At 43.0% G+C, this 71,212-nt stretch overlaps 3 protein-coding genes and 4 non-coding genes across 10 annotated transcripts; 2 read left to right on the forward strand and 5 right to left on the reverse strand.

Annotated features, from left to right (window-relative positions):
- Positions 1-23,512: 23,512 nt before the first annotated feature.
- trnaa-agc lies at positions 23,513-23,585 on the reverse strand. The gene has a single exon. It is a non-coding gene; the product is annotated as a tRNA-Ala (tRNA).
- A 597-nt stretch (positions 23,586-24,182) lies between these two features.
- trnaa-agc lies at positions 24,183-24,255 on the reverse strand. The gene has a single exon. It is a non-coding gene; the product is annotated as a tRNA-Ala (tRNA).
- Positions 24,256-27,609: 3,354 nt separating this feature from the next.
- trnaa-agc lies at positions 27,610-27,682 on the reverse strand. The gene has a single exon. It is a non-coding gene; the product is annotated as a tRNA-Ala (tRNA).
- A 557-nt stretch (positions 27,683-28,239) lies between these two features.
- trnaa-agc lies at positions 28,240-28,312 on the forward strand. Its single transcript has one exon. It is a non-coding gene; the product is annotated as a tRNA-Ala (tRNA).
- A 907-nt stretch (positions 28,313-29,219) lies between these two features.
- ccdc25 (coiled-coil domain containing 25) lies at positions 29,220-34,401 on the reverse strand. Its single transcript, XM_031728832.2, has 9 exons — positions 34,208-34,401; positions 34,024-34,071; positions 33,821-33,860; positions 32,718-32,769; positions 32,407-32,482; positions 30,841-30,944; positions 30,515-30,717; positions 30,051-30,096; positions 29,220-29,737 (listed from the first exon to the last, which is right to left on the reverse strand). The coding sequence occupies exons 1-9, from the start codon at positions 34,230-34,232 to the stop codon at positions 29,708-29,710; spliced, it is 624 nt and encodes a 207-aa protein (XP_031584692.1). The 5' UTR covers positions 34,233-34,401; the 3' UTR covers positions 29,220-29,707.
- A 268-nt stretch (positions 34,402-34,669) lies between these two features.
- On the forward strand, positions 34,670-43,481 carry esco2 (establishment of sister chromatid cohesion N-acetyltransferase 2). Of its 4 annotated transcripts, none has more exons than XM_031728802.2 (15): positions 34,670-34,754; positions 35,776-35,838; positions 36,579-36,721; positions 36,900-37,212; positions 37,307-37,601; positions 38,904-39,025; positions 39,229-39,343; positions 40,070-40,157; positions 40,284-40,326; positions 40,467-40,611; positions 40,851-40,982; positions 41,280-41,369; positions 41,550-41,693; positions 41,931-42,115; positions 42,662-43,481. In XM_031728802.2, the coding sequence occupies exons 2-15, from the start codon at positions 35,780-35,782 to the stop codon at positions 42,792-42,794; spliced, it is 2,007 nt and encodes a 668-aa protein (XP_031584662.1). In that variant the 5' UTR covers positions 34,670-34,754; positions 35,776-35,779; the 3' UTR covers positions 42,795-43,481. The 4 variants fall into 4 exon arrangements, with proteins under 4 accessions (XP_031584662.1, XP_039455121.1, XP_031584656.1 ...); XM_039599187.1 differs by having other exon boundaries at positions 37,310-37,601; XM_031728796.2 differs by having other exon boundaries at positions 34,697-34,839.
- Positions 43,482-44,720: 1,239 nt separating this feature from the next.
- pbk (PDZ binding kinase) lies at positions 44,721-51,552 on the reverse strand. The gene is made up of 7 exons (XM_031728299.2): positions 51,439-51,552; positions 50,714-50,881; positions 49,592-49,731; positions 49,025-49,194; positions 48,013-48,142; positions 46,119-46,295; positions 44,721-45,397 (listed from the first exon to the last, which is right to left on the reverse strand). The coding sequence occupies exons 2-7, from the start codon at positions 50,878-50,880 to the stop codon at positions 45,159-45,161; spliced, it is 1,023 nt and encodes a 340-aa protein (XP_031584159.1). The 5' UTR covers position 50,881; positions 51,439-51,552; the 3' UTR covers positions 44,721-45,158.
- Positions 51,553-71,212: the final 19,660 nt, after the last annotated feature.

The following is a 71,212-nucleotide window of genomic DNA, read 5'->3' on the forward strand; positions in this document are numbered from 1 at the left end:
TGTGAGCCTGCTCCTTGCGCTGTAGTGATGGACAAGCAGCGACAAGGTGACCGATTTCATGACAATAGAAACATTTGCGGTCTGACACAGGAATAGCAGCGAAACGCGTCTGTCGCTTAGGAGAAACCCTATAACTTTTGGCATGCTGAGTCGGGAAGCGCACTCACGGCGTGCTGTCGAGAGTGATGCGATGGGTTAACACAAATTCATCGGCAAGAACAGCGGCTTTAGACAGTAACTCCACCTTCTGTTCATTAAGGTACACCACAATACTTTCAGGGAGACATGTCTTAAACTCCTCCAACAGGATCAACTCCTTCAGCTCGGTAAAGTTCTTTACTTTACTGGCAGCCAGCCACTTATCAAATAAGACAGCTTTCTCACGTGCAAACTCCACAAATGTTTGTCTGTCGGACTTGCTACAGGCACGAAACTTTTGCCGATAAGCCTCCGGGACTAATTCATAAGCCCGCAAAATAGTGGCTTTGACAACCTCATAATCCAGATTGTCAGCAATGGAAAGACTCGCACAAACCTGCTGCGCTCTTCCTACTAATTTGCATTGCAACAATAAACTCCAGACATCCTTTGGCCATTTTAAAGTGGTTGCGATGCGCTCAAAAGCAGTGAAATACGAATCAACCTCCCCCTCCCTAAAAGGAGGTACCAAAACAATTTGCTTGCTAGCGTTAAACTGGTCAACAGTGGAAGTGTCGGGGAGTGTACTCACAGGGACGGGAGTAGCGTCTCTCGCTCGAGAAGGATCCAGCTCCATAGCTCGTATGCGAAGATGCATGAGCTCAACTTCCTTAGCCTTAGCCTCCAGCTCCACCTCCTTCAAGCGAAGGGCAAGCTTAAGATCCTCCGTCACCAAACCCGCCGCAACCTGGCTAATCGGGTCAAATGTAGGAGACTGAACGGCGACAGGAGCCTCCGCCCCCGACGTCATTCGCCCCTTGAAAGGTTTCGGGACGGCCCCAGCAGCTTCCGCCCCCACCGCCGTCTCCAAACTCCCAGACCCACCCGGCGAAGTTTTCATCCTCCCAAACACTCCCCTGTCCACCAGTTTGTCCACCAAACACTGTTTAATTTCCGCCTTCTTAGAATTCAACGGAACATCCACATTGAATAAATTAGCCACTAATAGCAAATCCGCTTTTGTGCACCGCTCCAACTTCTCAATGGAGGGCTGTTGTGCAAAATCATCCATGTCAAACGACATCACGAGCAAAGCAAAAAAGAAAAACACAACCTTGCAGACAACTAACAGCATCCGCTCACTAAAGGGCCGCAAAACACGCGCCTAACGCATAGACGAATGAAACTCTCCGTCTACCCACACACCCTCAATGACTCTTCCCCCACCGCAAAAGCGAAAAGGAAGCGAACCAATCACACGAACAAAAAGGGACGAGCCCCCAATTCTGTACTGAATGCAGAGGATCATGTTCTTTTGCAATCTTCTGAGGTTATGTGTAATAGGTTTCTCAATTTCTTTGTGGATAAGGTTGCTAGTTTGAGACCCTCCACTGTAGCTTCTGTTGACCCGGCTGTGCATGTTCCCTGTTTAAATTTGCTTATTGCTTTCCAACCAGTTGTTCTACCTGAACTAGAGAAGCTTGTGTTAACTGCTAAACCGTGTGGTTCTCCGAATGATGTCGTTCATCCCCGTTTTCTGAAAGAGGTGTTTCCTACTGTTGGACCACATATTCTGAACATAATCAATACCAGCCTCTTGTCAGGTCAAGTACCAAGTGAGTTTAAGCATGCAGTTATTCATCCCTTACTTAAGAAACCAGGCTCAGATATTTCAGTAATGTCAAATTTTAGACCCATCTCTAAACTTCCTTTTCTGAGTAAGATCTTGGAAAAGGTTGTTCACACTCAGCTGATGGATTATCTAAACAACTTTCAAATCTTTGAAGTTTTCCAGTCCGGCTTTAGGCCGCTTCATAGCACAGAGACAGCTCTCATAAAGGTTATGAATGATATTCTGGTAGCGACAGACTGTGGTAAACACGTAGTGCTTATACTACTAGATATGACTGCTGCATTTGATACAGTGGATCACAACCTGCTGATCTCTCGATTACAGCATTGTGTGGGCATTTCTGGCTTGGCACTCCTGTGGATAAAATCATATCTCTCAAACAGGAGCTTCTGTGTTAAGTTGGGCTCGTCATCGTCTTCTGTGGCCCCTCTGTCATGGGGTGTACCACAGGGATCTATTCTTGGGCCATTACTGTTTTCATTGTATCTCCTGCCACTGGGTGCGATCTTTCGTAAACACAATGTTTCATTTCATCTATATGCTGATGATTGCCAGCTCTATTTTCCTTTCAGTCATTCTGATAGCTCCTCAATTAGACTCCTGCTTGATTGCCTTAGTGATGTTAAGTCATGGATGGCTCAAAACTTTTAAATTTTAATGAGCGTAAAAGCGGAAGCAATTGTGTTTGGCCGAATCGTTCCTCTGATATCCCTGATGTTGACCTTGCTGCTCTGACCCCTCACCTGAAGAGCTCGATTACCAATCTTGGGTTAAAAATCGATTCTGCTCTTACCTTTGATGGCCACGTGAATGGGGTGGTGAAATCGTCATTCTATCACCTCAGGCGTCTGTCGAAGGTTAAACCTTTCCTTTCAAGGCGTGACTTGGAGACTGTCATCCACGCTTTTATAACCTCACGCTTGGATCATTGTAACTCCCTTTTAATTGGGGTTGGACTGGGCACTCTGACACGCCTGCAATTAGTACAGAATGCTGCGACACGGTTTTTATCTGGTAAAGGAAATTTGAGCACATTACTCCAGTTCTGGCCTCCTGCACTGGCTTCCAATTGAATTTAGGATTCATTTTAAAGTTCTTTTATTGGTTTTAAATCTTTAAATGGTCTGGCACCTGCATATATGTCTGATTTGCTGAAGCCCTATGTCCCCACTCGTTCGCTCCGGTCAGCTGAGCAGCTGTTGCTCTCAGTCCCCAAATCACGGCTGAAACTGAGAGGCGACCGAGCGTTCTCTATTGTGGCTCCTAAGCTTTGGAATAACCTTCCTCTTCACATTAGGCAATCGACATCAGTGCTGGTTTTTAAATCCAGATTGAAAACGCATTTTTATTCACTGGCTTTTGACTCAGTGGTTGACTGACTTGTATTTACTTATATTTTATTGTTTTTGCTATGTTTATTATGTTTATTATTTTTATCGTATTTATTATTCTTATGGTATCTATTATGTTTCTATTGTTCAGCACTTTGGTCAGCCTTGTGTGTTTTTAAAGTGCTATATAAATAAACGATGATGATGATGATGATGATGATGTTGCGCCCCCAGTCTAGGCGGGTGGAGACGCACATAAAGGTTGGAAGAGAGAGAGACAAATACCCGCCCTGGTTCCCAAGCCAAACATCCAAAACCAGTTGTGAGTAAAAAAGTGATTTTATTAAAGGTGATGAAGCATAGCTCCAGGGTGAACCCAGGCCAAAACAATAAACAAAACCAACTAAATCCCACCAGAGGAAACTAACTAAACCCTATGAAAGAAATAAAACAAACAAATGACAATACTAACCCTCGCTCCCTAACCCGGAAAACAGGAGAAAACTGTTCCAAAGAAAAAGGCGGCTCACCCCTTCTGCTTCAGCCTATAAGTGCCTAAGCACTAAGTTAACACACTAGGAGCTGCTCTCACTGAACACGCTCACACAAATACACAACAAAAGGTATAAGCTGGAAACCAGGGCCAGGACCGCGTCGGCTGTCAAACCGCTTGCTCGCTTCTCTCTCTCTCTCCCCGGAGCTGTCAGAGCGGCTTTTGAACGTGGGCACGTGCTCCACGGGCCAATCAGCCGCTCGCTACTCTTCATTAGAGGATGGACCTGCAAAGAGTCTAAAACACAGTAGAGAGACAGAACAAGACAGCACACAGTGGTCATATGGCCGCAGCCGTAACAGGCGATCACTCATACTTCACGTCAGACACACCCCGTGTGAGGGGCGATTGCTTATAGGGTATGTCACAGACACGCCCAACTATTGGCGATTGCTTATACGACACATAACAAACACGGCCTGCGAGTGAAGATTGCTGATAAGTCACATCACAGTCACGCCCTGACATTGGCAATCGCTAATAAGTCACGTCACTGAAAGCGCCCAGTGGCGCCCGATTGCTGATAAGTCACAAAACAGTCACGCCCTGACATTGGCGATCGCTCATGCGTCACGTCACAACACGCCCGGTGGCGCCGATTGCTGATAAGTCACAAAACAGTCACGCCTGACATTGGCGATCGCTAATGTCGTCACGTCATAGACACGCCCGGGCGAGCGCGATTGCTGATAAGTCACAAAACAGTCACGCCCTGACATTGGCGATCGCTAATACGTCACGTCACAGACACGCCCGGCGAGCGGCGATTGCTGATAAGTTATGTCACAGACACGCCCAACTATGGGCAATCGCCCATAGTTGGGCGTGTCTGCTCATACGTCACATACGTCACGTTTGTTTGCTCATACGTCACATAACAAACACGCCCGGCGAGCGGCTATTGCTGATAAGTTATGTCAGAGTCACGCCCTGACATTGGCGATCGCTAAGGCGTCACGTCACAGAACACTCCTGGCGGCGTCGATTGCTGATAAGTCACGTCAGACACCGCGGCGCTGTGATGGGCGATTGCTGATAAGCTTTGTCACAGACACACCCAACTACTGGCGATTGGTCATCGTCACATAACAAACACGGCCTGCGGTGGCGATTACTGATAAGTCACAAAACAGTCACGCCCTGACATTGGCGATTGCTAATACGTCACGTCACGAACACGCCCGGCGGCGGGATTGCTGATAAGTCATGTCAGAGACACGCCCAACTATTGGCGATTGCTCATACGTCACATAAGAAACACGGCCTGCGAGTGGCGATTGCTGATAAGTCACATCACAGTCACACCCTGACATTGGTGATCGCTCATACGTCACGTCACAGACACGCCCGGTGAGCGCCGATTGCTGATAAGTTATGTCACAGACACGCCCTGACATTGGCGATCGCTAATACGTCACGTCATAGACACGCCCGGCGAGCGGCGATTGCTGATAAGTTATGTCACAGACACGCCCAACTATGGGCGATTGCTCATACGTCACATGACAAACACGACCTGCGAGTGGCGTTTGCTGATAAGTCACATCACAGTCACGCCCTGAAATTGGCAATCGCTAATACATCACGTCACAGACACGCCCGGCGAGCGGGGATTGCTGATAAGTCACGTCAGAGACACGCCCTGTGATCGGCGATCACTCATACTTCACGTCGGACACACCCCGTGTGAGCAGCGATTGCTGATAAGTTATGTCACAGACACGCAAAACTACTGGCGATTTCTCATATGTCACATAACAAGCACGGCCTACGAGTGGCGATTACTGATAAGTCACATCACAGTCACGCCCTGACATTGGCGATCTCTAATAAGTCACGTCACAGACACGCCCAGCGAGCGGCGATTGCTGATAAGTCACAAAACAGTCACGCCCTGACATTGGTGATAGCTAATACGTCACGTGACAGACACGCCCGGCGAGCGGCGATTGCTGATAAGTCACGCCAGAGACACGCCCTGTGATCGGCGATCACTCATACTTCACATCAGACACACCCCGTGTGAGCTATTTGACATCACAGCAGAGAGACGGGTTTGGCATTGATTTTTGACATCACCTTAGAGAATCTACTCTGGCATTGATAATTGACACCACAGCAGAGACACGAACCTGGAATTGATGTGTGACATCACAGCAGAGAATCTACTCTGGCACTGATATGTTACATCACAGGAGAGACGCGAGTCTGGCATTGATATTTGACATCTCAGCAGAGAGTCGAGTCTGGAATTAATTGTTGACATCACAGCAGAGAGACGAGTCTAGAATTGCTATTTGAAATCACAGCAGAATCATGATTCTGGTATTGATATTTGACATCACAGCAGAGACTCGAGTCTGGCATTGATATTTGACATCACAGCAGAGAGACAAGTCTGGTAGTGGCATTTGAAATAACAGTAGAAACACCCGTCTGGCATTGATATTTGATATCACAGCAGAGAGACAAGTCTGGTATTGATATTTGACATCACAGCAGAGATTCATGTCTGGCATTGATATTTGAAATCACAGCAGAGAGGCGAATCTGGCATTGATATTTGACATCACAGCAGAGAGGTGAGTCTGGTATTGCTATTTGACATCGCAGGAGAGAGACGAGACTGGAATTGATTTTTGACATTACAGCAGAGTGACGAGTCTGGTATTGATATTTGACATCAAAGCAGAGAGATAAGTCTTGTACTGATATTTGACATCACGTCATAGACACGCCGGGCGAGCCGCGATTGCTGATAAGTGACAAAACCGTCACGCCCTGACATTGGCGATCGCTAATACGTCGCGTCACAGACACGCCCGGCAAGCGGAGATTGCTGATAAGTTATGTCACAGACACGCCCAACTATGGGCGATTGCTCATACGTCACATAACATACACGGCCTGCGAGTGGCGATTGCTGATAAATCACATCACAGTTACGCCGTGACATTGGCGATCGCTTATACGTCACGTCAGAGACACGCCCTGTGATGGGCGATCACTCATACTTCACGTCAGACACACCCCGTGTGAGGGGCGATTGCTTATAGGGTATGTCACAGACACGCCCAACTATTGGCGATTGCTTATACGTCACATAACAAACACGGCCTGCGAGTGAAGATTGCTGATAAGTCACATCACAGTCACGCCCTGACATTGGCAATCGCTAATAAGTCACGTCACAGAAAGCGCCCGGTGGCGCCCGATTGCTGATAAGTCACAAAACAGTCACGCCCTGACATTGGCGATCGCTCATACGTCACGTCACAGACACGCCCGGTGAGCGCCGATTGCTGATAAGTCACAAAACAGTCACGCCCTGACATTGGCGATCGCTAATACGTCACGTCATAGACACGCCGGGCGAGTCGCGATTGCTGATAAGTCACAAAACAGTCACGCCCTGACATTGGCGATCGCTAATACGTCACGTCACGAACACGCCCGGCGGCGGCGATTGCTGATAAGTTATGTCACGAACACGCCCAACTATGGGCGATTGCTCATCGTCACATAACAAACACGCCCGGCGGCGGCTATTGCTGATAAGTTGTGTCAGAGTCACGCCCTGACATTGGCGATCGCTAAGACGTCACGTCACAGACACTCCTGGCGAGCGTCGATTGCTGATAAGTCACGTCAGACACACGCGCTGTGATGGGCGATTGCTGATAAGTTTTGTCACAGACACACCCAACTACTGGCGATTGGTCATAAGTCACATAACAAACACGGCCTGCGAGTGGCGATTACTGATAAGTCACAAAACAGTCACGCCCTGACATTGGCGATCGCTAATACGTCACGTCACAGACACGCCTGGCGAGCGGGGATTGCTGATAAGTCATGTCAGAGACACGCCCAACTTTTGGCGATTGCTCATACGTCACATAAGAAACACGGCCTGCGAGTGGCGATTGCTGATAAGTCACTTCACAGTCACACCCTGACATTGGTGATCGCTCATACGTCACGTCACAGACACGCCCGGTGAGCGCCGATTGCTGATAAGTTATGTCACAGACACACCCTGACATTGGCGATCGCTAATACGTCACGTTATAGACAAGCCGGGCCAGCCGCGATTGCTGATAAGTCACAAAACAGTCACGCCCTGACATTGGCGATCGCTAATACGTCACGTCACAGACACGCCCTGTGATCGGCGATCACTCATACTTCACGTTGGACACACCCCGTGTGAGCAGCGATTGCTGATAAGTTATGTAACAGACACGCCCAACTACTGGCGATTTCTCATACGTCACATAACAAGCACGGCCTGCGAGTGGCGATTACTGATAAGTCACATCACAGTCACGCCCTGACATTGGCGATCTCTAATAAGTCACGTCACAGACACGCCCAGCGAGCGGCGATTGCTGATAAGTCACAAAACAGTCACACCCTGACATTGGCGATACCTAATACGTCACGTGACAGACACGCCCGGCGAGCGGCGATTGCTGATAAGTCACGCCAGAGACACGCCCTGTGATCGGCGATCACTCATACTTCACGTCAGACACACCCCGTGTGAGCTATTTGACATCACATCAGAGAGACGGGTTTGGCATTGATTTTTGACATCACCTTAGAGAATCTACTCTGGCATTGATAATTGACATCACAGCAGAGACACGAACCTGGAATTGATGTGTGACATCACAGCAGAGAATCTACTCTGGCACTGATATGTGACATCACAGGAGAGACGCGAGTCTGGCATTGATATTTGACATCACAGCAGAGAATCGAGTCTGGAATTAATTGTTGACATCACAGCAGAGAGACGAGTCTAGAATTGCTATTTGAAATCACAGCAGAATCATGATTCTGGTTTTGATATTTGACATCACAGCAGAGACTCGAGTCTGGCATTGATATTTGACATCACAGCAGAGAGTCAAGTCTGGTAGTGGCATTTGAAATAACAGTAGAAACACCAGTCTGGCATTGATATTTGACATCACAGCAGAGAGACAAGTCTGGTATTGATATTTGACATCACAGCAGAGATTCATGTCTGGCATTGATATTTGAAATCCCAGCAGAGAGGCGAATCTGCATTGATATTTGACATCACAGCAGAGAGGTGAGTCTGGCATTGCTATTTGACATCGCAGGAGAGAGACGAGACTGGAATTGATTTTTGACATTACAGCAGAGTGACGAGTCTGGTATTGATATTTGACATCAAAGCAGAGAGATAAGTCTTGTATTGATATTTGACAAGCACGTCATCGAACACACAGAAGCGGGCGAGCGGCGATTGCTGATAAGTGACAAAACAGTCACGCCCTGACATTGGCGATGACATTCACATAACAACACGGCCTCGCGGCGGCGATTGCATCACAACAGAGACGTGAGTCTTGCATTGATATTTAACATCACGGTAGAGACGCGAGTTTGGTTCTTATATTTGACATCACAGCGGAGACACGAACCTCGAATTGATGTGTGACATCACAGCAGGGAATCTACTCTTGCATTGCTATTTGACATCACAGCAGAGACACAAGTCTAGAATTGATATTTGACATCACAGCAGAGACGCGAGTCTGGCATTGATATTTGACATCACAGCAGAGAATCTACTCTGGCATTGATATGTGACATCACAGCAGAGGCAGTGTGGTTTATATTTGACATCACAGCAGAGAGTCGAATCTGGAATTGATGTGTGACATCACAGCAGGGAATCTACTCTTGCATTGCTATTTGACATCACAGGAGAGAGACAAGTCTGGTATTGATATTTGACATCACAGCAGAGACACGAACCTGGAATTAATTGTTGACATCACAGCAGAGAGGTGAGTCTGGTATTGATATTTGACATCACAAATCTCCTTGTGTTTCAGGTCTTGGATCTGTTCCTGGGCTCCTGCACACTGATATCCATCTCACCCGCTTGTAAGTATCCATCACAGCCGGCGTGGAAACCTGGAGGTTCCCTCCAGATTTCATGACGCTTTCATCACCAGTGGACTTAACTTTTTCGCCGTGACTTAGAGCTCGCTGGAGGAAGACCTCTGCATGTTATCTTTGCTTTCATTTTAAAATAAATAAACATGAAATAAAACAATATACCTTTTCCATTTGGTTATTCCATGTTAATCCATATAAAGTGGCAAACAGAGTGAAATGTAAATGAAACAGGACACATTGTTTATAAAACATTTATGCCCTACTCATTATTGTGATGATAATACAAACTCAACTTATTAAATGTTAAATATGAAAGCTGCTCATACTACATTTAATAGAACCAACAAGTTATTACCCCTCAGTCCTAAAAGGCTGATAATGGTGGCATAGACAAACAAGTTTGTGAATGAGGTGATGTAGGAACTGATACCGTGTTTATCTATTAACAATCTCAGGTGATTTTAAATTTCAGTAATCTCAAACGACCTCAAGGTCAATGTAACAGGTTAAGTTTTCTTAAATGATGAAAGGCTCGTGTTCAAGCTGATACTTAAATTGTATTTCTTTAGAAATCAGTTTTGGTTCTGTGTGAGGGAAACACAATGAGGAAAAATGCACAAAAGAACAGCATGAAACAAAATACAACAAGAAAATCTCAAAACATGAGAAATACGAAGAGGAAACAAGAACTAGATGCATGTGGAAAAAATTATAACAAAACAAAAGCAACATTTAAAAAGACCCAAACGAAAACAAATTAACAAAGAGAATAACATGAGAACACAGGGATTGGACAAGGCAGAAAATAAGAAAAAGGTGAACAAATGAGATAAAACAACATTTAAACACCAAGAAAATTAAAGATGACAAATTTTAATGACATGGATGAAAGCAGGAGAAAATAAAGATTTGGCAATGAGTGGGTGGAAACAAGGAAATTACAAACTGGGAGTCTTCATCCTTCCTGCCACTCAAAACCTGTCATTGTACCAGAAAAGGAACGGCACACGTCATCCTTTGTCATGCAGCCACTTTTAAAGTTACTTTAATTTTCAAACTGATGCTGTGTGTATTATCACATCACAGTTATCACATTCACAAACTTGAGTGCCGAGATTGTGAATGTGATAACTTGTGAATGAGTTGATGTATGGTGTCGAACTTGATGTTGTGGGTGTGTCTACTAAAATTTTTCCACAAATTCAAATCACAGTTACTTTGACTTCAAGATCAAGGTCAGAGGTCAAGTTTTCTCATAATCTTGTGAATGCACCACATAATACCTTCTGTCATCGATTACATCTGCATACAGTATCAGTGTTCTTTGGCTAGCTGAGCACATTAAATCATCACATGTGACATCTGCATTACATTACATACCTCCATTGTGTCTGCATAATAGTGAAAGGCAATGAAAACTCTGGGCTGCTGGGCTTTTTTTCATAATCACTTTAATATATGCAACAACGATTAAACATCTGTATTGTTGCTCATTCTATTTAATGATATATAACACATTAGAGGTCAAATAGTTTGTCAGCTAATCAGTACATTAACAAAAACTCTTCACATTATCTTCTTAAACTTTCTGTGTGACTGGATTTTGTATTTTTTAATATTTTATAGAAGAAACAACAACAAATAATCATTAGATAAATCACTAATGCCAATAAATGTTTCAACAATACAGTGTTCAGACCAAAGTTTTGCCTTTTGTATCTTTCACAAATACAGTTACAACCAATAACTGACATCTTCTTTTGTTGTTGTTTTCACATTAAAGCAAAGGTAAATCTTTCAGCTGCAGGTCTGTACAAGCAGCAGTAAGTTTGTACTGCACACAGGCTTTTACTGCCAAGCATGATGGGTTTTTTTTTTTTTTTTTTTTACCTGTTCTTAAAATATTTGAAATATTGTATTTGCATCACTTTGCATCTTTGACTTTCTATTTACTCTGCATAAAATCTAAATTTGTATAAATTTAATCTGGAAAGTAGACCATTGGATTGTATATAAAAGTGAGCATTGTGGCCAGTGGCATTACTGTTTTTGTGTTTTTGAAACTAGTCATGAAACGCATGGGAGGATCTGTCTGAGAAACTCAATGCTGAAGAAAGAAACCACATCCAAAGGCAGGCCCTGCTTTACTATTTTATCCTCAATGAAACTACAATTTAGAAAATAAAGATTGTACTATATTAAAAAAATACTCTGAAGCCGTGAATCTGGTAAAAGTGTTCACTGAGGTTAAAGATCTGCAAATAGGCTTGTAGACTTATATTTTCACCCCTGCTGGCCATTAAAAAGAATGCAGGTTTGAGACTGTTTCACTTTTTTCAGGCTATGTCACTGAATCCAGTCTGTGATTGCAGCCCTAAGCCACTCCCACACAAACACTGCCTGCATCGATATCATATAATGGAGATATTTTTTATTGTAGAAATCTCCATAAATAGTTGTGCGTTGAAGAGTAAACTCCTGGCTGAATTTTACAGCAGATTATTTCATTCTCATTCAAATTCTTCTTAGACATCAGGCAGAAGGATATGTGGAAATTCTTTTCGAGCACAGGAAGTGATAAAGCAAATGAAATGTGAAATGCTGCAGCTCACCATGACACTGAACCTCCTCAACACCCTCATCACGCATGAAAATGGCCTCGCTGAGCTGTTTTTCTGACTCCACCTTATGTAATCCTTCACATTTCACAAATATATTAAATTAAATTTGCTAAAGAAAGTTGTTGCCAAAGTGGGGAAATGCCTATAGCAACAATAATTTGCAGTTAAAACAGGATCCAATCAAATTTGACATAGTAAAGTTAATAAACCGATTTAGAGTGTTAGAAATTTGAAATGCAAAATGGTTACATTTCTAGTTATATATTTATCCACAGATTAATGGAACCAATCAGAATTTTAGTTGTATAATTTCCATCCCATTCACAGGTCCATAAATGAAAGTAAATACACAGCTGCAAGACTTTTTGTGCACAGCAACATCTGTAGCTTTCAGACGACTGTGTGGCGGCCAGGCCTCTGAGCTTGGGCCTGATGTCTCTCATTTATCTTCTAGAGGCGTCAGATTCAGCACTTTGGCTCCAGAGTTATTACTTTTTTATAAAACAACAGCCAAAGATAACACCCTTGACTCCTTCCATATTTTTCTCTCTGTTTGTTTGTCATCTCCTTTAAAAAACCGATATGTTAAGTTAACCATAAAAACAAGCAAAAGAAGGTTGAATATTTTTTTAAGTAAATCATTTTGTACTGGCATTAGTTTTTAGAAAATAAAGGGCAGTTTGTAGTATACTACAGTATTTATACATGTTTTTTATTTGTAATTTTAACATGTTTTTAATTAAAGTTACAGTATATCTTCATAGCATCCAAGTGGCAGTTTCTTCAGCTTTTCTTTCCAGCTCAAATTCAAATTGGATTTTGTGCCATTTCATTTCCAACTTAACAAACAAGAAGTAAAGGGACAAAATTGCAATTTTTTAAAGTCAGTGAATGTAAGACTGAACTGAAAAAAAAGCATGTTGATTTTTACAGATCATATTCTCTGTATTTTTCAGCAGACTTAATTTCTTTGGACATTTCTAAATAAAAAGAGCTGCAGATTGGTGACAAAATAAATTTAAAAAACACTTAACCCCATATAGTGAAAGGATCTGATTGTTCTGTTATGCATTGCTTTTTCTTTGGTTCAAAAAGCTAGAAAATCACAGATGCAGGTATGTTGTGTCTTGGCTGTGTTCTGTGTATCTTTTATAACACTGTGCAGCTCATAACAGATAGAAGAGCTTAGGAATTAAAAAAGGATTTCACCTGAAAACTCACAGAGCTTTTTACTTTGTGTACTGTTTATATGTGCCACTAAAATGCTGCACATGTACTGCTGAAATAATAAAATGTAGATTTGTTTAAACAGGTGAACTTCAATGTGGTTCACCTTCACTGGTGGTGGTCAGAGGGCCCGGTGGTGCCAGTGTCCGGCAGCCTCGCCTCTGTCAGTGCGCCCCAGGGCAGCTGTGGCTACAATGTAGCTTGCCATTGCCAGTGTGTGAATGTGTGTGTGAATGGGTGAATGACTGAATGTAGTGTAAAGCGCTTTGGGGTCCTTAGGGACTGAGTAAAGCGCTATACAAATGCAGGCCATTTACCATCAGAAAGATGGCAACTGCTTCTTTTAGCATCCAGCGCTACTGAAGAGTAGCGTTCACAAATGTACTAACACTTTCTAAGTATAACATCTTGATGCATGCTCAATCATCCAGGTAAGTAGATCAGTACGTCAGTATGATCAAACAGCATGCAAGATGGCTGATTACAGGAACCACCTGAGATTCAGCCTCAGATGCCGACAAGACAGGATTACTCCTAAAAGTCTGCTAAAAGCTGCTTAATGAACGGGTGAGGCAAACAAGTTTTACCATCGACGTGTTAAAATCTGAAGAGGAGTGGATCCGACAGAGACTTACAATGCTTCTAGATGACAATACTCTTAAAAAGGTGTTTGAATTCACCGAGAAGGCTCGTCTAGCACAGCACGAGAAGTCTAAAAACCGGCAACAAAGGAAGTTTGAATTACTTGTTGTACGTCGGAAACCACAGCAAAATACAAAGAGTGTCCTCAGCGGCCAGAAGAGAGAAGGATGCCATACCGAGGATGTGGACAAGTGGGTGGAGAATTTGTCTGACAGACAGCTCACCCAAACAGAGAAAAACATCCTTGCTAAAGGTTTGAATTTTGCTGTGACGCCAAGACAAATCCCGCTAGTGGAACTGATCACAGCCACAGAAAGAGCAATTTGAAAGAACAATATTGCAGACGTGGAAGCAGAGCAACTACGGACGGACGTTTCGGCCGGTCTCAGCAACGCAAAGCCCCCAGCATCCAACATCAGCATGGAGGAGAGGAAGGCACTCACATCACTTAGTAATGACAACAACATTATCGTCCTTCAGGCAGACAAAGGTAGGTGCACAGTTTTGCTAAACCAGCAAGACCATCATGAGAACACTTTGACACTGCTCAGTGACGAAAATACTTATGAGCCCCTAGGACCCAGGAAATGGTTACAGGAAGAGGGTGACAGACTGTCTGAAATAGCAGGTTAGCCTTCTTAGATTGTGACATTTCCATCAGTAATGGGGACATCTAAAAGCTGATGTGTACCGTAAACCCACGCGACACGGATCAGCATTTACGGTTTGACTATCATCATCCAAAGGAGCGTAAACTGGTTGTCATCAGGACGCTACAACAGAGAGCGAACACCATCCCAACAGACCGCTGTCCCAACAGAGAAGCAGAAGAACATCACATCAAGAAGGCCCTGAGTAAATGTGGTTACTCCAGCTGGACTTTTGTCAAAGCTGGGAAGGCACCTAAAGAAAGCTCCAGCCGATCCAGGAGAGAAGGACAGCTGTCTTCTTGAAAACCTGTAGTGATCCCGTATGCATCAGAAGTATCAGAACATTTGAGACGTATTTTTTATAAACATAGCATCTCTGTGGCTTTTAAACCCCAAATCACACTGCGCCAAAAATTGGTCCACCCCAAGGACCGGGGCCCCAACACAAACAGAGTAATATATTGCACGCTGTTAAGTGCCATGAGGATTGCCGGATCTATACATCGGAGAAACCAAACAACCTCTGGCGAAGCGGATGGCACAACACAGAAGAGCTACCTCGTCAGGCCAGGACTCCGCAGTCTATTTACACCTACAGGCCAGTGGACACTCTTTTAATGATGAGGATGTACACATCCTGGACAGGGAGGAACGCTGGTTTGAGCGAGGAGTCAAGGAGGCCACTTACGTGAAAAGGAAAAGATCATCTCTGAATCGAGGAGGGGGCCTAAGGGTACATCTTTCGCCATCTTACCATGCTGTGATTGCAGCCATTCCCCAACTCTCTGTGAATGTACTCATGGCCATTGATCAGTGGCCATTGATCAGTGGTCATGAAGATCTGCATACTCATGTCTAAGGAAATGACCTCCCAGCTCATTGTTCGTTCAGTGGTGCTAGTTTCATTCATTATGCAAATGTGCTGTTTATAAGATTGGGGGAACCTGCAGTCAGCTGAGACTGAAGAAGTCACTTGGATGAGTGACGAAACATTTCTCCGACTGAAAACGTTACGTCCAGATGAACAGAATCAACTTTTTGGGATTTCTAAGTATAAGTTCGTTTCAAATGCTGCATTCACTGGATATTCTGTATAGGGAGTTTTGGATAACTGAAATCAAAGTAATCATATAGACAGGGGTGGATCTAGAGAAATTTTCTTAGGGTGGCAAGAGGGTGGCAAAGAAATCAAATGGGGTGGCAAAATCAAGGCTTTTTTTTTCAAACACATATGCAGGTGGTTACATATGGTTAAAATGATTCAAATGCAGTAAGTATACATGTTTTTCATATAAATATAGTCTATAACTTAATTATTGTCTGTAGCCCACATAATTACATACTTTAGTTACATAAAACATGTGAGTTTTGATGTTATGTACTGTATAGCCTGTATAATAAATAAATATGTAGCCCAATAAGTATAAAATCCAGAAAGCTACACAACATGGGGCGGTTCATTTACAAACACACGTCTGTCTTAAGTTTTACACTGTTTTTTGTTAGAAAACAATCAAATTGTTACATGCTTAAATTACACAAAATGTCAGAAATCTGCACTGTCATGAACAAAAATTTTAACCTAATTTTTCATGATTTGTTGGATTAACCCACTGAGGTCTGAAATACAACCGGCCATTTTTGACTAATTTTGAGTTTACGTTTGTAGTTCACCCTCAAATTGTTTCATTTTATTTTTCCCCCTTGCCTTGTATGGTATCATTATTTTCAGCTCAACTGAATTTAGTTGTTTTTTTTTTTCACTGACATACTGCATTAGTACTACTATTACTAAGAAAAGCGTCTGGACTTCTTTGAGTTGCTTGAAGACGTTTCACCTCTCATCCGAGAAGCTTCTTCAGTTCTAAGGTCAAATGGCCGAGAGTCCCAGATTTAAACCCAGTGGGAGTATCCCCCCAAGGAGGGACAAAGGACCCCCTGGTGATCCTCTAATCACATGCGCCAAGGTGTGAAAGTGGGTGTGGGACCTAATCAGCCAGGGTTTCGGGTGAGCTCATAGGGCTTTGGAGTTGACGTCACGCCGCGGAGCGCGGCGCCATTTTCGGGGTCTACGAATCAAAAGAGACACAGTGTTGGAACGACGTCGACGACAAGAATCATGCTTAAAAGCAGCTCCAAAGAAAACGGACGGTATAGAGACCGATTGCGTCCAGAGGCGAAGCAGCGGTACTTGCAGAAAATTGCGTGCATTGGAAATGTGGACCGTATGAAACACTGCCGTGGGTAGAAACCCTGAAGAGCAACCGCTATAGCCTGACATATTTTCGTACCTTATCTGTGGAGTCAGCGCGTACAAGTTGTCATTCAAACAAAGGTAAGTCAGCTCAAGTACTGCGTGTGAAATGCGTTTGATTTCCTGCAAACATTCAGATTAGTGCAGCATAAATTCATTCATGAGGGAAATTACAGTGAGAACATGTGGAGGCTGTTAGGTGGATAACATAGTGAGTTCAGTGCATTGATGTGACATTGTCCTGAAGGACTTAGTTATTCTTTATGGTTAAAGAAATTGCACTGATTTATTCATATTTATTATAAATAATTCTAATTATAGATCTTGCTTCAATATTTGTATCTTGTGTCACTAAAAATACATTTTATTTTAGTTTTATACATTGATTAATAACCTGCAGAATCTCCTTATCATATTAAGTGATTCATAACTGTCACTTTATGCTTTCTCCATCTCTAAAGTGATTACATCCTTGCATTACATACTTTAGGTTCATTTTCTGCAGGCAGGTTTCTGACAGAGAACAGGCAGATTTACCCTATAACATGCAGCGTTCTATAGATGGACACATAAAGAAATGAAAAATTACATGTATGTGCTAACTTTCTAAACACTTTGTTACATTTATGATAAAGTAGATAAAACACATTTATGTCGGCCTTGGCTCATAGTTCTTGTCTTTAATTGAACTTTGTCTGTGTGTGTTTCAGGTCCTGCACTCTCAAAGACTGAATGAACAGCATTGCAGCCATGGGTCACTGTGAGCATCACAGGGAAGGTTGAAGCCGCCCACTGCACCTGCACGGCCGGAGTCGTGGAGACCTGCACCCATGTCGCTGCTCTTCTGTTTAATCTAGAAGCAACAGTGTTGATCCGTGGCACAAGGCCTGTTACAGATGAACCTGCATACTGGGTTTTGCTGGGTTATGTGACCAAGATACAGTCAGAGGTTGGCCATAAGATAGACTTCTCCTCTTCAGCTGCCCAAAAAGGCTCTTGATCAAAACATAAACAGACCATCCGTAGTGAAAGGTAAAAGGAGCCGTCCTCAAAAAGAAAAATCCCACCTGCTACTGTGGAGGAGTTGTCACCGCTATAATGCCATAATGTTTTGTCTAGGGGTCTAGATTTATGCCTGAAGTGCACTGCCATGTAAATAATTTGCATTTACTGAATATGTACTGACTGAGTACCACTGTTCAAAAATTGAATAAAGAAACAAACTAATTTTTGCCTCTTTTTATTATTAAAACCACTTTATAGAACATCACATCAGTTACAGTGTAGAATCCATGTCATTTATAGTTTATAAAAGACAAAATGTTTACATAAAATCATGACAGTGTTTACATGATATCACCCACTACTAACATTATTTACTGTATCTTTTGAAAAAAACAACCCACTATTTATACAGCAAAAGACTTAAGAATATTTAACAGGAGCAAGTTTCATTTTCCTGGTTTTACTACAACACTGTTCAACAAACGCAGCAAACCTTCACCATCTTATCCAGAAGGGTCACCTCTTCACCCTCACATGGAAGAAGTAATCTGATTGGCATGGTGGTATGTTTGAAGCAGGTCCGTTATGTAGCGCTGGAACCCAGTCACGATGTGTTTCATCCATTTCATAGGCTGGTTTGTTGCAATAATGCCAAATAATTAGCAACTCTATAAATAGAAGGTAGTTCTGCAAAATCACTCAGTAGGATGTTTGTACTAATTTGCTATGACCTCAAAGCGCATCTAAAATAAAACTAATAGGCTATAAAGAGTGATATGAACATATTTAGAACTTACGGAATGAAAATGTCTGGAGCACCAACAGATATTTGGAGATGGAAGAGCTGGATATCAGCTCGTCTCACAGCTGCTATCCAGGCTAGACGCCTTTGTTTGGTAACATCGATACACGAGCTGCTTCATGTTGCTTCCAGGTTGGGAAAGAATGAAAAGATAAACCCTTTTCAAGCTTATTCTCTTGCCGGTCGTGCGATCGAACATTGCAGCCGACCACACAGCAAATACGAACCATGGCTGTTGTGTGTGCCTTCGCTCCCTTTTCACTTGCTAGACCCCGAAAATGGCGGATCGGGCCAAAATCCTTTCCACGCCCACCCCTGTGACATCACGCTCCAAAGCCCTATTGTGAAACCTGGCCCCACCCTATCATGTGATTTCCTGAGGTCAGATGGCCCAGGATGTGAGTGGGCGTTAAGGCGTCTGGGGAGGGAACTCAAAACTGGATTATAGATGGCAGACAGTTGGTGTCGTAAACCACCGCCTCTGTTCAAAGATGGTCGCTCACAGTGGACATAGATGGCCTCTTTCACTCCTCTTTCAAACCATCTGTCCTCTCTGTCCAATATGTGAACATTGGCATCCTCGAAAGAGTGACCTTTATCCTTAAGATGCAGATGGACTGCTGAGTCTTGTCCTGTGGAGGTGGCTCTTCTATGTTGTGCCATGCGCTTGTGAAGTGGCTGTTTGGTCTCTCAATGTAGAGGTCCGGGCATTCCTCACTGCACTGTACAGCATACACCACGTTGTTCAGTCTGTGTTTTGGAGTTTTGTCTTTCGGGTGAACCAGTTTGTGTCTGAGTGTGTTGCTGGGTCTGAAGTACACTGGGATGTCGTGCTTGGAGAAAACTCTCCTGAGTTTCTCTGATACACCGCTACATGTGGTTATCCTAACTGGGCGTTCATAAAGTCAGCAAAAGGCACAGAAAAGAAGATCAGACACCAGCGAGGGAGGATAAGAAAGACAGACGCAACAACGTTGTCATCCCCTATGTAGCCGGTGTATCAGAGAAACTCGGGAGAGTTTTTTCCAAGCACGACATCCCAGTGTACTTCAGACCCAGCAACACACTCAGACACAAACTGGTTCACCCGAAAGACAAAACTCCAAAACACAGACTGAACAACGTGGTGTATGCTGTACAGTGCAGTGAGGAATGCCCGGACCTCTACATTGGAGAGACCAAACAGCCACTTCACAAGCGCATGGCACAACATAGAAGAGCCACCTCCACAGGACAAGACTCAGCAGTCCACCTGCATCTTAAGGATAAAGGTCACTCTTTCGAGGATGCCAATGTTCACATATTGGACAGAGAGGACAGATGGTTTGAAAGAGGAGTGAAAGAGGCCATCTATGTCCACTGTGAGCGACCATCTTTGAACAGAGGCGGTGGTTTACGACACCAACTGTCTGCCATCCATAATCCAGTTTTGAGTTCCCTCCCAGACGCCTTAACGCCCACTCACATCCTGGGCCATCTGACCTCAGGAAATCACATGACAAGGTGGGGCCAGGTTTCACAATGAGCTCACCCGAAACCCTGGCTGATTGGGTCCCACACCCACTTTCACACCTTGGCGCATGTGATTAGAGGATCACCAGGGGTCCTTTGTCCCTCCTTGGGGATACTCCCACTGGGTTTAAATCTGGGACTCTCGGCCATTTGACCTTAGAACTGAAGAAGCTTCTCGGATGAGAGGTGAAACGTCTTCAAGCAACTCAAAGAAGTCCAGACGCTTTTCTTTGCAAACTCCTTTGACTACGATGACCTGGATGACTGAGAACCTTCACAGACATACTACTATTACTATTAATAGTACTATTACTGATCTGAAATCACACAAAGAACTTTAAACCCTAGTAGTATTTTTTACTGTAAAAAAACCCCAGACATGTTGAGTAATTTTTTATAACTTGAAATGCAAATATAAATTGTACATTTTGTAAACATATACAACTATTTATCTAAAAATGCAGCCAATACACCTGCCTTCTTTTCATTTTGTACAACCATTTAAAAATATTACTAAAACTAAAATGAGAGAACAATCAGGTTTCATAATAAGATGCCCCACAAATGATGTGTGCCAGTAAAAAAAAAAAAAAAGTTTGCCCACCAAAAGACAGAAGAGAACAGCACAGGGACAAACCTGCAGGCCTGACAACAGGAGGTGTATCACTCCGCTGGTTTTCTACTTAGTGACAGTGTTTACGTTGCAAATGTGCCTTTGTGACATTCATTAGTGCCCTCACTGACACACAAAACAAAACGACTACACAACAGAACAGCTACACAAGACAACACAACACACTAAGTATACACTCCACACTAAACGTCACAAATCTCCCACATCTAAAAACTCTCTCGCTCTCTCTTTCCTCTCTCTCACTCGCTCGCTCTGTCTCGCTGCCGAAAAGTTTTAGTCACTCCCAAAACTTTTCCTCTTCCTAAACAACAAAATCCCACATATTGACTTTTTAAAAATTGGTCGACATGGTGCATTTTTCCACCGATAGGAAAGAGGTGGCTTTTTTTTTCCTTTCTTTACTGTTTTCGCTTTCCTTAGAAAACGCTTAAAACACACACACACAAAAACGTGACGACAGTATTTAGTAAAAAGCGTGGCTTATATATATTACCACAACTCTGGATTTACTGGCCTGTAATTAAAATTTAAAAACTTTGAAGTCCGAACTTTCAATGTGGGCTGAAACAGAGACTCAGCGTGGCTGCAGCTTATGTCAGCTTAGATCAGTCATGTGATTTGGAGGTGCAGCGTGTCCATGGACCACAGAGGGTTAACAACACTCACCTTCCTTCCATTTCCAGAGTGTAACATCCAACCACCTGTGTAAAATCCGAAATTCCCATGGTGTTGTTCAAAATGTGCTCTGGCACAATCATAAGCATCGCTTGCTACTGAAAACAAGAAAAAAGCCGATCCCTGCTATGGGCTGAACCATTTGTTAATGGTGCAGGGGGGGAACACTATCCAATATCTTCAGTTTTAGCATTTATATTCACTGTTGACTGTAACTACGCTCAAACTGTTAATGCTATCTTATTTTAATAAACAACACTGTCATATGCAAAACTGGGGTGGCACTTGGGGTGGCAAGGGATCATTTTAGGGTGGCACTTGCCACCCCATGCCACCCTTCTAGATCCGCCCCTGCATATAGAGAATTACTTATAGAGAATTTAAGAGAACAAATGTTTCAGGATTTCCTTACCTGGATAAGAAAAAAATATACAAAAACCAATTTGCAGTGTGGCAGTTTGGGCAACAAGGAACAGTTGTCCATTCAAAACGAGCACTCTGCCTTTCAAGACAATGAGCCAGACTTTTCAATTGCAGTTTATTCATTTTTCTAAGTAACAGATCATTTCAAGTGCTGTGTTGACTTGATATTCTGGGCATGGCCTTTACAATATCTGAAAAGTTCATGTGACCAGGTACCCCTACTAGAAGCTAAATGTCATTAAACTACTTTTGGAAAGAGGAGCAATCCCAGTTCTAGGTTCATAAGCAAAGCCCTGGTGTGTCTGTACTCAGGACTGCATATGTGCAGCTCTGAAACACCACAGATCATGTGACATGTGTACGTTGCAACCACAGGGGGATTAGCTCAAATGGTAGAGCGCTTGCTTCGCATGCGAGAGGTAGCGGGATCGACGCCCGCATCCTCCAAAAGAGTGTTTCCCTTTAAACCTCATCATGAAAACATTTAATTTGCAGAGTGAACAAATCCCTTAAATCCCTGTGACTAGCTACCCCTACCAGACCTTACTGTTACTGGGCTTTCATTAGTACGTCACGAGACTCAGGAATATATCCTTCACAGAAAACAGCAATGTAATCTTTAGCCATCATCAATGGGCAATTGATATAGTCTGACAAATAATAACTCATATGTCTTCATATATTTTCAGTGGCACACGTCATTGCATTGTGATCTTGCTACCGCAGGAGACACAGGGGGATTAGCTCTTTAAAGTTTGTATAATAAATAAATAAACTTTATTTACTTTGAATACACTCTAAGTTTTATGTGTATGAGGTAGTTGGTTACTAGTGATGGCCAAATTAAGTTTTCTGAAACACTGAAGCTTGTATAGAAAAAGGGTTCATTACTCAAAGCTTTTTAGCACCGTCGTTTTTGGTGCCATCTGGTGGCCAATAATATCACGAGCCGCTTGAATCTACAAATGAAAATGAACTGCTTGATTATGATTGCTCAGGCAGTGAGTGACATCATCAGACACCGATAAATAGTTTTAAAATGTGTGAGAAAGGTCGGACTTTGAAAGTGAATCATCAGCAAATACAAATACGATTGTATGATTTTTTCCATTTATGAGTTCCCAGGATTATGTGATCTATCTGGTATTTAAAGCTTAAAATTCTGAATTTGAATGAAATTTTGATTTTCATGATCAGCACTAATGCCAATTTAAAAAATCAAGTCAATGAAAGTGAATGTTTTTCTTTTAAAGATATATTAATTTTATAGTATTTTGTAAACGTAAACACGGGGTGGCGATATTATTCTGTGATATATCTGTGATATTGGGCTACCATTGTATGCTTCACATGTACAGTATTTTTGTGGGGTAAAAAAAACAATGTCTGTCTGTTTGGGTAGGTGATGAGAGGGATTTCACTGTGCAAACTTGTATGTTTTTGTGACGATGCCTAAAAGAAAAGTCTTTTGGAGGATGCGGGCATCGATCCCGCTACCTCTCGCATGCTAAGCGAGCGCTCTACCATTTGAGCTAATCCCCCGCTGATGTGTACAGTTGATCACAGGAATGCTACGCTCGCTGACAACTGACCGTGACCGTAGCGCGCTAGAAGGAGGAACTATCCCAGTATAATTTCCAGAAGGAAAGCCCACGTGTGTCCGTTCTCAGCTCTGCGATCTTGCTACCGCAGGAGACACAGGGGGATTAGCTCTTTAAAGTTTGTATAATAAATAAATAAACTTTATTTACTTTGAATACACTCTAAGTTTTATGTGTATGAGGTAGTTGGTTACTCGTGATGGCCAAATTAAGTTTTCTGAAACACTGAAGCTTGTATAGAAAAAGGGTTCATTACTCAAAGCTTTTTAGCACCGTCGTTTTTGGTGGCATCTGGTGGCCAATAATATCACGAGCCGCTTGACTCTACAAAATAAAATGAACTGCTTCATTATGATTGTCCGCTCAGTTGACAGCCACTGTTTAATGTCATTTGAAAGTTCTGTGATATTGGGCTACTATTGTATGCTTGAACATGTACAGTAAAAAGACAATTTCTGTCCGTTTGGGTAGGTGATGAGAGGGATTTCACTGTGCAAACTTGTATGTTTTTGTGACAATGCCTAAAAGAAAAGACTTTTGGAGGATGCGGGCATCGATCCCGCTACCTCTCGCATGCTAAGCGAGCGCTCTACCATTTGAGCTAATCCCCCACATGCCACAACGCCGAGTGACGTCATCAGACACTGATAAATAGTCTTCAAATGTGTAAGAAAGGTCGGACTTTGAAGTGAATCACCAGCAAATATACAGAGTATGTCAGAGATGAAATTAAAATTTGGTTTATTGAACAAATATTTTCGGACTGTGTATTCCCTTCTTGGAGACGCAGCACTAAAAATAAATCATATCCCACAGCATAAACCACAGCAAATGACAAGAGAGAGGGGTGAAGTAACTTTTACCATTTACTGAAAAAAGGCATGGGTCATTTTTGGCCACGAACAAGCTGAGAGAGAGGTTTTTTTTTTTTTTTAAATCTCCCTTCACAAAAATAACAGTGCATTATAATCAGTGTTGATGTGAATAAATTACATGTCCCGGACTCTACTATTAATAATACAAGAAATTCCAGTAGCACTGCAAATATATATAAATGTGAGATTTGAGGTTGTCTTCCACCTAGTGCAGTGGACAATCAAACTGGTGTTTAAAGGGTCAAAAATGTAAAAATTAATAACTATTTTATATTTATGAAAAGAACTGAAGTTAGTTAAAAGATTTATGCAGAAAAATGGCAAAAACCATAAAAATAATAAAAATTACAGCCCTAATCTGTTGGTGGACACTTTTGGCCACGAACAAGCTGAAAGACTAGTGATTTTAAACAAACCCAGAGGGTTAAAATGAACTGCTTGATTATGATTGTCCGCTCAGTTGACAGCCACAGTTTAATGTCATTTGAGAGTTCTGTGATATTGGGCTATCATTGTATGCTTGAACATGTACAGTAAAAAGACAATATCTGTCCATTTGGTTAGACAATGTCTGTCTAATTGGGTAGGTGATGAGAGGGATTTCACTGTGCAAACTTGTATGTTTTTGTGACGATGCCTAAAAAAAGGCAAACAACATGTCATTAAACTACTTTTGGAAAGAGGAGCAATCCCAGTTCTAGGTTCATAAGCAAAGCCCTGGTGTGTCTGTACTCAGGACTGCATATGTGCAGCTCTGAAACACCACAGATCATGTGACATGTGTACATTGCAACCAGAAGGGAATTAGCTCAAATGGTAGAGCCCATGCTTCACATGCGAGAGGAAGTGGGATTGATACCCGCAATCTCTAAAAGGCTTTACCTTTAAGCATCAACACAAAAACATTTCTCTTCCACAGTAAACAAATTCCTTAACACTAGATTTACTAAACCTGTGCAAATTTGCATAACTTCCCTAAACCCAACACCTGCTAGAATTCCTGCCTTTTTAATTTTCTGGTGCAAGTCCCGAGGTGTTATTCACCCCTGCTGAGATTTTCACAGGTCGTCAGCTCGTTTCTCCTGCTTTTGTTGTGCAAACCACCCATTATCGTTGAGGCCTGGCACATTTCCATTTGTTTACTCAGAGTAGCTCAGATCCAAGGCAGGCCAAACCTTTGTGTTACAACCTTCAGAAATGCCTGCTGTATCTATACAAAATATCCCACACATTGACTGACCTGCAAATATGAAAGACATACATTCACAATATACATCGTCCCTGCATTCAGCAACGGAGTTCCTTGACTCTCAGCACAGATCTTCCATTGTTCTATTTTGACTGTGCATGTGTAGGAGTGGCATTGCATTACTACAACACAGTGCTGTGCATAAAAGCAGACCGACCAGGCAGGAGAATCGTTTCTTCATTTCTTCACTCACCAACAGGACCACTCTCAGCATTGACCAAATGTGTTTGGTATTGGAACTGTGTCTTAATTCCACCTTCACATACAAGGGTCAGTACTACAGGCAGAAACATGGGTGTGTCATGGGTTCCCCAGTTTCACCCACTGTGGCCACTTTGTACATGGAAGAAGTGGAAAAGAGGGCTTTGCTATCCTACCCTGGAACACCACTAAGTCATTGGTTCAGGTATGTGGATGACACCTGGGTGAAAATCAAATCTCAGGACGTACCACAATTCATGGATCACATTAACTCTGTGGACAAACACATCAAATTCACCAGGGAGGATATGAAAAGTGGCAGGTTAGCCTTCTTAGATTGTGACATTTCCATCAGTAATGGGGGACAGCTAAAAGCTGATGTGTACCGTAAACCTACGCATACGGATCAGTATTTAAGGTTTGACTTGCATCAGCCAATGGAGCATAAACTGGCTGTCATCATCTCGCTACAGCAAAAGACACAGGGGGATTAGCTCAAATGATAGATCGCTCGCTTAGCATGCGAGAGGTAGCGGGATCGATGCCCGCATCCTCCAAAAGATATTCTTTTAGAATAGAATTCAACTTTATTGTCATTGCACATGCACAGGTACAGGGCAACGGAATGCAGTTTGCATCCATCCAGAAGTGCTTTAGCCGTGATATAGATATATTACAATATATATTAGCAATAATAGAGATATGTAAGTATGTTACAGAAATGGGTCTATTATGGTATGTTATAATGTACACGGTATGAAGTATGTTATGAATATTCTATAACTATAGGTATGTACAGGCTGTAGTGAGTACAAGCTATGTACAGGCTATGAACAGGATATAAATATGAAATAAAAAAAACTATACAGAAATATGAGATATACAGCTATACAGAAGGTATCACACAAAACATATGTTTGCACAGTGACATCCCTCTCATCACCTACCCAAACGGAGAGACATCATTCTTTAACCCCCCCAAATACTGTACATGTTCAAGCATACAATGGTAGCCCAATATCACAGAACTCTCAAATGACATTAGAAAGAGGGTTCATTACTCAAAGCTTTTTAACACCATCGTCTTTGGTGGCATCTGGTGGCCAATAATATCACGAGCCGCTTGAATCTACAAATGAAAATGAACTGCTTGATTATGATTGCCCAGGCAGTGAGTGACATCATCAGACACCGATAAATAGTTTTAAAATGTGTGAGAAAGGTCGGACTTTGAAAGTGAATCATCAGCAAATACAAATACGATTGTATGATTTTTTCCATTTATGAGTTCCTAGGATTATGTGATCTATCTGGTATTTAAAGCTTAAAATTCTGAATTTGAATGAAATTTTGATTTTCATGATCAGCACTAATGCCAATTTAAAAAATCAAGTCAATGAAAGTGAATGTTTTTCTTTTAAAGATATATTAATTTTATAGTATTTTGTAAACGTAAACACGGGGTGGCGATATTATTCTGTGATATATCTGTGATATTGGGCTACCATTGTATGCTTCACATGTACAGTATTTTTGTGGGGTAAAAAAAAACAATGTCTGTCTGTTTGGGTAGGTGATGAGAGGGATTTCACTGTGCAAACTTGTATGTTTTTGTGACGATGCCTAAAAGTAAAGTCTTTTGGAGGATGCGGGCATCGATCCCGCTACCTCTCGCATGCTAAGCGAGCGCTCTACCATTTGAGCTAATCCCCCACATGAGACATGAAAGACTGACGTCATCAGTCACTGATAAATAGTGCTAAAATGTGTAAGAAAGGTCGGACTTTGAAGTGAATCACCAACAAATACATACAGAGTATGTCAGAGATGAAAGTAAAATTAATTTGGTTAATTGAACAGATATTTTCGGACTGTGTATTGACACAGGACCAAAAATCAATCATATCCCGCAGCATAAACCACAGCAAATGACAACAGGGAGGGGTGAAGTAACTTTTACCATTTACTGAAAAAAGGCATGGGTCATTATCAGCAGAGGTTTCGGATCAAACCACTGTGAGACCTTGGGTCACCCTGTTTACATGCTTGACTTAATAACTAGAGGTGCAGTACTCTAAGACGAGTCAACTGTAGTGACCTTTAACTGATCACACATGCTGTGGCGTTGTCGAGCTGCAGATGCGCAGAGCTGAGAACGGACACACGTGCTTCTGGAAATTATACTGGGATAGTTCCTCCTTCTAGCACGCCACGGTCACGGTCAGTTGTCAGCGAGCGTAGCATTCCTGTGATCAACCGTACACATCAGCGGGGGATTAGCTCAAATGGTAGAGCGCTCGCTTAGCATGCGAGAGGTAGCGGGATCGATACCCGCATCCTCCAAATTTATTTAACCGTAAACTAAAAGCAGACTAAAAACAGATTTCTGCAGGGTGAGAAATCCAATCCTGTCGTATAAAAAACCCCCTCTGTGCACAGATTCTTCGTAGCTTCCCGTGAGAAATATCCACAACAAAACAAAAACAACTTAACGAAACAGTGGATAAAGAGGCGTTTCTGTTATTCTTATTTATTAATTACCAGGTTGTTATGAGCTTCTTGCTGCCACAGCACAGTTTAAGTCTATACAGATATATGAACAGGTTAGTTATTACTTATGTTACTTTTAATACATTACTTCATTTTAGTTTGAGCAGTGTTTTGGGGTGATAAGGAACCTTTTTAATGCCCAATAAAGGTCATAAACCAGGTTGTAAAATTAAAAATAGTGATATGTCCTAAACAGCTGTTACAAAGGTGGGGGAGTGTTGCTCACAGAGGGATCATCTTCCAAATGACCATAAGCTCTCCGTCACAGCAACAGAGAAATTTCTAAGTCTGCACAATAAACACACCTCTTTATGTACTTTATCACAATGCGTAATGACTATTGAAAGCACCTTAAAAAGATTCTGAGTGTAGAATAAAATGTGACCTTTAATGAGAAATCCAGCTTGCCTGAGATCAGTGTTTGTGTTTATTAAGGCTGAGTGTTAAAGGCTGTGGATTCATAGAGTCTGAAGGTAATAACTCTATATTACAATAAGCAGCATGTTGTTATGATTTACTGGCTATTGTTGTGCAAAAACTCCATTTTAACTTCAGTCATGATGGCAAATGGCAAATAAGAAAAATATGTTATACTTTTGTAAATGAAGACTGTATAAATTTAATATTGTTTTTTCTTAGTATCTTCATCAGAGCTCAAACTAAATGAAATGACTGGTCCTATTTTGAATACACGAGAAGATTTCATAATAAACGTGATTTTTAATTCATACATTGATCTGCATTCAATAAAATCTGTCATGCGGGGAAATAAAAATATTGTGACTGGGAGCAACAACATGAAACAAACGCATCCACACAGACACAGACAGTTTTATCATCATGAGCATGAACATCATCAGGCAGTGAAAATTCCATCAGATAATGTTCTGCTATCTGAGCATGTCTCCCCCCTTAAAATGACCCTCATCAATCCTGGTGCCCCGTGCTTCCTCGTCCACCGTGTCCTCTCTGCGATAAGGAGGTCAATCAGCTCGGTTTGGTCTGAAAGCAGTTTCTGAACCACGAGTCCTGGCGCCTCCATCCCTCGCTGTCTCACTTTCCGCTCCGAGTGTCCCAAAGCCAAAAAGGTTTGTCTGAGTTTTTTTTTAATCTTTTCAGTGTCTGTTACAGGAAGCTAAAGCAGCCGGACAGCAGGCTGTCTGTCTTATATTGCCTCGTTTTATCCTCTCACATGAAGTCATCTGAATCGTAGCCGTCCTGCAGAGTACAGGCAGTAAAGCACAAGTTACAGACTGTTCATCATCCACTGCTACTGCTTTGCTAAAAGAAATCACCTTAAACATCCATATTACATATACATATATATATATATACATATATATATATATATACATATACATATATATATATATATATATATATACATATATATATATATATATATATATATATATATATATATATATATATATATATATATATATATATACATATATATATATATATATATATATATATATATGACATCATGGTAAATTAACAAAATAATAGAATCCTTCTTGGTGTTCACCTCATTTGTCTTCATGTTTTCAGTCCTCATCAGTGACGAGTAGTTCCTGCAGTGACCAAAGCGCAAGAGTGTCACACATAGTGCCAAACTTTATTTGAAACATTTTTTATTTTATAAGCATTTATATCTAAAATGTACACGTGGTCGGGTTTTTGCTGTTACAGGTAAGGTTAAGAGTAAAGAAGGGTGTGCTTTAGGAATCACCTGCTATGGCTTGGTTAGTATGGCTTCGACTCTTAAGGAGAAAATACTAATTTTGTGGAAATGGACACAAATTAGTACATATAGAGCTGTCAGATGAAATTTAGTTTCACAAAAACCAATCAGTAGATTTAAAGCGGTGTGAATTATATCAACTGCTGTGAGGCTCCCGTGTAATCTAAGTGCTGCAGACTGAAATGTCATCGTACTTATCAATACAATCGTTTTGGCTATAATGAAACATTTCTAAAACACTGTTCTACCTGAGCTCCTCCTGCTCTTTTTTCCTTTTCTGCTCCTCCTTCTCTCTCCTCTTCTGCTCCTGCAGCTGAGCTTTCTTCTCGTTCCTCTCCTCCCGATCTCTCGATTCCTTCTCTGCTGCCAGATCAGGGAACCGTTCCGCTTTTGTTTTCTCCAGACGGTTTATTATCTCGTTGATCTTCTTCTCCACTGCCACGATCTTTACCTGTGAACACAAAGTCAGTTTAGTGAACACCTAAAGTTGACTAAAAATACTATGTAATGTTAGAGTATTACGCAGATTGCTGCATAATAATCCATCAGCGTACATGAAGCCAGGTCTGCTGACCTCTTTCTGTCGATAAAAGCCGATCTGTCCAACATCCATGTCTCCTGTTTTCTTCAGGTTGGCCCACGGTGTGTAAACCACATTGATGTTGTTCATCTTACAGCCTGAAAACATGTAACAAGTCAAGTTTAACCACATCTGCATACAAAATTCCTCTCAGTAAAAATAACAGCAGACAGAAACTTGTACCAGAGGATCTCTCAGACCAACCTGCACGCTTAAGGGTGAAAGCAAGGCTCACAAAATTTCAAAATCTCTGGTAGCCCTTCGGGCAGGCCCTCTTCAGTTTTTGGTAGCCCAAAATAAATTTAAGTAGCCCAAATAAAAAAGAGAGCAATTTTTTAATGTTTTGTTTCCTTTACAATATTATACATTAAAGTATAATATTGTAACGGAAACAAAAATTAATCAGAAAGTTGTTAAAATACAAATCACAACAACTGTATAAAAATCACAGTCATCAACTCAAATACTTGGTTCTAATTGAACAGAAATTTCTATGAACTTGTAAGAACTGTTTAGAACATGAATCAGTCTGTGTCAGATCCTGAATCTGAAATTTCCACTGAAGTCAAGGGTAAGGGGTAAGTGGAACCAAGATCTAGGCCATTTGCTTTTTGAAGTTTGCAAAGACTGCTAAATTTTGACAATGGTAGTTCACTCTTTGCAACATAGTACGCTTTTGAAAGATTTTTCAGGACTTCTTCTTGTGCTTGGTTTATTTTTAGTATGTTTTTTGCAATTGCTGTTTGTTCTGGGAAAGATATTGCAGACTGAGCAATAATGCATTCTCATGGGTTCTGATGGGGTCTTTCTTAAAATTACTGGTCCCAGTTACAAAGGCGCTTGTCGACTCAAATGAAATGAAACTCACAACACACCCGGCAGAACATGATGTTATTTAGCTCGTCATATTCCAGCCACAGAAATTCTTTTGTCCATGAAACCAAAAAAGCTGAGCTTTCTTTTTGCCTCATAGTCTGATTTGTCATAACGTTTCCGTTTTGTGGTAGGCTTTTATTTGGCTGCCCCTTCTTCACCCTGACCTGTCTTATTTGGCTCAGCAGAACTAAAATACCGGCGTAAATCCTGCTGCTTTTACACACGTACTTACATAATGGTCAGCGATTCTCTGCGCAATCAACCTCTCACATGTTTAAACTTGCTGTGGGAGATTTCACTTGTCACGTTTGAATAGTAAGCTAATGAGTGATAAGACGATGTCAAAGGAATTGGTGCGCAATTAATCGTCACTCACCAATCAGTGCTGCCGCTCTCTACACACCGTTCGCGCGATCGCAAAGTGAAAGTGAAAGCAAAAACCAAGCGCAAATTCAAACGCGATTTCAATATGTCACGTATTGGCAGTGGCTCATCGATGCCGATGACATAATTACTCAGCTACATTTTCGAAAGAATGCAAAAGCATTGACACATATTTTCCCTTCCTATGATAGCCCGACGGGCAGGGCTGAGATAGATTTTGGTAGCCCGACTGGAAAAATCGCTAGCCCCGGGACGTCGGGCTAGCGATTTTGCGAGCCCTGGAAAGTATTTTCTTTTTACCTTGGATGCTGTTGTTTTTCACCAGTTGTGCGCAGTCTATCAGCACCTCTGGTGGGATATCATCAATGGTTTGACCCTTGAAATTAATCACATAATAGTTACATCACTGTCAAATATTTTCCATAGAATTTTTATGTGGAGTGTCGCTGACACAACCAAAAACAGAGAACAGACTGTTATATTTAGTATCAGTTGTTCTGAGAATTAGATTCTTAATAAATTGCCAGTTCCGAGAAAAAACTCACGAGCGTGAACTTTTATTTAAAAGTCTGCTTTTCAGGGTCATTCTCATTGGGCGAGCTGATGCTTACCTTTGGCATTCTCAGATATACGTGAGCTGAGGACAGTTTGTCCACGTGAAACCTGGATGTGGGAAAAAGGAGAACGTTTAAATGACATAAAGTATAATTTTAACAAGAAAAATTGTAACAAATTATACACAGAAGAAAAAAGTTATTAATATCAAAGGCAAGGAAAAAATAATTCTAAAAAGAACCTAAAATTATAGTTAAATGGAAATAAAAATATCAATCAACAAAAATTAAAGTAATCTATCTTTAACTACTAATCGGTTTTAAAGAGAGACATTAGTAATACAGAAAATCCAAAACACTTGTTTAAATGCTGAATAATTGCAAATAATTCTTGGTGCATTTTTAAAAAAAAATTTAATTCAACCCTTCATCGTTTGGCTTTCACTTCAGGTCTCATCGCAGTGGATCATCTGCCTCTATCGCATACTCTGCCTCCATAAACCTTCTGTGTGGTCTTCCTCTCTTCTGGCATTTCAGTATTTCCACTTTCCCCTGCTGTACGTGTCCAAACCATCAAGCTCTCGCACTCGCGGTCTAGTCCCTCCATTTAAAGCCTCTACTCTCTAAACTCCTACATTCTCTCTCCCTACCTCCAATCAGGCCTTTCTCCTCTCTTTCTCTGTTGTTAGCAGAAGTACTGTTTTCACCAGCATCCTATGGGTCAACAGTATGGAAATCTCATTCTTGTTCATCTGCTATTTATGTGAAAAGGACCATCACTGAACTGACTGAAATTGCTGCATCCACTTGACCAGAATCAACTTTCTGGGATCTGAATATTTGGCATGGAAAACATTTTAATCTAATTTCAACCCTAAATTACAAAGGTAAACTACCATGTATTTGTCATGCCTACATTAACGGACTGCACTTTAATGTTTCTTCTGTTATAAACGCACTCAATGTTTACATCGACCGTTCAATACATTCTTACAAATGGTTCTTAAAGTAAATTCCCTAATCATAAATGTGTCTTAGTGTTAAGACACGTTTATCTATGAGTTTAGGAACCACGTACTTTTATTGCTCATCTCAGTTTATTTACAAATTCCAGCTGCAGAAAATTCAGGTTATTTCAGAGTTCAGATAAAGAATCTCACCAGATATCTTCGGGCCATCCATACTTGATAAGATCCTCATCTGTAGGCATGAAACAGCCTCGAGTTAAAAGGTGATGAGATTCAATAAGAGATTTATTACCGGTGTTTAAGCAACAAAGTAACACAGGAATGAACAGATATAGCACACACTGGAGGAAGGTAGAGAAGGGCGTGGGTGCGCGATCAAAGGACAGCTCTCTTACTTTCATATTTGTCTTTTCCCATGTAGATCGTGAAGGAAGGGTTCACCACTGAAAATTAGACAGGAAGTGGGCCGTTACTGAGTGAAACCGCAAAATCACCTGGCACGAAACTCGTGAAAGACACAAAACAGCTGTAAGGAGTGCGAAGCTAATCAGGCTAACAGCTAATGACAGCTCAACTTACCGGCGCTCGTGAAGTAAAACACCATTTTACGTGGATTAAAAATCGCCACTAAAAAGATGAACAGTGTGTGTTTTAACTTTGGACACTAAACCGCTGACTGTGAAGAAAGACAAATTTCATCTGCAGTAAGATCTGCTGCCGTTCGCGTGTACAGAATGACCTGGGAAGCTGTTACCTAACTGGGGGACAGTAGCGTGTAGCGCAAAGGAAACAGCGAAATTTACCTTCAAAACAAAAGCCGAAGGTCTACATCGATAGATAAAATTGATAAATGCTGATTCGTTTTAAGTTAATTTATGTTTTTATATAATCCTCATCTAATTTTTTCCATTAGTAAATTGAATTTTATGTCATCTTAATTTTTATGAGTGGCTTTTTTTACATGAAGATGTTTTATTTTGAAGGCTAGAACTAGAAGTTTCTCTCTGCCTTTACTACGTTTCCCGTATGGTAGCTGTTTCCGTTTCCTGTTACAGTGTAGGGTTTTTTTCCGACACTGGCGCGCGCTGTTCAAAACACAGAGAAGAAACGCGCGCGAGCCGAAGAGGTAGGAGACCCGCCAGCGACGCAAATATATATATACACATATACAAACATTTATCGGTTTATGTAGCTCAACAGAAACGTACTCGGTAAGGAAAACGAAGCGACCTTTAAAGTTGTATTTTTGTGTGTTTTATCTCATAATTGGGGTACATTAGTTTTAAGTACTGTGACTGTACTAAAGGTTTACTTGGCAGTCAGAACTAGCTTATGTTTAATGCTAAATCTATTCACATTTTAAATCACAAACAAATGCACGTATCCAGTTGAATTGTGCACAACTCCTGATCGTTATGAAAAATGCCCGTTGTTTTGTAATGGAGACCGTGCTGCCTTTGCATAAGCCAATAGTCCCGCCAATTATCTCTTCGCCTCCGCTTGGTGCCCTTAAATGACCGCGTCGTCAGCTAACATGTACCATCGAGCTAAAGCTGCCCTCGGGATTATTCGTTTTTCCTCACTGACGAAATGACAGTCAGGGTACCTTTAGGCTCTGTCTCATATCGAGATTCATAATCAGCATCCTAATCGATCATTAAACTCATAGGTCGTGGGCTGTTGTTTACCTGCCACAGTCACACCAGACCCAGTCAGAAAATCTCCTGATTTAACGTCATGGACATGAAATATATCTTGAAGCTGCATTTGTGTCAGTGACCCTTCTGCAGTGAGTATTGCTTTCAACGGCGGATTTGTGACCCCGATTTCCTACGATTTGCAAAAGATGTCTGCATGAATAATATGGTACAGCTGATTTGCAGCTGGTGTTCTACTAGGCAACAGATCTCGTTTGGTTCTTTTTGAAATAAGATGCAGTGTTACTTTTGATTCATCTTCATTTTTGAGTAATTAATGTAGATTAAAGCATCTCTTTATTTTCTTTTACATCCAGGTTGATTATGAATTTTTTTTAAAAATCCTTTTATTTTCTTTGATTTAGGAGTGACTTTTCAGATCGATGGTCTTTTTTTCAAAGCTGAAATTCTTAAACTTTCTTTTTCTTTTTATTTCATTACCTTTGAAAGGTGTATGAAGATGATGCCCACCACAACCAGAAAGAGAAAGCAGTCCTCCCTGGACTCTGATAGGTAAGCTGTGTGTATGCTTGTTGGCTTGCTGATTTACTCTTGAAATGTACTCTGTTGGATTTATACACTCAGATGTAAGAGAATAGTCTCAGTTGTGCTACAGTCGAGAGATTATGGAAGCTGGTGTTTAATACTACGACAAATTTAGAATTGGGTTCCTACTATAATGAGACTTACACTAATGGGACAAAACTGCTTTTACAACTCAGGCTTGAGTGAGAAGTGGGGCTAACCTTGCAACAGGTTGCCATAGGGCTAACAGTGATTCATTACAACCTCACATAGTCCTGCATTTATGGCCAGTTTAGAATGACCAGTTAGCCGAACATGCATATCTTTGGATTGTGGGAGGAAACTGGAGAATATGAAAACTACATGCAGAAAAACCTGATTTCACCAAAAGGTTCAAATCTAAAACCTTCCTGTTTTCAGGCAGTAGTATCAACCACACATTTTGGCCTCAGTCACAATTATTTCAGTCAAAACCATAGACAGCATAAAGAGATGGACATTGCTCGTGGGTCTGAAAAGTGAAGCCAGACGTGTCTTAATCCTGCATTATTTCTGGAAGCCAGCAGAAGGCAACTTAGGAGTTTATGAGGAAATGAGCCTTGGCTCCTCTGCTCTGTAATCTCAGTAAACACTTTCCTGACCAGTTTATGGGCTCAAACTTGCCAGTTACAAGTTATTGGCCAATTCGCCCCTCGCTTGTCTCATCTTTTTTGTTTCTCAAACATCAGTCACCCAGCCAAGAAGGGGGTGAGGCAGGAGATGTCACCTGTGAAGAGGAGATCTCCAAGAAAGCCCCAGCAGTCTCATACCAAGAAGAAGCCAGCTGGCCGTCTGGACACCTCGCCACAGAAATCTCATCGCAGACCAGCAGGTGGGATGGACTAAACATGTTTTGTTGCAATAGAAATTCTTTTATAATTTTTTTTTTTTTTGTTCAAAACTTAATGCAAACGACAACCGTTTTCACTCTTACAATTATGATAATTTGGATTTATTCATCTATTATCTGTTTATTTGATATTTTATTTTTAATTTATTTATTTTTAAAGGCTCTCCAGCTAGATCACCACAAAAATCTCCATTCAAACCTTCCTTGGTCACGAGCTCCTTCTATGGCAAAAAGAATCCAGTCTATCTCACTCCACTTGAGAGGAAAGCACTGAAGGACTCTCTGCCTTGTCCAGCTGCTCCACCCTCTCCTACTATGACCCAAAAGCCAGAAAAGAAGACAAAAAAGAACATTAAGGGAGGCAGTAAGCCAAGAAGTGTAGCAGGATCTAGTAAAGGAGGGAAGATGGGTACCAAAAGCTACTCAACGTCTATAAAGAGGATCAAACTGTCCCAACCCAAACCCAGCAGCAGGTTTGTCATAGCTGATACTTCTGAAGCCTTCTTCAAACAGCTGTTGTTTTAGTTGGTCTTTTAAGGTTGTTCTAATTCTCACTGTTTAATTCAGCAGTGTTGCAACTAAACCGCCTCATCCTCCTACCGTTGCACCTGCCAGCAACAAACCCACAGAGTCCAAGAAAGCAATCACCATCACATTCAGCAACCTGAAGCCTAAGCCGAAGATATTTGTTGGAGCTGCTTTCTTCGGTACAGGGAAGAAACCTACATCCATGTACAAGATAACTGCGCCAAAGTCTTCGACCAGGCCGTCTGCAGCCGTCCTACCGCAGACAAAGGGCAAAGAATCAGAGCAGCCGCAGGATGCTCTGGTGGGAAACCAGCAGCAGAAAGAACCTGAAAAGGTTTGTGTACATTTAAGTATTACTGGAATATGTCATCTCTTGAGATTCCCTTTTCTTAAAATCGTGAAAAGGTTTCTATATTCCAGAAACAAGTTACACTGGAGTAATTTTTACCTTCCAGCTCACTCTTAAAGAAAAGAGTAACTTTCTTCAGGCTCTTGCGCACAATTACAATTAATAAAATGTTGCTTGATGTTCTGGAGAACGTTGAGGTTTCAGAGAGATACTTACAGCCTAGTTTGGTGTACAGGGAAATGAAACAGAAATCTTGTAGATGTTGGAGTGAGATGGGAAACGGGTCCATTTACTGATCCAACGAGATACTATTTTTGGACAGTGATTACTTTAAATATACCTTAAATGTATTGCTTGTGAATTTGTTAAAAATGATTAGAAAAACAAAAACTAAATTAACTAAAGCAATGAGAGGAATGTGAATAAACAACCACCAGCAGTTTGTTTACAAGGAAAGTACAAATTGAAATTGTATTGGCTGTATTTTTACAAAGTATCGAAAGTTTATACATTTTGGGAAACAAAGTGTGCAGACAGTAATGAAGAGTTTGTTAGACTTCAAAGATAAGAAGGGGTAGCTATCATTTGCTATATCTGTCCATTCCTGAATTGTGCGGGTCTGAGGAGTGCTTTTATAATCAGATGTCAGGATGCCAGACATGCATTAATCAGAGTGTCTTGCTGTAAAGTGGAAAACTGTAAGGATGGGTCAGCGTGAAATTTAGCAGACACTCAAAAGATCAACAGCTTAGATCTTAAACTTGGCTGTAATATTTTTCTTACAATTAACAGAAGGCATTTAGGACTAATTCTGTGGGGAAACATTTCAACTTGGATAATTACTGTTTAGTTCAGGGCACAGGAAAAACTTGTATACAGTGGTCCCTCGCAATAACGCAGTTCACCTTTTGCAGCCTCACTGTTCATGCCTGTCTGAGAAAAGTGTATAAAGTTTGTAGTGAGTTCGCAGGTTATTTTTGGAACGTAACTCCCGCATAAACGAGGGACCACTGTAACTGCCTTTATAACTAAGCTTGAAGTTTTCAAGTCCCTCAGAACATTTAGCTCCTCTGCGTCAACAAAGACAACTGGAAGCCAGAATAAACAATAAATAATATTTGTTTATTTTTTACATCTAATAATAAGATGATGATGATGATGATTTTAAAGGTTTTTCCTGGAATGGTGTCTGCCATTTGATATGTTAAATAAATGATTATGTTTTTCCCCTCCATGGCAAATATTGTCATGTTAATGGTAATATTTAATCCTGGTTGTTTCCTGCAGACTGCCGTCAAGCCGATGAGGACATATGAGAACAAACCAAGCACAAAACAGAGAATGAAGTTTGATCCAACAGACTGGATGGACTCCGTTAATGAAGAGCCTGCATCTCCACAGCCATCAAGGTACTGATGTATTAAACGTGCCATTGACTTCATTTTTCGTTTTAGAAATGAAACTTTCCTTACTATTTATGTAGTTATTTATTTTTTTATTCATGGCATATTTAACAATCTGAATTTCTAACACAGATCTCTAATATTTGCACTTTATCAATGCCCCAAGACTGATGTTCAATGATAAACTGTTAATCGTCTTCCTTCCTCAGCTCCTCTAAAATGACGCTGGACAAATACAGGATTACTCACGAGCTCATGGTTACGTTGTTGAGATCTCCAACACAACACAGCTCCACATCACCAGCTTCCTCCTCCATCAGTCAGGTACATGGGTGTCCAAATGGCTGTTGTTTATAATGTAAATGATACTTTGATAGTTCTACTGAGCATTAAAAGTGCTGTGAGAGTATTATACCTGCTTGCAAACACCACAAACGAGTAGTTGCCCCTATTATCCTTCTATGAGGCTTGCCTGAGGGCCGGTGTGTAGTTGGTGTGTATTGTCACTCAAAATGTCAAGACTCCAGCAGACACTGAAACTGTAACATGCCTCTACCGAAATAAAGAGGATGAAACTCCTCTTTAGTTGTGAATGGCATCTGTTTCTGGCCGTTTTTATAATGTAATTGTAAAACAATCAGAAATTTTCTCTGATTCCCCCCTTTGTTTATGTAAACACTGATCCCTTCCTCGCTCATTCTCTATGTGATGCAAAATCTGTCAGGACTTAATCGATGGGGTAATAAGGCCAAAAAACCCTGTTTGTGATGGTTACATTTCTGCCTTTGATGTTTTAACTCTTTTTCCATTTGTTCTGCTACTGTTTATGTGGTTTCTGCTGGGTTGTCAGGTTTGTCTTCTGAGTTTAACCAACTAGGAATTTCCCAGGGTGGCTCAGAGGTACTTATCCCAGAGTAGATGTTATTTCCGCCCCAGAGATGATCCTGCACCTTCACTGTGGCAAAATGTTGTTGTTGGGGTTTTTTTGTAGCTGACTCATGATCACTTTAATTTTTTAATGACTCTGTTAACTTGAATTGATGTTTTCAGGATACTCCTACAACAGAAGGTGGCTCTGAGCCAGCCTTTGAGCTGAGTTACATAAGCCCCACCAGCACTAACTCCAGCTCTCCCAAAGGTGAGCAAATACTGTTTATTAGATCCCTCAACTCAGACTTAGAGTGGCATAAATAAATCCTGGAGATGTTCAGGTTTACCGAGTCCTCCTTCCATATGTTAATGTTGAAGTTTTTTTTCCCTCCAGAACCCGCAGCAGTCTATCCAATATTTGGTTCTGCCTCTAAAAGGTGAGATGGTTTGTTTAGAGTTCAGCACTTAAAGATGGCATTTCTGTACAATAAATGCAGTGTGTTTAGTTTTTAGAAGAACAATTACTGAATTTCAGTAAGTGAAACAACCCTGAAGCATTCTTTTTAAACATCTGCAGGTCAAAGAGCGCAGCTTTGCGACCTCCTGTGTCCTGCAGCACCCCTTCTGGTCCGACAGCGTCACTACAGACTCCAGCTTCAGCCGCTAAAGAGCGAAGCATTCGCAGGAAGAAAGAGAAGCAGGATGATGACCAGCTCATCATTGTAAGTTAAATTTACCTGTTTGCATGTATGCTTTGATATATTTATTTATTATTTTCTATTCTGATCCATACTCACCCAGCCTGATGTAGATATCTTTGATTGATGCTTGTTCAAATATTCAACCCACAAAAATCACGAGCTTTGGGGTTCTTTTTTCCCCTCAATACACTTTATTTGATTTCATTGCTTTTGTTTCTTTACTGAATGGATTTCTGTAATTTTTTTCACTCTCACATCAGGATGCTGGTCAGAAACAGTTTGGTGCAATGACCTGCAGCTCATGTGGGATGGTGTACAGTGCAGACAACCCAGAGGACAATTTCCAGCACACCCAGTTCCACCAGCGCTTCCTCGACTCCATCAAATTTGTGGTAAACATCCTTCTCTCCCTTCAGTCTCTCTGGACAGAAGACATGAGTTTATGAAGCACTGAAGTGTGTCACTGAGTACTTTAAAAACATAATGAAAAAATTATGTAGCATGAACTGCCAAACATAGTTGGGTGGACTTTAGTGTACCTGAGCAGCCCACCCAAGTATAGTCCATGTGGGGAGGTGGGGATCAGGGAAGCTGTTAAAGCTGCTGGCAGGAGTTTGCTTCGTGGGATGAGGTTGTTGTTGTGATTGTTGGCTTGTAACTGCAGCTCCTTTCCTCTGTTGTGTTTCCAGGGCTGGAAGAAGGAACGGGTGGTGGCTGAGTTCTGGGATGGAAAAATCCTCCTGGTCATGCCAGATGATCCCAAATACGCCATCAAAAAGGTTTGAGCCAGCACAGTGAGGCGCTTCTGCTTATTTCTGATTTTGTCCATGCTTATTTGTTGAGAAGTGCTTTCACTTTTAAACAGACAGAAGTATAGACAGACAGCCTCGTACACAAGTTAGTGTTTACTTAAAAGTGTTGCATTTAATTTTTAATCATTTTTGTGTGTTTGCTTTCAGGCTGAGGATGTGCGGCGTGTAGCGGACAATGAGCTGGGGTTCCAGCAGGTGGCTCTGAGCAGACCAACTCAGGCTAAAACCTACCTGTTCATCAACACAGAGCGACTGGTGGTAGGATGCCTTGTCGCTGAGCCCATACGACAGGTACGGCTGTGTTAGTGTCTCTAGCATATCTGAAAATATAAATGTTTGTTCAGGAAACCTGTTTGTTGAAACATGGTAACGCTGCAGCTAACATGTAAAGGTTTTAAACATCAGATTTGCTTTGGAGATTAGCCTTTAATTATTCTCTTGGACTCAAACGATGGTTTTGTTTTGAAGTTTCAGTTGATGCCACATGGATCTTATAGGTGCTGTAACTTATGCATAGATTGTCTTCAGGCTTACAGAGTCCTTGAACAGCCAGATCGACACAAGGACATGACAAAGGACGACTTCATGGAGAGACACAGAGCCTGGTGCTGCTCCACTGTCCCAGAACAAGCTCTGTGTGGAATCAGTCGGATCTGGGTCTTCAGCCTGGCCAGGCGACAGGGCATTGCCACCCGCATGCTGGACACAGTGAGGTAGGATGATGCACACAACATGAATCTTGCGGTCTCCTTACTTGTTTCCTCATAGAATTGAAGAATTTTGTTTTCATTGTAGCCATATAAAAGTTGTTTATATTAACACGGCTGTGATGACAGTGTGACCCCAGTATAAGCAAGAACTTTGGACTACGAAATAATTTTTTTACTTTGATTTTTAGGGTGTCTTTGAATTCAGCCCTCTGTAGGTTAATCAATATGGCATCTTTTTCTTTCCTAACGCATTATCCATTCCATGTCAGTATAGGTGTCAGCACAATTTTTTTTTCCACCCATTGAGCTCTAATATGTTTTCAAAGTGTTTTTTAATTGTTTTTGGCAATGTATGATGTCTCAATCAGCTGGTTACTGAGTAAACCCCTCACACACATGAACTTGTGGACCCTCTAAATAATATTTGAATGGTAAACACTATGGTCAACAGCAGGTGGTAAAACTGGAAACAGGCCCATATAAAGTGTCTGACCGGATCTAAAAAGGCTTTTGCATGGCCTCACAGTTTCTTTTCCCTTTTTGTCTTAGGAGTACGTTCATGTACGGCAGTCCCCTAACCAAGGAAGAAATCGCCTTCTCTGATCCGACACCTGACGGCAAACTGTTTGCCACCAAGTACTGCAACACACCAACCTTCCTTGTTTACAACTTCGTTGCATGAGTTTGGAAGGAATTCAAAATTTGTCCCTGTTCCTCTGAAATGGCAGTTGGTTTAAAATTGTCTCTTCATATGCAAAGCAATAAGTGTTCAGGTTTTCCATGCAGATTAGGCCAGGCTGAGTTTTGTCTCCATTTAAATTTTGGTTGTATACAGTGATCAGCCACAGCATTAAAACCAGCCACGATGCTGACATTGATCCTTTTGGTCCTGTGGGTTAAGCCTTTGTTGATCAGGCTTGTTTTATCACACAGTTGCTCAGACTGTGGTTTGAGGAGTTTGGAGGTCGAATCAGAATGCTGAACTCCCTGTTGTGTTCCTGGGTATGGTTTTAAAAGCTCATGAATCAGTATTTATATTCAGGACTGCCTTCTTCACTGTTCAATGTTTTTGTTTAATGGCAGTGCTTTCATATGTCTATTTTTTTTTCTTTATAAGGAGCTTGAATCCTGACTGAAGATGTTTCTCAGTTTGCTTTCAGTTTGAAGTCATTTGTCTTCATGTTCAAATTAATGACAGAAAAACTAGAAGCCTCTTTGCTACATGCTCATCGGAGCAGAATGTCTTTGTGCTCCAGGCTCGACATTTTCTGGAGATGTTTATAGAAACCAACCTGTTTAAAGGTGGATACTATTGTTGTTTTGAGGCTTTGTAAATGCATCTAATAAACATGTTAAGTTTGTTTTTTGAGCCTTGGTCTTTTTGTCAAAATGTCTCAAAGTGTGCATACCAACAGTTCTTCTGCAATAGAGGAAATGGAGTGCAGCCTGCAGTGCAGCTTCAACTGTAAAGGAGCACGGCAGGCTGTATATAAAATAACCTTTTTGTTCTAAAAGCAAATTTCAATTTTAATACTGTTTTTGGTAAATAACTGTAGTAGCATTTGTCATTGTCTGGTTTTTCCAAACCATATGATGCTGAAACTTGACAGGGTTTTCTTTACATTTGAAACTGGGGACTGAAAATAAAGACAAAGCAACCCAAACACAAACTCAAGTAAAATAGTTCAGCAGTTTTTGATGTGAAGTCAAATGAACCAGGAATTGCTTTTCTGTAAAACATTATTTTTCTTCCCCAAAACTCAGATAAAGTAACTTCTTACAGCTGATTTGGCCTTATCAAATCAGCATGAATGCACCTGATGCCATTGCCAGCATTCATGCTTGTTAATGGTATATTATCTAATTAATCTGTGGTCATTCCCTGCTGTTATGTTTGTGTCAGGCTACAGGAATGAATAAAATGCTGTGGCTTTCTCAGTTTGTTTGTTTTCTTTCTCTTTCTGGAGGAAAAGAAACATTTGTCCTTTGAACGTTCCCTCACATCCATTTAGTTAGTTCAAGATTTTGCTGCCACATGTTCTGTTTCAAAAACTGGTGAATTGCAATTATGATGAACCCAAGTATAAATCTATTTGCGAGTCATTTGTGGAAATAACCTGTGATTGCTGTTGAATTTGTTGCTGAATCAGTGCTGTCTTCTCTTCAGGCTTTCAGAGAGCATGAGAGCTACATCAGTGTAAGAGCAGAACTGCAAGTACTGGCACAATTTATGAATGCACCATGTATTCATAACAATAAACCATCAAGTCCTTTGAGATTATATTTTTTAGATATTTTAAAATCTATATTTGTCTGTTGGGAGCAGCAGTTGACAGCATCTCTTCTTAAACGTCCCTTAAGTTGCGTGTACAGTGAGTACTGTACAAGGAAGGTGAACTTTACCTGCTGGCAAAGATGATGAAGCTAAAAGCTGTAAGTTTCAGCTTAGTCTCAAATCATTTCAGTCATAAGTAGCTGATCAGGTTTTTAAAGTTTAACAGGAGATGAATTATTTAAGTCCTGCTGTGTTTTACTAATAGGCTTTTGCCACTGATACATAACAAAAATATAACTGGCTTTAGAAAGTGGGTGAATGGGGGAAAAGTGGTCTGGGATCATTGTCCAATTTATTTATATTTAAAAAAAAACAATATAAACGAACATTTTACAGGTTACAAGTTGAATGAGATTAAAATGACAAATACATATAAACAATGGATGAAAGTAAAAACATTGACAATATTAAAGAGGACAATAGGAAAGATAACAGACGAATAGCAATATAAAGAGGTCAGCACAAACTGGAAAGGCATTTGAGCATGTGAGTCTGTAGTACATTCATATTTAAATCCACTTTGACCATTAACTATGTTTATGCTCAGTGTTTGTTTATTAACCCGTGGAGAAAAAATAGATATGTATCAGGGGACTCGTTATGTCCATGTGTTCTATAATCGTTAATCCCTTAAAAAAAAATTAGCCCAACATTTATGAAGTTTCATTAAACATTTCTAAGCTGCGCCTCTGACACAGTGAGCAGAATAACTCAGTCGATAACGATCACCTCTGAGGGCGTTTTGTCCAGGGAGGAGTTGCTCTCTAAAGCCTGGATGATCTGGGCGGCTGTTGGTCTTTTCTTGTGGTCCTCCTCCGTGCAGAGGTAGAAGAGCTCCACCATTCTCCGGTATGAGCTGCCCAGAGCCTCGGTGTCCAGTGCCGGCCGCGTCCCCAGCCGCTCATAGTAGGCGTCCTCATCAAAACTCAGCTCCATAGAGTCCTCTAAAACTAAAGCGTATAAACACAGTCAGTATACTGTTCCACAATTAGGTTTTTCTTTTAGTCTTCACTGTATGGAGTTATGCTTCTTCTACACACACTTCAGGAATGATAATCTGATGGAGCAAAATGCTTCTTTTTCAGAGTCTCAGCTTTAAAACTACTATCAGAAAGTACAGTGAAGATGTGGGCACAATCAAACTGAACAATTACACATTTGCAGGGAATGAACATTAAGAATGACTACTTAAAAATGAAAGAAGATACATTCTTATTATAGACACTGTTTGTAGAATTAAAAGGAGAACTGGAAACAGTGTCAGGTGATGTGGATTGGGATTTTGTATCAGCCAAACATAACTGGAGCTGCACAGAAAGTAATGAATGAAATTTAAAAATATCCTCTTAGTACCCAGCTAAGGCTCTAGTTTACACTGGATAATATTACACTGGAGGATAATATTTTGCTACTTTCTACTGCTAACTTAAAACCAAGCAAGCTTAAGAGGCACTGGAAACCAAATAATTGTTTTTAATGATTTCAAAAGATAGTTGGATCTGAACTACAGGCACCAAGAATGCCTAAAATGTGTCTGATAAAAAGATGGAGGCGTGGCCTAAGCTCATGGGACTTTTTGTGCAAACTGAAAAACTGTGAAAGTGTCATGAAGACACATGGAAGAAAAGCTAACATTCTGTCAAGTCCGAGTAAATCAAATTGACATCTCACCTTCACCCTCATCATCCTCCAGCATCTCCAGATGAGGCATGGCCAGCGTCATCATCTCCCACAGAGTGAGACCGTAGGCGTAGATGTCTGCCTTGTCTGTAATCTCTCCTCCTTCCTCCAAACATTCCTTGGGCTTCCACGGCTCTGTGCCGATGTACTTCGCTTTTGGGTCAGACACTGAAGACACAGAGTTGTTTTTCATGAAACTCCCTTTGGACTGAGAAACAATTTAACTGCAAAACAAACAAATTTAATTTGTCCAGGTTGCCGCAATGGCGTCACCCGAAATTACATTACTTTTAAAAACAAAGCGCATCTTTGAGGCTCCAGAAGTTTCTAATTAGCTCAAATTGAACCCAAATTGTTGGAGACCCCCGCAGACTGATGACATGATGTATGAGGATAATTTATGTTTCTGTCCGGGCAGAAAAACAAAGTAAATCAACTGCTGTAAACAGTGGTTACCACACAAATGTGTCTGCCAATTCTGTGCTTTAATCCATGATTAATCCCATTTGTGTGCCTGCATACGCTCTGTACCAGTTCGGTTAACTGCATCATTTAACGATGCGCTGTGGGTGAGTACTCAGTTTTGCTGCTTTATGAATGAAATGACCTGCGTGGCAACCATAAAAGGAGCTCGCTGAGTTGCTTTAGTAAGGGGAAAAAATGAACATGGTTCATCTGTTCAGCAAGGAGAGAAATGTAAGAGCTGGCTGAACATTTCTGAATAAAATCTATTTTTTTTTCCACTTTTGTGACCTCGAAGCCATATTCCTTTTATTAAATGGTGCTTATGATAATTTTCACCAGGTTAGACATCTGTTTTCATGACCATTGTGAAAAAGGCACCTAAGATATGGGCTAAAGTAGGAAGGTCTTTGGTGTTATTTATTTATTTATTAACCTTTATTTAACCAGGAAGATCCCATTGAGATTAAAAACCTCTTTTTCAAGGGAGACCTGTTGTTCTCTGTTGTTGTTCTCTGTGATGATTTATTTTAATGCCAACATCATCAGCCAACACATTATTAAGCAGAAACACAATTCTCCTTTACATCCTTCCCCAATTTCATGAAATTTTCCATTGAGGTCAAAGACAAGGAAGAATTAAGTAAGTTTATTATTATGATTATTATTTCCCCCCCAGATTATTTGACCTGACTCATTGATTTGAGCAGAACTGGCAGGGTTAAGTCTGTTTAATTCCAGCTAATTTAACAAAACCCTTAAAAAATATAATAAAGTAATTGTAACTACAGCTTTCCACCAAAAGTTCAACAGAAACAGCAGAAAATAAATCAGCACACGTGCTTGAGCTGTGTGGTTGTTATTCTGAGCTTGTCAGCTTATTGGTAACATACCCACTTCTGCAAAGCTGAAAAATACACCATAAATATTGCTTCCAGGCAAACAGGATGCACCAATTCATATGAAAAAGACAATTCCAATAATAATAATAATAAAAAAAAGAATCAACTCATAAATCCTTCAACCATTAAACAGTATAATCTAGAATGATGTTCTCTTGGAGTCATTGCTAAACAGTGAAGAAGATGAAAATGCTGACGGACAGCTGCTACAACATAAACCATGAAGGCCGTAACAGATACATCCCCAAAATATACATAAATAAATAAAAACTCAAGTCCATTAATCATACAAAATGTGGGCCAACAAAGCTATTTTATAGAATACACGAGGCTACGTTTGTGCTTACATTTTCCTTATGCTGTGTCGCCCTTACTGCACTATAATGCTGCTGCTGGGACCTTGTTTCAGTAGATTCACATTTCAAATCCCAAACTCTCATATATAAAACTGGTCAAAAATCTTTAATATGACGGAAAAACCCAGAGAGCTATAATGTCTCATGACCGAAAACAGAATTTACCTTTCATGTTTTCATCCAGCTGCAGAGACACGCCAACATCGCAGATTTTCACTGTTTCAAAGTCACCCTTGATGACCACGTTACATGACTTCATGTCACCGTGCAGCAGCTTCTTCTCATTGTGTAGATACTGCAAAGGCAAAGTATTCCTGAAGCTCATGGCTGATGTTAAACAGACAAATATTTAGGAATGAAAGAAACCTTTGAATTAGGTGAGCTGGAGGATTATTAAACAGTAAATATTATGAAAATGTACCATTGCCTCACAAATGTTTTACTTTTAACCAGGGATATTATTTAGCATCAGCCACATCCTGGAAGAATATAAAGGTGACCAATACATTTCAGATAAAAACATCACTTTTTATCTATTAAGTGGTTGGTATTTTTAAATATTTATCTCTAGGTGGCTGTTATGTGTAATTTTTAAAAATGTATTTAATTTGTTTTCACCTAAGTAATAAATATATTAGAGCCTGAAAGATACTGTCAGTTGATATATTGGCAGACAAATGAAAATTTGACAGATGGGAGAAAGACTCTTCAGCCATGTTATGAGCGTTGATGTTGCATAGTTTATCCACCAGAGGGCACTCTGCACCTGCTCTGCTGACATGTTTGTTATGCCACAAACAATAACAAATAAAACTTTTAAACTGCACTGACATATTTGCTTAGCAAGGGCTCACAAATAACTCAACATCAGAGATGTTAGCGAAAACTGTTTGCAGTGTTTCCGACAGAAAAAACATATCAGCCAATATTGGATTTTTAAATCACCAAGTATCCGTATCTAAAAACATGCAGCTCAAGCAGAGATATAAAATAATTTGTACCTTTTAAAAACTGTTGTTAGGAGCCACTAATGTATGTCGTAAAAGATCATGTGTAATAATCAGATGTGGGAATTGATCCCACCTGTGACTATATATGTAAGTATGTATGTATGTATTTCCAGTTATGACACAGGTGTTTATGCCAGGTAGAAAGGAGGACCATTTAAGCGATTTACCTGCAGGCCACGAGCCACATGCAGTGCCACTTTCTCTATAATAGCAGCAGGAAAAGCTTTCAGGCCGTCCTCCCTCCGCTTCTCTATCAGGTCATTGAGGGACTGCTCTCCTCCATACTCCATGGCCAGACACTTGGAGCCATCTTTGGCCGTGGTGAAGGCACGGAAACCTTGATGTTTGCACAAAGACGCACAAGATTTAAAAGAGCAAATATAACAGTATCACAGGCAGCATGATCTGAAAATAAGAGAACCAAAAAGCTATTTGTCCATTGTGTTCATTTTGCACAAGATTTGTACCAAGTGACAAACACAAACATTAATAAAATAAAATAAAATAAAATGATGTTGAACTGTGGGATTCAGTGTTTTTTGTTATTTTCTTATCTTTTTCTTGGAAACAATGTCAAAAATTTACAGTGTCACTGGAAAACATAAGTTACTGACAGGAACAAGTAAGAGGACATATAATGTGACCTCAGGGAGCTGAACAATGACTCTCTCTTCCAGTTTTTTGTGTCACTGCTAACTGAGACAGATCGCCATCACAACAGTGCCCACTCTTACCAACGATGTTTGGGTGATTGATTCCTTTCAGGACCTTTGCCTCCTCGTTGAGGCGCTGCTGGTAAACAGCCACCTGTTTGCCTGCACATTTACTGTTGATCTTCTTCACAGCCCAGGGTGATGCATTTAGGTTGCCCACTCTACGATTAATCATCAAAAACACACAGAGCGCATTTGTTGTTTTATGTTTATGTACACAGACAGGAAAAAGTATTGCAACTGCGATAAAAATATCTTGTAGATGTATTTGTTTACTTGGTCATGAGATACTGAAAGAGACACGATACTGGTAATGGCAATATAATGTGGCTTTTAAAAACACATTGCTCATTCATGTTAAGTTTGCAATATACAGCTCCAACTAGATTGACTAGATGTCCCACCTGCATGCATCCCCACTAACACCCACAGACGATTAGCATGAGCTGAAATCAGAGCAGTTTTAGTTACTAGGAGAGATGAAAGTTGCATCTGAATTTAAAAAAAAAAATCATATTTAATTGTCCTTCACATGCTTAATGCCAAACCTGTGAACTATATTTAATTTTTGAGTTAGATATTTTTAACAAGCTCTCATCATAATTTGTGCCACACTGTTGCACAAAAAACACTATTGTTCACACAGTCTGTTGGGATCTTGTCACATTATCTTCAGCTAACATTTTTTAAACAGTTTTTTTATTTGCAGGTTAATGAAAAGCAAAAACACGTTAAAAACAAACAAAAAAGCGCTCATAGATGAACATAGTTCGTTGAAACCCAAAGTGACATCCAAGCTATGTTTTTTTTAAATCGGAGGCTGAACACTATCAACTTCCAATGACTTGGAAATCAGGAAATCTGGTTATTTGAAGAATTTTTTGTGTTTAGCCTTTAAGTTAAATTTGCTGTAAACAGACTGATTCAGGTACTTCCCTGGATCTTTGAGGGGTAGACATGACAATCAGCTTAATGATTCTGTGTTTTGACACAGATGTTAAAGTCCTTGCTATCTCTGGGGATTTCCTAAACAAAGTTATGTACCAAGCTTAACTATATTAATTTCTGATTTAATTTCAAAAGGGTGGTTACATTTGATAGAAGATACATTGTGATCCATCAATTCAGAGAGCACAGTAACACCTGTTCATGAGATAAACGTTGACTCCAGTCCCACAACCCAACTTCTTCATGAAAGGAGAGGCAGGGATGGTGATGGGGGTTCCGCTGGTGCTTCCGGTGCTCCTCACTCGGACAATTTTAGGGGTTTTAAATGCGCCCTGATCGGGGCTGGTGGCAGGGGTGGCCATTCTGTAAAGTTTCAGTAAACACGTGAAAGCAAAGTGGCAAAACAAACTCACAACAAGGTAGAAGTGGACGTATGGGCATTAACAATGATGTGGATTTGAGTTTAATGTACTGCACTAATAGGTGGTATTTCATGTATGTATAAGCCGAACTAAAATCTGAGGTGCCTACTATGTTTTTAACCATATACACGGTTGTCCTTGTCTACGCTCATATAAAACTTAAAGAAAAAGATATATTTTAAACGAGGCCTGGCGCAACTGCTATTGAAATTAGCGTTCAGCTTCAAGACTCAATTCAAAATTGTACTTTAAACTGAGTAATTAATATTTCGACTTAGCTTCGAAATAAGTGATGATTATTTTAGAGTAGGTTTTTAGATATCGGTTATTGACGATATAAAATAAAATTCGCAGGCACCAAACTGTTTAAATTAACGTCAACTGGCATCCTTTAACCGTGACTGCGAATCATTTGGTTAGTTATTTGAATTAATGTATCAAAAATGTCGTTAATTTGATCAAATATCTGTAACTTATTTTAAAGAAAAGTAGGATTACCTAGAAGTTTCCTTCCGCTGCTGCAGCTAAAAACCGCCCGAAGATTCAAACTGAAGGCTGGGCATACAGGACGGAGATCGCAGAGGGACAAACCCAGCTGAGGGAGTTTGCTTTTTAAATAACGGAGAGAAACTTGCATGTTTCATTTACTTTTCAACGTGACTGGCCCCAGCTGGCCAAAAGCAGAATTACAATTTTTACTTTTTACAAGTTTTACAATATTCTTGATTTTTCCAATAATTAAAAATTGTAATTCTGCTTTGTTTATGACAGATGATGATGTAATAGCAGAGAGTTGGTTACAAATTAGATTACAAAATGTATTTTCACCACTTACTATGAGCTACACCACAGATTGTAGTCATCAATTACTTATGAATAGTTAGAAAATCCTAGTACCAAAATGAAACAGGGACTGTCAGATCATGATTGGTCACATTTCACCTACCTAACATAAATATAATCTGGGGGATTTTTAATACAATTGCCCATTAGCAATCAAACTAATTTGCTGCATGACACCAACTCCTTGTAAACTGGTTTAGTGTCATAAACAGTGTGATGTAGTGATGTCCTTTAGTGTCATTCACGTGGTTCAGAGAGAGAGCTTAGAGGTGAACTAACAGTCCTCTTTTACTGCAAACACTGAGTGAGAAGACACTGCTGGGATGTGGACTGAGTGTGTGTCAAATATTTGAGCTAACGCTAATATCACACTGATCAGTATATTTATGATAGCCAAAATGATTGTTTACTCTGATTTTTCCTGCTGCTCCTAATGAAGAATAAGGGATTTCTGTGTCTGTGTTGATTTCCTCTTTAATCAAAGTGCTAATGTGCTAGTGTATTACACAAACCTTTGAAGGAAGCTTTCTGTGGCTCCCTGATAGAAAACAGTGGGGAATGAGACCTCTTGGTCTTCTGCTTTCTGATTGGCTGAGTCTCTGGATAACTCGCAGTTTTCAACTCAGAATTCAGTGTTAAATAGAAAGTCCATGTTAAATGTGGCCCTACAAATCCAAGTTTCTTTCATTAGCCACAGGGAAAGTATCTTTATTGTCTTAAACACATATGATCTTTAAAAACCTTTTTAAAACATCAGTTTGAGAAAGATATTTACAAAAGCACAGAATTTAAGCTCTAATTACCATAAAATTCATATCCATAAAAGAATATTTCATTTGTATAGAAAATATATAGAAATGTTCATTTATTTAGCACAAAATATTTACCACTCCAATTTTTCCTGTCTGTGAACAGGTTCTTTTTTTTTTTTTTTTACTTGGATCGAGGCAAACAGGAAAAAAATGATAAACTTTTCTCTGTTGCCTTTGAATGAGTCATGCCAGACAGAACTTGGACTTGGTGCTTTTTAATCATGTGTGTTACACTCTGACAAAGGTTGGGATTTTGCTTTTCAGTTGTTTTTGTAAAACATTACAGTTTAATAAAGTCCTGTGGGAGAATATAAAAACATTCTTATTATCATTTATTTATCAAGTCTCACTGAAATTAAAATCTCTTTTCCAAGAGAGCTGGCCAAGAGGGCAGCAGGCACTACAACAAATACAATGCATAACAATGTAACAAGTAGAGAAACAATAGAAAGTTTTTTTACATGACAGACGTCTGAGGACAAACATTTGGTTGTAGCTTTTACACAGGTAAGAAGCAAAACCAGGACAAGCAGAGATTTATAGATAAAAATAAACCAATGGGAAAGTCTGCAGATGTACAGAGATTTCCATTTAACAGCAGAAAACAGAGAACAGTGTTGTACATGATTTCCACAGTCAATAATAAAACTCAAAGCACAACGATAAACAGTATCCAACCTCTTTAGACACTGGCCAGGGGTATTCATAAAAAGCAGATCACCATAATCCAATAAAAGTTAAAAATAAATAAATAAACTGTTTCATTACCTGAAGAGAGAAAAAAGACTGAGTTCTAAAAAAAAAAAAAAACCTCTTAGTTTAAGTTTCAGCATGAACACAAGCCTTTCAATGTGAGTTTCAATGGTAAATTCTGATGTTTTATATATATATTTATGACCATTTCAATTTTAGCCATTTGAAACGTTTTGGTCTTTGGACGTATAAACAAGAACTCTTTACCAAGTGAGAATGACATGAACTTGGGTTTGTCTGCATTTAACAGCAGCTTAAGTTGGGTTAAATGGGACTGAACAACATGGTGGGGGTTTTAGATTTTGGATACAGATGAGCAGTAAAGGAACACCCCAAGCAAGAGAATGATCGCATCACCTCTTCAAGGACGCTAGTCAAAGTCAATTTATTTAGATAGCACATCCAAGAATGAGCTGCCAAAAGCCTTATTTGAGACAGGTGAAAGCCAGAGTTAAATGCAGTGGATATGTTCTCTTTTACTTTAGGACATATGCAGATGTAATCGATGACAGAAGGTATTATGTGGTGCATTCACAAGATTATGAGAAAACTTGACCTCTGACCTTGATCTTGAAGTCAAAGTAACTGTGATTTGAATTTGTGGAAAAATTATAGTAGACACACCCACAGCATCAAGTTCGACACCATACATCAACTCATTCACAAGTTATCACATTCACAAACTTGAGTGCCGAGATTGTGAATGTGATGATACACACAGCATCAGTTTGAAAATTAAAGTAACTTTAAAAGTGGCTGCATGACAAAGGATGACGTGTGCCGTTCCTTTTCTGGTACAATGACAGGTTTTGAGTGGCAGGAAGGATGAAGACTCCCAGTTTGTAATTTCCCTTGTTTCCACCCACTCATTGCCAAATCTTTATTTTCTCCTGCTTTCATCCATGTCATTAAAATTTGTCATCTTTAATTTTCTTGGTGTTTAAATGTTGTTTTATCTCATTTGTTCACCTTTTTCTTATTTTCTGCCTTGTCCAATCCCTGTGTTCTCATGTTATTCTCTTTGTTAATTTGTTTTCGTTTGGGTCTTTTTAAATGTTGCTTTTGTTTTGTTATAATTTTTTTCCACATGCATCTAGTTCTTGTTTCCTCTTCGTATTTCTCATGTTTTTGAGATTTTCTTGTTGTATTTTGTTTTTTGTTTCATGCTGTTCTTTTGTGCATTTTTTTCCTCATTGTGTTTCCCCTCACAGAACCAAAACTGATTTCTAAAGAAATACAATTTAAGTATCAGCTTGAACACGAGCCTTTCATCATTTTAAGAAAACTTAACCTGTTACATTGACCTTGAGGTCGTTTGAGATTACTGAAATTTAAAATCACCTGAGATTGTTAATAGATAAACACGGTATCAGTTCCTACATCACCTCATTCACAAACTTGTTTGTCTATGCCACCATTATCAGCCTTTTAGGACTGAGGGGTAAAAACTTGTTGGTTCTATTAAATGTAGTATGAGCAGCTTTCATATTTAACATTTCATAAGTTGAGTTTGTATTATCATCACAATAATGAGTAGGGCATAAATGTTTTATAAACAATGTGTCCTGTTTCATTTACATTTCACTCTGTTTGCCACTTTATATGGATTAACATGGAATAACCAAATGGAAAAGGTATATTGTTTTATTTCATGTTTATTTATTTTAAAATGAAAGCAAAGATAACATGCAGAGGTCTTCCTCCAGCGAGCCACTGGTGATGAAAGCGTCATGAAATCTGGAGGGAACCTCCAGGTTTCCACGCCGGCTGTGATGGATGCTTACAAGCGGGTGAGATGGATATCAGAGTGCAGGAGCCCAGGAACAGATCCAAGACCTGAAACACAAGGAGATTGGAAAGAAAGCGTTGTGAAATCTGGAGGGAACCTCCAGGTTTCCACGCCTGCTGTGATGGATGCTTACAAGCGGGTGAGATGGATATCAGAGTGCAGGAGCCCAGGAACAGGTCCAAGACCTGAAACATAAGGAGTTCGGAAAGAAAGCGTTGTAAAATCTGGAGAGAACCTCCAGGTTTCCACGCCGGCTGTGATGGATGCTTACAAGTGGGTGAGATGGATATCAGAGTGCAGGAGCCCAGGAACAGGTCCAAGACCTGAAACATAAGGAGATTGAAAGAAAGTTGTTAGAAATCTGGAGGAACCTCCAGGTTTCCACGCCGGCTGTGATGGATACTTACAAGCGGGTGAGATGGATATCAGAGTGCAGGAGCCCAAGAACAGATCCACGACCTGAAACACAAGGAGATTGGAAAGAAAGCGTTGTGAAATCTGGAGGAAACCTTTTTCTAACTTTTTCTAACTTCGCTCGGTGTTTCCCTATGGGAATCGCCTCGGCGTAACCAACTACGGAAGCTCCAATGACACCACGTCTGTCTATGACAGACCTGTCGAAAGCCGCGGCTCGGCTCCGCCCCCTCATACTAACACGGCCGACCAGCTCCTCCTAACTCATTCTCGCTTTCTTCCCGTGAGAAACTACTTTGAGCTCCCTCAGCGCATCCAGGCTAACTTGATTAGCTGCTTAACAGTTCTCAGGCGTCCCGTGTAGGAGTACGTCGCCGAACGCAGTTTTTCCGGTTCCAGTTTGGATCGTGCTGAGTAAGTCCTTCGAAAGAAGTGTACTTAGAGTTGCACTGTGGAACAACAACCGCGTCAGGCGAGCTGTCCCAGCGGTTCCTGGTTTTAGTTAGCGAGGTAGCCGACGTTGTGTAACTCGGGCTAACGCGTTACGGCGAGCTGTTCGTTCAGTGTCCGGCTAGCATTAACTTGTTAGCGGGCCACGAACCACATTAGCGTCTCACTAGCATTAGCTTGTTAGTCGACCTAGGGCTCAGTTAACATTAAGTTGCTAACGATATTGGCTAGAGGAGTGCAGCTAATGTGTCACGACGAGCTGACTCCCGCGGTGACTAGATCGGATTTAACACCCGCCGCTAGTCCTAGCTACTTACGGGCTAACGTGTCGAGACGAGCCTGGTGTAGCCTAGTCTCACCACTTTCCACTAACCATGTCGACGGCTCCTACTCCCGCCAAAAGGTCGGAGCCGAAGGCCAAAGAGGCTGCATCCCGCCCGTGCCCCGCATCATGCGGTGCCACCATCTCGGGCAGGGACCCTCATCCAATGTGCATCGTCTGTATGGGTGCCAAGCATGCTCAGGCTTCACTGGCGGACCCTCAGGGATGCCCACACTGTGCGTTGATGCCAGAGAAAGTCCTGGAAAGGAGGCTGAGAGTAGCAGTAACGAACAGTCAGGACCCCTGCCTGTCGGCCGCTACTGCTACGAGCGATATCCATCATCCGCGAGCCTCCACAAGCTGGGCGGACATGATGGAAGAAGAGTCTCGCTCATGCCCCCATCGTTCGAGGACCTCCTCGATCAAAACGTGGGCGGGCCGGGTGGGCGGGACGCGGAGGGCGATGCCGACTCCGACCTCCTCGACATGGAGGACATGGATGAGGAACAGGAGAATGACTCCACCTTTCCTCCCCAGCAGTCCAGGCCACCGAGTGGGGCTGAAGTTGCACCCCGTGGACAGTAATTTTGTACGAGGTCTGCAAACGGGCTGCTGCCAAGCTAGGGCATCCCATGGCCAGCCGCCCAGGATGCCGAAGGGGCAGAACGCGACCTGTATGACGGCAAGAGGCTCCCACCAGCCTTGCCGCCATCGAAGCAGCTTCTGCCAGCAGTCCCGGCCTGCATGAAAGAAATGAGTCGCTATTGGTCAAGCCCTTTAAAAGCAAGCTTCCGACCAAGGGCTGCTCCAAGCTTGAGATCCAGGGGATGGGTGAACTGGGGCTGACCGAACCCCCAGCAGTGGAGCCTTCAGTGGCGTATCACCTTCACCCTAACCGCAGGGCAATCTCAGCTTCTTCTAGTGTTTTTTTGCTCAACAAGATAGATCGCCTCACGGCGTCTATCTATCAAAGGATGTACAAATATGCTGCACAGTCAGTATGCTCGCTTAATGCAGTCACACTGCTATCAGCATATCAGGCAGAAATTCTGGAAGACATGGGCCGTGAGCTTGACTCGGGTTCCCCGAACCCAGCCCTCTGGGATGAAATCTGCGTGGTTAATGATCTCATTCTTCGCTCCTCCAGGGGAGCAGTCCAAGGGTGTGGCGCGTTATGGGCCTTGCAGTCTCGGGTGAGAGAGCCTTGTGGCTAAACCTGTCAGGCCTAGGTGATGCTCAGAGGGCTGAGGTAATGGATGCAGCCTATGACCCAACCAAGGGTCTCTTTGGCCCAGCCCTGGAGAGAATGAGAGAAACAAGCACCCGCAGAAAGCAGGAGGGAGAAGCATTCAACCTCTGCTTACCCAGAAAGCCTAACTCTCAGCCCCAGCAGGTGCCAAGAGCTGGCTTTGCCGCAACAGCAGCAGCTGTGAGAGGGCGACAGAGTGGGGTCAGAATGCAGAGAGGAGCAGGAGGCCAGCAGGGTGCCCACCAGGCCAAGGTAGAGAACCAAAGACCTTGGGGCAAGCATTCCTTTGCAGCGGCTGCTGCAAAGAACAAGCCGTCACACCCGGAGAGGGGAAAAAGAAGCGGTCAGCCTAGCACACCTGCAACGTTCTGTGTCACCCCTCTTCTCCCCAAAGAGAAGGAAGGTGTTAGAAGGGGTAACCAAATCACTCCAAGGTTCAGGGTCTCCAGAAGTTTCCAGTTCACCAGGAGCACCCTCTCAGTCTCCTCCTCCAGTTCAGGGAGGACAGACTTGTGGACAAATGGCACAGTGTCATCAAGCACTCCTAAGAACTCTGTCTGTGTCACCAAGCACTGCCCAGAGTCACCAGACACTTCACTGTGGTTTGGGGTAACAAAAGAAATAAAACGTGCATTTCTGCAGCCAGGCAGTTTGCCAAGGGCAGAATGTCCCCCAGTTTCAAAATAAAAACAAAAGAAAATCACTGCCATTTGTCTTTGTTCCCAGCGGGGAACTCACGCTCTTCCCGAGGGGAGAGCCCCAACTCCTTCCGGGAGACAGGGGTGACGTCACGCTACTGCGTCTTCAGAGGCCCGCTCACAGTGCGGCTGGAGCGGTGGCGCGCATGCGCAGTTCATCCCTGGGTCTTGTCAACCATTTCCCAGGGTCACAGACTACAGTTTGCGGTAAAACCACCGAGATTCGGCGGAGTGTTGGCTTCGGTGGCCAGTGGCGACTCAGCGAATGTGCTGAAAGAGGAAATATTCTCCTGTTACACAAACAGGCGATCAGAGCGGTTCCGAGCGAAGAAGCTCAGCAGGGCTTTTACTCCCGCTATTTCCTCATCTCGAAAAAGGACGGAACGTCGCTCCGTCCTATTCTGGATCTGCGTGTGTTAAACAAGCATTTGAGAAAGTACACGTTCAGAATGTTCACACACAAGACGCTTTGTCGCTCAATTCACACAGGCGATTGGTTTGTTACAATCGACCTATCAGACGATATTTTCACATCGCCATTTATCCTCCACACAGGAAATATCTCAGGTTCGCTTATCAGAGAGTAGCGCACGAGTTTCAAACTATCCCATTCGGGCTATCCTTAGCCCCAAGGGTGTTCAGCAAATGTGGAAGCAGCGCTGTCTCCGTTAAGGAACAGCGGCATCAGAATATTGTCTTACATAGACGATTATCTAATATGATCATGATCGCGCGAGCAGGCGATCAAAGACTCCAAGGTGGTAGTGAATCACCTCACGGAGCTTGGGTTCACAATCAACCTGGAAAAGAGCCACTTGGAACCCGCACAGTTTATAGAGTATCTGGGGCTCAGAATAGACTCCATCTCTTATTGTATGGCACTTTCAGAGCGGAGGATCGCATCCTTCACTCACTGTCTTCCCGTTTTCAGCTGGGGAAAGTCGTGCGGTTCCGACTCTGTCTCCGCCTCCTCGGCCTCATGGCCTCGGTGATATCGGTGGTACATTTGGGGCTGCTTATGATGAGAGATTTTCAGCGGTGGGTCGCTTCTCTGCAGCTGTGCCCTCGCCGACATCTCAGTCATGGTGTAAAAATAACGCAGGCCGTATCGCGGCTCTCCGGCCTTGAGGAGCCCGACAGCTCTCGCCATGGGGGTACCTCTCCGGGCAGTGTCTTCCAGGGTGACGCTGACCACAGATGCATCCCTGTCAGGCTGGGGTGCAACTATGATGGGCAGAGCAGTGAATGGCGTTTGGTCACAGAGACTCGCTCTGAATCACATAAATGTGCTGGAGCTCGCGGTGGTGCCTAGCCTCACGGCATTTTCTGCCGATCTCCGGGACAACATGTTTTAGTGAAAACAGACAACTCCACTGTAGTTGCTTATATCAACCGCCAGGGCGGCACCGTCCCGGCAGCTACACAGGTTAGCCAGGGAAATAATTGTGTGGAGCAGCACTCGGCTCCTCTCCCTTCAGGCAACTCACGTGCCAGGAATTCTGAACAGGGGGGCGGACCTCCTGTCCAGAGGAAATCCACTGTTCGGAGAATGGAGGCTTCACCCACAGGTGGTGGAGCAGATTTGGCAGAGATACGGCCGGGCTGCCGTAGATCTCTTCGCCTCACGAGAAAACACACAGTGCCCTCTGTTTTTCTCCCTATCAGACGCAGATGCGCCACTGGGCGTGGATGCGCTGGCCCATCCATGGCCAAAAACTCTGCTGTATGCTTTCCTCCCTCAGCCTGATCTCCCCAACACTGATCAGAGTGAGGGATCAGGGCTGTCACTGATCTTAATAGCTCCACGGTGGCCATCCAAACACTGGATAGCAGAAATCATCCAGCTTCTGGTGGACGAGCCATGGCCACTCCCCATCCGCAGGGACCTTCTGTCTCAGGCGCGTGGGGAGATATACCATCCCCATCCAGAACAGGTTGCTCTCTGGGCCTGGCCCGTGAGAGGTGGAATTTGAAGGCAGCAGGCATGCCTCCGAAGGTTATTGAAACCATTCAGAATGCCAGAGCCTCCTCCACTCGTTCCATTTACAGCAGTAAATGGTGGGTTTTTGAGGAGTGGTGCCATGAAAAGCAGATTATCCCTTTTCAGTGTTCAGTGGTGGAGCTGTTGTGTTTTCTTCAGGACTTGCTGGACAAAGGAGAGCTTTTTCCACCATAAAGGTCTATTTAGCAGCTATTTCAGCCTGCCACGTGGGTTTTGGTGATAAACCTGCTGGTCAGCACCCCCTCGTATGTCGCTTCATGAGAGGGGCGCGTCGAACGCTCCCAGTTTCTAGACCACTGGTCCCTTTATGGGATCTGTCAGTCGTTTTGGACGCCCTCTCCCACCACCCCTTTGAGCCCATTGGGGCAGTGGGGTTGAAGTTTCTCTCTCTTAAAACCACTCTGCTGTTGGCTCTAACCACAGCCAAGCGAGTTAGTGAATTACAGGCTCTGTCTATTCACCCCTCTTGTCTCACAGCTGGCCCCAGGACTGACTAAAGCACGCCTGAGGCCTAACCCTGCCTTTGTCCCTAAAGTGTTGGAAACGTCATACAGGTGCTCTACAGTAGAGCTCCTGGCTTTTCACCCTCCATTCTCTTCAGAGACGGAGCAGAGGCTGAACACTTTGTGCCCCTGTGCGGGCGTTGGGGACTTATCTTGACAGAACAGCTGGATTCAGGAAGTCGGATCAGCTGTTTGTTTCCTGGCCTCCCTCACAAGGGCAGGCCCTTATCACGCCAGAGGCTAGCTCATTGGATTGTAGAAGCCATAGCTCTGGCTTATAGCTGTAAGGGCTCGCAGGCCCCCCCCGGGACTTCGAGCTCACTCCACTAGGGGTGTGGCCACATCCTGGGCTTTGTTCAGAGGTGTATCAGTCCAGGATATTTGTGCGGCAGCAAGCTGGGCTACGCCGCACACGTTTGTCCGGTTTTATCGGCTGGATGTTGCACAGTCATCCCTGGCTCAGGCAGTGCTGGATTCTGGTGCCTCAGGTTCGACCTGAGATCCTGGAGTAGTACTGGAGTGTGGCGGGAGCTGGCACAACCCGGAGTGGGCCATATCTCCCATAGTGAAACACCGAGCGAAGTTAGAAAAGAAAGTTGGGTTACTTAACGTAATCCCTGGTTCTTTGATAACAGAGTGAGGTGTTTTCACCAACACTTCCCTCCTTGCTTAGGCACGGAAAGAAATCTGCTTGGAATGAGTTAGGAGGAGCTGGTCGGCCGTGTTAGTGATGAGGGGCGGAGCCCGGAGCACGGCTCGACAGGTCTGTCAGAGACAGACGTGGTGTCATTGGAGCTTCCGTAGTTGGTCACGGCGAGGCGATTCCCATAGTGAAACACCTCACTCTGTTATCAAAGAACCGGGGATTACGTTAAGTAACCCAACGTTTCCAGCCGGCTGTGACGGATAATTAGAAGCGGGTGAGATGGATATCAGAGTGCAGGAGCCCAGGAAGAGATCCAAGACCTGAAACACAAGGAGATTGGAAAGAAAGCGTGAAATCTGGAGGAAACCTCCAGGTTTTCACGCCAGCTGTGATGGATGCTTACAAGCGGGTGAGATGGATATCAGAGTGCAGGAGCCCAGGAACAGATCCAAGACCTGAAACACAAGGACAATGGAAACAAAGCACTGTGAAATCTGGAGGGAACCTCCAGGTTTCCACGCCAGCTGTGATGGATGCTTACAAGCGGGTGAGATGGATATCAGTGTGCAGGAGCCCAGGAACAGATCCAAGACCTGAAACACAAGGAGAGTGGAAAGAAAGCGTTGTGAAATCTGGAGGGAACCTCCAGGTTTCCACGCCTGCTAGGATGGATGCTTACAAGCGACTGAGACGGATATCAGTGTGCAGGAGCCCAGGAACTGGTCCAAGACCTGAAACACAAGGAGATTGGAAACAAAGCGTTGTGAAATCTGGAGGGAACCTCCACGTTTCCATGCCTGCTGTGATGGATGCTTACAAGTGGGTGAGATGGATATCAGAGTGCAGGAGCCCAGGAACTGGTCCAAGACCTGAAACATAAGGAGATTGGAAAGAAAGCGTTGTGAAATCTGGAGGGAACCTCCAGGTTTCCACACTGGCTGTGATGGATGCTTACAAGTGGGTGAGATGGATATCAGAGTGCAGGAGCCCAAGAACAGATCCACGACCTGAAACATAAGGAGATTGGAAAGAAAGCGTTGTGAAATCTGGAGAGAACCTCCAGGTTTCCACGCCGGCTGTGATGGATACTTACAAGCGGGTGAGATGGATATCAGAGTGCAGGAGCCCAAGAACAGATCCACGACCTGAAACACAAGGAGATTGGAAAGAAAGCGTTGTGAAATCTGGAGGAAACCTTTTTCTAACTTTTTCTAACTTCGCTCGGTGTTTCCCTATGGGAATCGCCTCGGCGTAACCAACTACGGAAGCTCCAATGACACCACGTCTGTCTATGACAGACCTGTCGAGCCGTGCTCCGGGCTCCGCCCCCTCATACTAACACGGCCGACCAGCTCCTCCTAACTCATTCTCGCTTTCTTCCCGTGAGAAACTACTTTGAGCTCCCTCAGCGCATCCAGGCTAACTTGATTAGCTGCTTAACAGTTCTCAGGCGTCCCGTGTAGAGTACGTCGCGAACGCAGTTTTTCGGTTCCAGTTTGGATCGTGCTGAGTAAGTCCTTCGAAGAAGTGTACTTAGAGTTGCACTGTGGAACAGCAACCGCGTCAGGCGAGCTGTCCCAGTGGTTCCTGGTTTTAGTTAGCGAGGTAGCCGGCGTTGTGTAACTCGGGCTAACGCGTTACGGCGAAAGCTGTTCGTTCAGTGTCCGCTAGCATTAACTTGTTAGCGGGCCACGAACCACATTAGCGTCTCACTAGCATTAGCTTGTTAGTCGACCTAGGGCTCAGTTAACATTAAGTTGCTAACGATATTGGCTAGAGGAGTGCAGCTAACGTGTCACGACGAGCTGACTCCCGCGGTGACTAGCTCGGATTTAACACCCGCCGCTAGTCCTAGCTACTTACGGGCTAACGTGTCGAGACAAGCCTGGTGTAGCCTAGTCTCACCACTTTCCGCTAACCATGTCGACGGCTCCTACTCCCGCCAAAAGGTCGGAGCCGAAGGCCAAAGAGGCTGCATCCCGCCCGTGCCCCGCATCATGCGGTGCCACCATCTCGGGCAGGGACCCTCATCCAATGTGCATTGTCTGTATGGGTGCCAAGCATGCTCAGGCTTCACTGGCGGACCCTCAGGGATGCCCACACTGTGCGTTGATGCCAGAGAAAGTCCTGGAAAGGAGGCTGAGAGTAGCAGTAACGAACAGTCAGGACCCCTGCCTGTCGGCCGCTACTGCTACGAGCGATATCCATCATCCGCGAGCCTCCACAAGCTGGGCGGACATGATGGAAGAAGAGTCCCCGCTCATGCCCCCATCGTTCGAGGACCTCCTCGATCAAAGCGTGGGCGGGCGGGTGGCGGGACGCGGAGGGCGATGCCGACTCCGACCTCCTCGACATGGAGGACATGGATGAGGAACAGGAGAATGACTCCACCTTTCCTCCCCAGCAGTCCAGGCCACCGAGTGGGGCTGAAGTTGCACCCCCGGTGGACAGTAATTTGTACGAGGTCTGCAAACGGGCTGCTGCCAAGCTAGGCATCCCATGGCCAGCCGCCCAGGATGCCGAAGGGGCAGAACGCGACCTGTATGACGGCAAGAGGCTCCCACCAGCCTTGCCGCCATCGAAGCAGCTTCTGCCAGCAGTCCCGGCCTGCATGAAAGAAATGAGTCGCTATTGGTCAAGCCCTTTTAAAAGCAAGCTTCCGACCAAGGGCTGCTCCAAGCTTGAGATCCAGGGGATGGGTGAACTGGGGCTGACCGAACCCCCAGCAGTGGAGCCTTCAGTGGCGTATCACCTTCACCCTAACCGCAGGGCAATCTCAGCTTCTTCTAGTGTTTCTTTGCCCAACAAGATAGATCGCCTCACGGCGTCTATCTATCAAAGGATGTACAAATATGCTGCACAGTCAGTATGCTCGCTTAATGCAGTCACACTGCTATCAGCATATCAGGCAGAAATTCTGGAAGACATGGGCCGTGAGCTTGACTCGGGTTCCCCGAACCCAGCCCTCTGGGATGAAATCTGCGTGGTTAATGATCTCATTCTTCGCTCCTCCAGGGGAGCAGTCCAAGGGTGTGGCCGCGTTATGGGCCTTGCAGTCTCGGGTGAGAGAGCCTTGTGGCTAAACCTGTCAGGCCTAGGTGATGCTCAGAGGGCTGAGGTAATGGATGCAGCCTATGACCCAACCAAGGGTCTCTTTGGCCCAGCCCTGAGAGAATGAGAGAAACAAGCACCCGCAGAAAGCAGGAGGAGAAGCATTCAACCTCTGCTTACCCAGAAAGCCTAACTCTCAGCCCCAGCAGGTGCCAAGAGCTGGCTTTGCCGCAACAGCAGCAGCTGTGAGGGCGACAGAGTGGGGTCAGAATGCAGAGAGGAGCAGGAGGCCAGCAGGGTGCCCACCAGGCCAAGGTAGAGAACCAAAGACCTTGGGGCAAGCATTCCTTTGCAGCGGCTGCTGCAAAGAACAAGCCGTCACACCCCGGAGAGGGGAAAAAGAAGCGGTCAGCCTAGCACACCTGCAACGTTCTGTGTCACCCCTCTCTTCTCCCCCAAAGAGAAGGAAGGTGTTAGAAGGGGTAACCAAATCACTCCAAGGTTCAGGGTCTCCAGAAGTTTCCAGTTCACCAGGAGCACCTCTCAGTCTCCTCCTCCAGTTCAGGGACGACAGACTTGTGGACAAATGGCACAGTGTCATCAAGCACTCCTAAGAACTCTGTCTGTGTCACCAAGCACTGCCCAGAGTCACCAGACACTTCACTGTGGTTTGGGGTAACAAAAGAAATAAAACGTGCATTTCTGCAGCCAGGCAGTTTGCCAAGGGCAGAATGTCCCCCAGTTTCAAAATAAAAACAAAAGAAAATCACTGCCATTTGTCTTTGTTCCCAGCGGGGAACTCACGCTCTTCCCGAGGGGAGAGCCCCAACTCCTTCCGGGAGACAGGGGTGACGTCACGCTACTGCGTCTTCAGAGGCCCGCTCACAGCACGGCTGGAGCGGTGGCGGCGATCATGCAGTTCATCCCTGGGTCTTGTCAACCATTTCCCAGGGTTACAGACTACAGTTTGCGGTAAAACCACCGAGATTCGGGCGGAGTGTTGGCTTCGGTGGCCAGTGGCGACTCAGCGAATGTGCTGAAAGAGAAATATTCTCCCTGTTACACAAACAGGCGATCAGAGCGGTTCGGCGAAGAAGCTCAGCAGGGCTTTTACTCCCGCTATTTCCTCATCTCGAAAAAGGACGGAACGTCGCTCCGTCCTATTCTGGATCTGCGTGTGTTAAACAAGCATTTGAGAAAGTACACGTTCAGAATGCTCACACACAAGACGCTTTGTCGCTCAATTCACACAGGCGATTGGTTTGTTACAATCGACCTATCAGACGATATTTTCACATCGCCATTTATCCTCCACACAGGAAATATCTCAGGTTCGCTTATCAGAGAGTAGCGTCACGAGTTTCAAACTATCCCATTCGGGCTATCCTTAGCCCCAAGGGTGTTCAGCAATGTGTGGAAACAGCGCTGTCTCCGTTAAGGAACAGCGGCATCAGAATATTCTCTTACATAGACGATTATCTAATATGCTCACGATCGCGCGAGCAGGCGATCAAAGACTCCAAGGTGGTAGTGAATCACCTCACGGAGCTTGGGTTCACAATCAACCTGGAAAAGAGCCACTTGGAACCCGCACAGTTTATAGAGTATCTGGGGCTCAGAATAGACTCCATCTCTTATCGTATGGCACTTTCAGAGCGGAGGATCGCATCCTTCACTCACTGTCTTTCCCGTTTTCAGCTGGGGAAAGTCGTGCGGTTCCGACTCTGTCTCCGCCTCCTCGGCCTCATGGCCTCGGTGATATCGGTGGTACATTTGGGGCTGCTTATGATGAGAGATTTTCAGCGGTGGGTCGCTTCTCTGCAGCTGGGGTTGAAGTTTCTCTCTCTTAACACCACTCTGCTGTTGGCTCTAACCACAGCCAAGCGAGTTAGTGAACTACAGGCTCTGTCTATTCACCCCTCTTGTCTACAGCTGGCCCTAGGACTGACTAAAGCACGCCTGAGGCCTAACCCTGCCTTTGTCCCTAAAGTGTTGGAAACGTAATACAGGTGCTCTACAGTAGAGTTCCTGGCTTTTCACCCCCCTCCATTCTCTTCAGAGACGGAGCAGAGGCTGAACACTTTGTGCCCTGTGCAGGCGTTGGGGACTTATCTTGACAGAACAGCTGGATTCAGGAAGTCGGATCAGCTGTTTTTTTCCTGGGCCTCCCCTCACAAGGGCAGGCCCTTATCACGCCAGAGGCTAGCTCATTGGATTGTAGAGGCCATAGCTCTGGCTTATAGCTGTAAGGGCTCGCAGGCCCCCCCGGGACTTCGAGCTCACTCCACTAGGGGTGTGGCCACATCCTGGGCTTTGTTCAGAGGTGTATCAGTCCAGGATATTTGTGCGGCAGCAAGCTGGGCTACGCCGCACATGTTTGTCCGGTTTTATCGGCTGGATGTTGCACAGTCATCCCTGGCTCAGGCAGTGCTGGATTCTGGTGCCTCAGGTTCGACCTGAGATCCTGGAGTAGTACTGGAGTGTGGCATCGGGAGCTGGCGCAACCCGGGAGTGGGCCATATCTCCCATAGTGAAACACCGAGCGAAGTTAGAAAAAGAAAGTTGGGTTACTTAACGTAATCCCTGGTTCTTTGATAACAGAGTGAGGTGTTTCACCAACACTTCCCTCCTTGCTTAGGCACGGAAAGAAATCTGCTTGGAATGAGTTAGGAGGAGCTGGTCGGCCGTGTTAGTATGAGGGGGCGGAGCCCGGAGCACGGCTCGACAGGTCTGTCATAGACAGACGTGGTGTCATTGGAGCTTCCGTAGTTGGTCACGCCGAGGCGATTCCCATAGTGAAACAAAGCGTTGTGAAATCTGGAGGAAACCCCCAGGTTTCCACGCCGGCTGTGATGGATGCTTACAAGCGGGTGAGATGGATATCTGTGCAGGAGCCCAGGAACAGATCCAAGACCTGAAACACAAGGAGAATGGAAAGAAAGTGTTGTGAAATCTGGAGGAAACCTCCAGGTTTCCACGCCGGCTGTGATGGATGCTTATAAGCGGGTGAGATGGATATCAGTGTGCAGGAGCCCAGGAACAGATCAAAGACCTGAAAGACAAGGAGAGTGGAAAGAAAGCGTTGTGAAATCTGGACGAAACCTCCAGGTTTCCACGCCGGCTGTGATGGATGCTTACAAGCGGGTGAGATGGATATCAGTGTGCAGGAGCCCAGGAACAGATCCAAGACCTGAAACACAAGGAGAATGGAAACAAAGCGTTGTGAAATCTGGAGGAAACCTCCAGGTTTCCACGCCGGCTGTGATGGATGCTTACAAGCGGGTGAGATGGATATCAGTGTGCAGGAGCCCAGGAACAGGTCCAAGACCTGAAACATAAGGAGTTTGGAAAGAAAGCGTTGTGAAATCTGGAGGGAACCTCCAGGTTTCCACGCCTACTGTGATGGATGCTGACAAGCGGGTGAGATGGATATCAGAGTGCAGGAGCCCAGGAACAGATCCAAGACCTGAAACACAAGGAGATTGGAAAGGAAGCGTTGTGAAATCTGGAGGAAACCTCCAGGTTTCCACGCCTGCTGTGATGGATGCTTACAAGCGGGTGAGATGGATATCAGTGTGCAGGAGCCCAGGAACAGATCCAAGACCTGAAACACAAGGAGAATGGAAACAAAGCTTTGTGAAATCTGGAGGGAACCTCCAGGTTTCCACGTCGGCTGTGATGGATGCTTACAAGCGGGTGAGATGGATATCAGAGTGCAGGAGCCCAGGAACAGATCCAAGACCTGTAACACAAGGAGAGTGGAAAGAAAGCGTTGTGAAATCTGGAGGAAACCTCCACGTTTCCACGCCGGCTGTGATGGATGCTTACAAGCGGGTGAGATGGATATCAGTGTGCAGGAGCCCAGGAACAGATCCAAGACCTGAAACACAAGGAGATTGGAAAGAAAGCGTTGTGAAATCTGGAGGAAACCTCCAGGGAGGTTTCACGCCGGCTGTGATGGATATTTACAAGCGGGTGAGATGGATATCAGTGTGCAGGAGCCCAGGAACAGATCCAAGACCTGAAACACAAGGAGATTGGAAAGAAAGCGTTGTGAAATCTGGAGGAAACCTCCAGGTTTCCACGCCGGCTGTGATGGATGCTTACAAGCGGGTGAGATGGATATCAGAGTGCAGGAGCCCAGGTACAGATCCAAGACCTGAAACACAAGGAGATTGAAAGAAAGCGTTGTGAAATCTGGAGGAACCTCCAGGTTTCCACGCCGGCTGTGATGGATGCTTACAAGCGGGTGAGATGGATATCAGTGTGCAGGAGCCCAGGAACAGATCCAAGACCTGAAACACAAGGAGATTGGAAAGAAAGCGTTGGGAAATCTGGAGGAAACCTCCAGGTTTCCACGCCGGCTGTGATGGATATTTACAAGCGGGTGAGATGGATATCAGTGTGCAGGAGCCCAGGAACAGATCCAAGACCTGAAACACAAGGAGATTGGAAAGAAAGCGTTGTGAAATCTGGAGGAAACCTCCAGGTTTCCACGCCGGCTGTGATGGATGCTTACAAGCGGGTGAGATGGATATCAGAGTGCAGGAGCCCAGGTACAGATCCAAGACCTGAAACACAAGGAGATTGGAAAGAAAGCGTTGTGAAATCTGGAGGAAACCTCCAGGTTTCCACGCCGGCTGTGATGGATGCTTACAAGCGGGTGAGATGGATATCAGAGTGCAGGAGCCCAGGTACAGATCCAAGACCTGAAACACAAGGAGATTGGAAAGAAAGCGTTGTGAAATCTGGAGGGAACCTCCAGGTTTCCACGCCGCCTGTGATGGATGCTTACAAGCGGGTGAGATGGATATCAGTGTGCAGGAGCCCAGGAACAGATCCAAGACCTGAAACGCCGGGTTTTTTTTTTAGTTTAACTGATGAAGATTCATAAAAATGTTAAAAAAAAAAATGCTGAGCAGGAGCTGAATAAAACTGGTCATACACTGTGCTATCTTTTCAGTCACGTCATTCAGCTTCTGCTCAAACTGCACGATTGATTCGCAGGGGTTAGAAGGTCGTAGGTAATACTGGGTATACACTGTGCGATTTTTGGCTAATTTTGAGCCGAGTCTTTCAGTCATACGACCGTTTTGGTGATCGGCCCGAGTTTCGCGTGCATCGTGTTGTATACATGGGGTAACAAGAAGCGATTAACACCTCGACCAGCTCCCGATCATCAATCGTTTGGTCATAAGAAAATCAAGCCTGTTTGAAATCCTGTCGGCCATCGTGAGGGTCACTGCAGCCTCTCACACTGCGCACGCGCAAACAGAGAAACGAAGGCGAAAAGACGGAGCAGCCAGTGTTGCCAACTTAGCGACTTTGTCGCTATATTTAGCGAGTTTTCAGACCCCCTAGCGACTTTTTTTCTAAAAGAAGTCGCTAAAAAAAGACGTGAAAGCGCGTATCGCTTTTACTCTCAACAAGCAGCGGGTGCTTTATCGCAGTCAGTTCTTCTTTTACTCTTATGCTGTTTTGTGGATCACAAGGTTTAAAACTACTTATAAACACACACACACAAACTCCACCAGAGTGCTTATTTCGGGTCACTTTTGCCGGTCCAAGCCCGGGTAAAGGAGCAGGGCTGGAATTGTGACATTAAAAAAAACAATAATTACTAAAAGAAATTTAATTTATAGTTCTAAATAAACTCTAAATGCATTTAGGACGTTTTTTACTCACTTTATGTCTCTTCCACGATGTTATTTCTCTCTCCAGCAACATTGGTTACAATTATATTAGCATGACCAATTATGCAAATTAGGTGATGACGTCATTTAGCGACTTCTAGCGACTTTTAGGACAACCAATAGCGATTTTCCTTACTGAGGAGTTGGCAACACTGGGAGCAGCACAGTAGTGCAGCATGTGATCTGGACACAAGCGATGAAAGCACAACTTGTAGAACTTTTGCAAGCTCTTCCGAGCCTTTTCGATGTCTCCTCACAAAATTATCACGACCACAACAACCGTGAAAATATTTGAATGGACATTGCTGCTCAATCACAGCTGCCTGATCAATATTTTTCATTAGCAATTTAGCACAGTTGATGGTGGTGGTGTGTGTGTCTGTGTGAGTGAAAGACAGAGAGGGAGAGAGAGGGACAGATTGATGCTTAGTGTGAGCACTCAGGTCGCATCAGAGCATCGGGCCGTATAGTGTGAGACCCTGCATCGTGACCTACGAACTTCTAACCCCTGCCAGTCAATCGTACAGTTTGAGCAGGCGCTGAATAACGCCACTGAAAAAATCGCACAGCGTATGCCCAAGGCTCCGCCGATGCTGATGGAAATGGACAAAACGTTAAGAAACGCAAAGCGAGAGGAACAGACTAACACAAACTAATGCTGTTTTTGACTTCTATTTATGCCCTCAGTAGGCGTGACCTAACGGCCGCACTTCAAAGCACGACCGAACTTCAAAGCACTCAGCCTTTTGACGCGTCATGTAATCTTCCTTCTAATGGCGCAACTCCTCCCACTCATTCATAATCCGACCTCCGCGTTTGCACTCGTCCTACAAGAGCTCCCAAATTTGAACATCACTGATGTTCATCGGATTTGCAGAGTGACGACAAACCCCGCCAGCATGTTAGATAAAGGATTTAAGTTATATGCTGCATCATATATACACAACTACGAAGGTAAGAAAACGTAAATTAACCGACAAAGAAACGTTAGCTAACGTGAAATGCAAACACTACGTTACTCCGCTATGTGTTTCATTTGATGTCAAT

This window comes from Oreochromis aureus, linkage group 15 (genome assembly GCF_013358895.1).
Source record: "Oreochromis aureus strain Israel breed Guangdong linkage group 15, ZZ_aureus, whole genome shotgun sequence".
Classification (NCBI taxonomy): Eukaryota; Metazoa; Chordata; class Actinopteri; order Cichliformes; family Cichlidae; genus Oreochromis; species Oreochromis aureus.

What these genes read in the sequence shown, in the direction of transcription:
- esco2 (XM_031728802.2), top strand. Translation starts at nt 35,780, where the DNA reads ATGAAGATGATGCCCACCACAACCAGAAAGAGAAAGCAGTCCTCCCTG. An exon ending in TAACTCCAGCTCTCCCAAAG is followed by an intron (nt 40,158 to 40,283) that starts GTGAGCAAATAC and finishes TTTTCCCTCCAG; the next exon opens with AACCCGCAGCAGTCTATCCA. An exon ending in TCGCTGAGCCCATACGACAG is followed by an intron (nt 41,694 to 41,930) that starts GTACGGCTGTGT and finishes GATTGTCTTCAG; the next exon opens with GCTTACAGAGTCCTTGAACA.
- ccdc25 (XM_031728832.2), bottom strand. Translation starts at nt 34,232, where the DNA reads ATGGTGTTTTACTTCACGAGCGCCG. An exon ending in GGGAAAAGACAAATATGAAA is followed by an intron (nt 33,861 to 34,023) that starts GTAAGAGAGCTG and finishes TCATGCCTACAG; the next exon opens with ATGAGGATCTTATCAAGTAT. An exon ending in GCTTTTATCGACAGAAAGAG is followed by an intron (nt 30,718 to 30,840) that starts GTCAGCAGACCT and finishes TTGTGTTCACAG; the next exon opens with GTAAAGATCGTGGCAGTGGA.
- pbk (XM_031728299.2), bottom strand. Translation starts at nt 50,880, where the DNA reads ATGGCCACCCCTGCCACCAGCCCCGATCAGGGCGCATTTAAAACCCCT. An exon ending in CAATCACCCAAACATCGTTG is followed by an intron (nt 49,195 to 49,591) that starts GTAAGAGTGGGC and finishes GCAAACATCAAG; the next exon opens with GTTTCCGTGCCTTCACCACG. An exon ending in GGAGGATGATGAGGGTGAAG is followed by an intron (nt 45,398 to 46,118) that starts GTGAGATGTCAA and finishes TATACGCTTTAG; the next exon opens with TTTTAGAGGACTCTATGGAG.